Genomic DNA, 72089 nt, shown 5'->3' on the forward strand with positions numbered 1-72089 from the left:
ATTTTAATATACATAGATTTTTATAAAACTTCAGCTTTATCGTACGGAAATTATTACTTTCTAGCAGTTTCAATGAAATCATACGGAAATATTTCTCAAAAAACAGAAATTTTATTCAAAACATAAATAGGCGCATTTAGCCCGCACGGTTTGAGGTTCGGCATTTTAGACAACACTTATAATAAAATCGTTTTCTTGGAAACAGAAGAAAATTTGAACATAAAAATTACTTCATTGTATAGAAAACAGATGCCTGCACAAATGTATATAGTTTTTGTACACATATTCGTGATATTTGATTAAATCAGTGTTCTGCTTAATAGGCGCATATAGCCCGCTTCTCCCCTACATTGAAATTGGTTTTGCATTGCATTCGAAGAAAATATTCAAGAAAAACATCAAATCGAAAATCTTTATCTTATTTTTAAAATCTGCAAAAATTTACACCTTGGGTTTGATAAAAAAGAAAACTTATTAGACTACAGGCGTTTTGAAAATCGAAAATATAGTTGTAATTTCTTACATCCTATTGAAGAATCAAGTCACCCGAGGGTTCAAGTGTCCGCACTCTCCCCTACAGTTTGCCTTTACTGGTTATTTTTCTTGATTCATTTAATTCAAGAGTATTCATGCAAATCACAGTATAGCTAAACCTGCTCAAATTTTTAGGTACTATTTTCACCACCTCAATAGACTTATATTCAACTGTAGTCCTGCCATTTTTTTATATACTCCGTATTCTGATTCTTAGTCTTAGGAGACACTCTACAGTACCTTCGAAATATGATGATTTTGACAGAAAATAATAAAGAGAGAAACTTTAAACAGAGATATAAAACACAATTTTTTGGGAAATGATCGAAAAAAAAACCAACCAAAAACCCCCAGGCAGGATTCGAAACCGCAACCTACGATTGTTTACACCGAAATTTTTAACTTTGATGACAGAAAATCAAACAAATTGGATTTTTTCTTTGTTTTGTCTCAGTATTTTCTTCCGTAATAATTTTTTTCTTTCGATCAGTGTTGATGGGCTTATGACAGTCATTATTGATGAAACTGTATCTAAAATGTTGCTAGCGATTATTGGTCATTTCTTGAGTAAAACTATCGAAAGGAAAAGGTAAAAATTAAATTCAAATTTGTAGACCCAAAAGAAAGACTAAACAAGCATCATCTAATCGCGATAAATGTGCAAACGAGTCGAAAACAATCACAATTACGCTCAAGTCACACCTCGCATCAGTAGAGAAACAAAAATATCAATGCAGCTGGGCGCTTAGAAAAACGGTCATTAGCGAGTTTATAGTTAGATGCTCGAACGAAAACATTTGCTTGCAACTACTAGGTACCTAGCTAGAGCAATTTCGAGGAAAAATATTTTCTTTCGTCAGTGGCTGGATGGGAGAGACAAGGTACAGTCAGTTACACTATGACTTGGCAAATTCGTTCTGCTGCAGAAAAAAAACGACTGTGATATGTAACCACATAGGGGGGTATTTGGAAGAAGCATGTTTCAAGCTAACGATTTAACGTTGATAAACCGTTAAAAACAGGAGTAAAAAGTTGCGGGAAAAATTTTACCAAAAAATGTAGATTCTCAAAAAGGTTTAAAGAAACTCGGATGAAGATTTTTCAAATATTTATGTTGACCCTTGTTATGTTGAACAATGACCTTTTCAACTATTCGGCCAATTATAAATACGGTCGAATATTCTACTGAGTTTTTGTTGATAAAAGAAAAAACAACAGCGATTATTTAAATTTCATCCATTCAAATGTCCCTCATGGTTTGAATCGATTATTTTCAACCAGATGATGCATTAGTTGAAGATCTTTCCAAGCAATTTGGAATGCAACAAGAAAAAGAAAGAAAATTATTAATCTGAAATTTAAAATTTTTCATTGAATCACAGCAGCTTTTACAATGTCCTATCACATAACACAATAACACAATAATTTATGTTCATTTTGGAATTTCTTAAAAATCGTTTTTCAACGTAACATCTCAACATTTTCAAAGAAAAATTTGAGTTTTTTATTTGATTTAGCAAATAATCTGAATGAACCCGGGCAAAATCCGGTAAGTTTAGACAAGCCTGGATATATAAAAAAAATCTTAAATAAACGATTATCAAAGTATAAAGCAATACTCGTCAGCATTCTCCTGTACGATGTACAGTGAAAGGTACACAATTACACCTAGGATGTTTTGCTTAAACCATAAGTTTTTTTTATCAGGGCCGGTTTAAGTCATCGAGGGGCCAGGGGCAATTTTTCTGTGCAACGTGCAATCATCGCGAAACAGTTAATCTCAATCAACTAATCGAAAATTTAAACTCTAGTTAGAGCACTTAAATGCAATATTCAATTCGCAATCTATTTAATAACAATCACCAACTAAATTCTCTGTTTTGGAAAAAATCTAAGATAAACTTATAATTATTTTTTCATTTTGTTGGAATTTTGTAATTTTATCGTCGTCTTGTGTATCATTGTAAATGCTTCATCGACAGCAGAATAGTCGTCATGACAATTGAGAAGAAAAATTACTATTTCAAACTTAAAATCCAGAATTTTAAAAAATAAACCAATGAATTCAACTTATATTCCATGAAGATACAAGTATAAAAGTTCAAGGGTGAAATTCTTAACCATAAATCAGATTTCATCCAGAACCACAATTGAGTGTCTCAAATTCAAATCATAATTTCAAATAAAATCTAGTCACGAAAGTGCCAAAAAATTTAAATGTAGGGGAAAGTCAGGTAAGACGGACACTTTCACTTATCCGAAACGTAGGGGAGATAAGGGCATAATGGCCACCTTACGGAAAACGCTTATTTAACCATAGAGAACAGCTATAATATGTGAATTACATAATTGTTTCGTGTTTAGATACTCAAATAGTCTATTGCCTAATTGGATGAAACTTGAAAAAGTAGATAAAAACGTTCAAAAATGCATTTTAAATTTTTTTGCCGAAAGCTGAAAACCAGTCACTGTAGGGGTATAATGAGAACACCCCACTGGGACAGTATAAGCACCATTTTTCGGGGCAAGATGAGCGTTCTCTGCCGGCGAATCTAGCAGCGAATTCAATTCGGAGGAGTCAACTGAATAATATAGCTACAGCTTAACTTGTTTCATCTGACGATTTGGCCTATTGGTAAGGTGTCTGAGAGGTAATCAGTAGACTCGAGTTCGATTCCTGGTCAAGGTGATTTTTTTTTCATTCATCATTCATGATCAATTCATTTTGTACTAAATGGTGAGGCGTAGATTCATCAAACAAAGCATTAACAAAATAATCTAGGTCTGTTTGTAGAGTTCAAAGAATTAACCCATGCTCATACATTATGTTTCTGGTATTTTGTTTGACGGATTATGCTGATGTAACAATAAAAAAAAACAATCATAAAATGTATGTGAAAAAAATCCCCCCGAACAGGAATCGAACTCGTGTCTACTGATTACCTCTCCGACACCTTAACCAATAGGCCAAATCGTCAGATGAAACAAGTCAAGCTGTAGCTCTATTATTCAGTTGACTTCATCGAGTTTAATTCGCTGCTAGATTATACGGCAGAAATTGCTCATCTTGCCCTGATTAAAAGTGCTCTGTTCGCCCCAGGTAAACAAATTTAAGTAAAAACGCGTTTTAAAATTGATTAGAGTGAAAAATCAAACATTTTATGATGGTGAAAATTGAGAAACAATGTGTAATGTTGCAGTGCGTTCATTTCAGATCAAGATGATTTAAAGGTCATAAAAGCTTATTTGGTGGTGCTCAAAAATTATAATATTTTCGTCACTTGAGAACCTAGCTGGTTATTATTTAATATTTCTGTAAAGATACAAAGGATATTTCTTTTTTGGTGAAAAATTAATACTATAGGAAGTAAGAAATAAATCCTACTCCTACTACGTACTTTCGTAGAAAAAAGGAGTGCTTATTATGCCCTGGGTGCTCGTTATGCCCTTATCTCCCCTATCAACGCTTCCGAGACCCTTTGATTATTTATATATAGCAAGGTTTGATAAAAGTAAACAAAACAAACAAAAACTTCGAGGATTTATTATTTGATGTAATTTTCTCTCCTCAGAAAATAGTTCATTAATAGTTCATCTGGAGGAAAATCAGCGAATTTCAGTCGAAGGGCTTGAGCAACAAACGTTTTGAAAAAAAAAAAACAGTTGCTAAGCCGGGTAAGACGGACACCTAAAGGTCGGGTAAAACGGTCACATAGGTTTCTCTATGTATTTCAAATTTTTCATCGGTTTGATCCTCTATATGCCTTCAAAAGACCTTGGCAAGAGTAGTTGACGGTTGAAAAGCACTTAGCATTTTAAAACAGGCCAGAAAACTGTAAAAACTGGATCCCGGCGAGGCAGCGCCTATAAAATACGGAATTCCGAAAACCACACTGTTTTGATTCTGGACTCGGACCAGTTGGGTTCATTTTGGTTAAAAAACGTTCTCAAATATTTAATTCACAAGAATATGTACTTTTACAGCAATTTTTTGGAAAAATGTAGCTTTTCTAGGCATTGTCCGTTTTACCCGACCCTTTTTTAAAAGTGCAATTTGCAAGCATGTTTCTGATTTCTATAAAAACAATCCTGATGAAGGAAATTTACTAATTCCAATGATTAATGCGATAGGAAAAAACTTAAACTGCTCATCTGCACGAAAATTCGCAAGTTAACTACGAAAATGTTTTTTATTATGAACATAAATTGAGATTAAACAGGCAATTGGAAAATGGTATTCAGGATATCTACTTTAGCGAGGATAATTATTAAATAAAAGTACCTCAGAATCAAGAGTATAAGACTTTGGTACGATCAGTTGGAAAAGTTTGAATTCAAATTTTAAATCTTATACATGATTTGGAATAGAAATTCAATAGAGAAACTCAGTACTCGATTGCACAAATTTAAGCAACTCCTACTATAGTTTTTTTCCATTCATGTTTTTCTCAAAATTGGTTATTTATCGGAAAGAGGTGCATACATTAATTATGCATTATTTATACTTATACTTCTCGCGTGAGCTTTCATTATGTCGTATGAAACAAGATGTAAGTTTTATTTAAAAAAAAAACAAAAACTGACATAAACTAAAGCCGCAATTTTTACCAATTTAGAATATTTGTAGTCTGGACAACATATTCTATATTTAAGATACAAATTTTAAAGTTGTATCTTAAATATATAATATGTTGGCCAGACTACAATCATGTGGGGTCCTTGGAGCCAAAGGGGTATAAGTGCATAAAAGATTATTTCGAGAAAACACGCGTTTAAATTGTTGTGTTTGGCAATTTTCCATATATTTTTCGAGGAATATAAAATGAATAAAAGGTTACCAATTTTTACTTATTTTTCCATCTTACCTTTAAACCAACTGTACTTCCCTTACATCTTCGTACTTGCCTCCCAACAGTGACTTGATAATAATGAATTTTATGTACTAAAAAGTAACGGGAGGTAAATGATTTGAACATATCCCTTATATTTTCTTTTGTATACCTATAATAATTTAACAAAAGATTTGTTAAAAACAATCAACAAAAATTGCAGAAATAATATATCCATTAATATTTCTTCAATGGATCATGGAACCAAAATATTTAGAATCTAGCACAATTTTTTAGTATCGCGTTGACAAACGAAATTAATCGCAAAACAGAATTAAACTTTTTCAGTGATAAAAATTATTAATATAAAATTTATCAGATCTTTTCATATAATCCACAGTAGCTGAAATCTTCTGCCGTACGAAAAAAAAAGTCTATTCAAAATTTATTTGCATATATTCCAGAGTTTTCTGCGAAAACTCCTGAACATATACGGCTTGGAAATTAGTCTCGTGCACAAGTTTTCTTAAAATACACCGATTAAAATTTTCCCGTGAAGTATTTCACTCTGCTCCCGATAAATATTTCGAAAACTTCATTTCAATCTTGAAGTCAGTAGCAATAATAATAGTTAAAATGCGAACTGAATCAATAAAGTTAAGAAAAAATAACAAAGAAAAACACTTATAGTGTTTTCGTTTATTAGCAGTGGCAACCTAGTTGTCCACGAGTTTTGCCCTAACTGCTGTTTTTGTGTTCGTTTATTAATTCAGAAGTCCAATAGAATTGCCCGAGGTTTGAACCTCAAGCAGGCGGTTGCAACCCGTAGAAGTTGTCAGTGTTGGGGGTAAGGATAAGGTTGACTATAGCCAACCCCCTGGCAACTTGACGTTTCCCATACAAATCGCGTGTGCCAGTTTTTTTTGGTTCTCTGGTTCTGTCAAATCGAAAATCAAGCGACTAAACATGTCGGAAGGACACATATTGAAATATATTCTCTTTCAACTGATTTAACAAATGAAAAAATGATTCGAATTTAAACATTTCAGCTCAGTTTTATGTAAAAACGTACTGTTTTCAAAAGTTTAATCGATGCAAACGACTCACAGACGTAAATCTATGTGTCATTTATTAGGTCTAAAATTTCTGGACTGATCAAAATAATCCACTGATACACGGCAGTTTTTGGAACAAGTAACCGTTCCACAAAAACTATTGTAGACAATCGTACACAATAAATGTAAAACAAAACATTACTACAACAATCATCAAGTGATTTTATTAAATTGCAATACATATGAAAATTTTAGAATGGCAAAACTTTCACATCATAGCAGAACATTTCCTGTTTTATAGAAAAACTGTTTCCATACAGTAAATAAATAGGTAGATTATTGAATGTGTATAATAATTTCGGTTGAATCTTTTATTCATTCATTCGAAAGTTATGAATTTGCCTGATTCGCACCACATTTGATGATGTGCCCTTTCCATACGCATGGCTCGAAAAGTATGTAAACAAGCGGTACACATGCGACATCTGCGATTTTGAATCAGGCACACGAAACTCGCCAGAACTGTCAAGTTGCCAGGGGGTTGACTATAGCAACCATATATTTGCATCGTCCCGGGTGACGATTCTGTTTGTTTATTCAGAGAAAGATTTGCCCCGCGCCCGTGGAGAAAAACGAAAACGGCATTAAGCTTTATTTAATCCGGATCTTCCAGAAGTTACACTCTACTAGTATGACCCAAAACCAGTCCGGTGGGCCCAAGCACCAGCGCTAACTCCATCACTTGAAATACATTGCACGGTTTTTATCACTTCACTTGAGGTCAGTGCATAAAGGGCACCAAATTCCAACGTAAACTCAGAGTTTAATCACATTTTTCAAATTAATTTTTAAATATTTTCTCCGAAAGAAAATTTTCGACATTTTACTTTTCAAGGCAACGCCTACTCCCCCGAATATTCGGTACATTTCTACAAAAAATCATTCAAATGCCGAGGTTACCAACGAAAGAAATTTTCAAAAATTATTAAACGTTTCATCTCGAATAACAACAAAATTGATATATCGGTTGCTTCAAGCAAAGCATTTCCTCCATGAGTGGTTTTCAAACTTTTTTCACTTATTTTGAACATAGAAAATTTGATAGCTCTGACCCCTTCCATAGCCCCCTTTTGTGTTCTCAACGCCCCCCGAAGGGTGGTAGGGACCATTTGAAGAACCACTCGTATAGGTAACAGGTTTGATTTCCTCTTCCAATTGAGCTGGCTCAAAGCAGAAGTGATAAATTGTGTAAGATCAGTTTTGAGCCAAGCCACGTGCCGCCCGTTAAAGTTCATTCCCAATTCATTTTTTTGCGCCTACCTACCACAAATAGATGCGAAATCCATCAGCATCCGTCAAAAGAAGCACTGATCTTGCCCAATCCAATCTTTGACGGTCCTGCTTGATTCTAACCGGTGGGAGAGACAACAGGTTCAATGCGCGCGCGGTTCGGTTGGTATTTTAACCATCCAGAATTGGAACAGACGCCGCGGGTTGTGGAAAGCTGATCCAAACCAATCCAGAAACCTTGAATTTGAAGATAATGTATTCACGAGCTGTGCGCGTGTGCGCGCAACTTCATCCCGATTTTTTTTGTACTTCTTTGATCTGTTTCTAAATATAGGCCATAAAACAGGGCATTATCCAACAGCAGGATTAGATGCAACATTTGTATACCACAACACTTAAATTTTAAAAATCGTGCAATAGATGTACACATTTTTGACATTTTTCGATGCCGATAAAACTTTACCCAGTATGACGGATTGGTTTAATGATATCACCTACAAATTTAATATTTCTTTTATTAACTTATACCAACCCTGTGTGTGTAAAAATACATTTTGTACAATCATAAAAAAATTCAAATAAATATTTTTATAATTCAGTTACCAGTCTAAGCTAAAATGCATCAAAATGCAAATCAAAGATTCACCTTTCAAATCTCGTTTCCATATGCTGGAACATGATTGTTTTGCATCACGCGTTTGTTAATTTCAAAATTTCATCCATCCAAACATTAATTTTTATGATTTCAGCTAGTAGAATTTTTTGTTCCTAGTATTTTTTACCCCTGAATGTATGCAGCACCCTTATGCTTTTTTTCTTTAAAACTTTTTTGGTAGAAAAAATGTTATATTCAAAATAACTGGTGAAACCGATCATTTTTCTGACAACGTCAATTTGATGGACATTAAGTTTTTAAAAGCCATTTAAGTTGAATAGTATTGCATGATGCCCCAGTTGACGGTACTGATTGAAAGGCTATTCGATTTTCAACGGTCCAAACTCTATCCAATCATCCAATCTCAATGCTTTGCTTGGTTTTCAAACTAATGATTTTGAAAATAACCTGTAGCTGTAGATGTTTAAATTCTTTTCTAAGATCGGACATACTAAAATTTGGTCTTAGGGGCCGTCCATTAATGATGTCACGCGTTAGGGGGGGAGAGGGAGTTTCAATTTTTGTGACAATTTGTGACATGGAGGGGAGAGGGGGGTCAGCTTGAGCGTGACATCACTTATCATTACAAAAAAAAGAAAACATTAACAAATAACTTTACCCTAAATTCAACAAAATTATACTTGCACCAATCATTTAATGAATAATAATACTCTAGTGATTACGTATGTACTTTTGGTAAATTTTATGAGCATAAGAAAGTTCACAACAGCATTTCCACTGCAACACTCAAAAAAGTCCGTCCCACTAAAATTGTTGGCTAGATTTGGATGGTTTCACATCGTCGCTGATGCTGCAGCTACTGCCTCGATTTTCCCGGTCATCTGGGGGAGGAAGACGGAAATTCGCTGTATCGTTTTCTGTATCGTTTTTTTACTGTTCGGCAAAAAGCCAGCAATTGTTGAAAAGATTTGTAATCTTAAACTTTAAACTATATAACAATTTTGTTCGGGCAATGGGAACTACCCAAAATCTAAATCTGTTATTTAAGCTATTTTTAGATCAACCAATAATCAAACAATTTTCATTTATCAGCTTCACAAACTTCAACGAAATTTTAGCGACTCAATACGCCTGCTCATGCAAGAATTTGCCAGAGCAAAACAAAACCTAATTAAATCACTGTTTCATGCAAAACAAGTGCTTTTCAGCATCAAAAAAGTTTTATTGAAATTCACAAAATAAGCAAGTAAGATTTTGAACCTTCGCACTGGTCGGTAGATTGATGAGAGAAATTTGACGTTTGAAAGATTTTTTTCTTTTTTTATTCAGTCTTCCTCCCCCAGATTGATATGGAAAGTCATCAACATAATCCTTGGACTCATGATTGAAATGTGTTTTAAGCAATGATTGAAGGCTTGTTAAAAGTTGGTAACCTTTTTTCAATTCTTTGAATAAAACTGATGAATTTGGAAAAAGATACATTTTTAATCACATTTCTAAAGGGTTGAAAATTTTACTCCAAAGGGGGGGGGGGGTAGGAAAACGTGACGTAATACAAAAAGGGGGGTTACGGAAGTTGGGACAATATGTGACAGAGGGGGGAGGGGGGGTAATTTTTTCTCCAAATTTTGCGTGACATCATTTATGGACGGCCCCTTATCATTTAGAAGTTTTTTTAAGGTTCATACATTTTCGATAATATAGGACGTGAGTGTTCTCTGAACTACAAATTCGTGGGATACGGTTTACCGAGTCCTATGAAGCATTTCATTTTATTCAACCAAGTTGCTAATTTTGGCGAACTGAACGGGTGAATCACACTTGCATGAAGCCCAACAAAGTACGGCCAATTTGATGGTGGTTTTTTGCGGCTATAGATCAGGCTTTTTTTCACCAACATTTTTCACCTCAAGAAACCCATTAAAGGCCATCACAACCTCGGCCATATACATTGGGTAGGTATACTACAGTACACTGGGAGGGTACGCATCAAACTAGCCGGCTTACCTCATACGAATCGGTACGTACCTCCACACCGAAAACAAACTTTTGCAAAATCAACCTTGTACCGAGCAACAGACAGAGCGCGGCCAATCCATAACTCCAAAAGGTAAACCTTCTGGTAGCATTGAGTAGTGCTGAGGTGCTTGTTTTCTGTTACCTTTGCTAAATAGGTAAATTTCTCTCTCAGACTTCTCGTTAACAAAATAAGAAACGTTTAACAGAAAATGTAACATCGATACTAGAAGATGTCTTTGCGTATATTTTTGATAAGAAAAGCCTGGAAAAAACTTCCGAGCGACAAAGTTTATTCCGAGTTCAGGAAATTGTATAAACGCAAACGGCGCATCTTGAAACTGCACAAACCAAAATATTTTCAAACATACGTTTGCCGACTCAAATCCATTGACTATTACCGTGAGATGCTTTGGTTAGGAAATTCATCGAAGCATTTGAATGGCCTCAAACTTACTGACAGATTTTCAAAACAAGCATAAAACTCCTTTACAGAAGCTATACGCTCGTAGTGGATGCTGAACTGATTACTTGTAGTGTAAAAAGGCATTTCTGCAGGAGGCTCTGGATCGCAAATTTCAAATCAATAGTAGAACCTAAGGGACTTTACCAAAAATCGATTCTAGATAACGTATTTGAATGTTTTTTTTTATATCAATGTTCGTATTCTATTTATTACTAATTGAGTTGGTAGGAACATTACATAGGTATCTAATGAAATTTAAAAAAATACTGTGATAAACTTTATCTGTCTTAATCTTCCGGTGTTTGAAAATAATAATAGCCGTTTTTGAGGGCGTTCACTAATTACGTAAGCATATAGGGGGGAGTTTGCTTACGATCTTTAACTAAGGAGGTAGGGTGGTTTCCAAAAATCCTACGTAAGGCCGATGACATAGTGAGTGCGATGCGATGCGATGCGGCGAATGCGATTCAATGCGGTGAACCACATTTGATGAAAATGTATGTGAATCGCTTAAACCTGACATACTCAACGCGGCGAAGAAGATGTCAATTTGTACCGCCACTCGAGTTCGCATTGGCTGCGTCCGTAAATTCGCATCGCATCGCTCTCACTATGTCATCTGCCATAGTGGGAGTTTGAAAAATTTTACTTTGTCTCCCCAGGGGGGGAGGGGGGGGGGTGGGAGGGTCATTTAAAAATTTCCAAAATCGTGCTTACGTTATAAGTGAACAGCTTTTCTAACTGTTTTCAAGTGAGGCACTCAAAGCTCAAATTTTTTGCCTAAGTTTTATGTTAACCAATTTTTAATGCCAATTAGGGCGAATTTCGAATTTAATGTTATTTAATGTTAGAATTTTATTAATGTATACATTAAAACAAATATGGACAAAATTTACCGATTTTTCATGGGCTTAATTTTACACGCACTGACTAAATTTCTCATGCTTCAAATGACACGACTTTTAAAAAAGTTATATGCTGCAGGCTAAAATTTATCCTAGGCCTAATACAAGATCTCATGCTAAATTTGAGCCAGATCGGATCACGGGAAAAGGTGGCTCAACGAGCCTGAAGTTTGTATGGAATTTTGAAACATTTTGTTCGGGATGAACATGAAAACCAGCTTTTCATCAATCTTTAGTTCCCTTCGGTCGATTTCTTTTGAATACGGTATTTCTCAAAGCCTGAAGAAATTTGGGGCAGTCTAATGATTACCCGTTAGTGTTCAGAAGAAATATGACATTTCTATCAGTCAAACACTTTCTGTTACGGCGATAAATCGATTTTGGACTTTTTTCATACAAAAACTGTTGCAAATTTGTAATTTAAAACCAAGGGCTATGGAAAATCTGTAAAAAGGTAATTAATTTATAAAACAAAAAAGTAAAAGTGTTCCCTTTCTGACATTCTTCAATGTGTCCCACAGGTCAAATTAGGCATTATGAAGGTCAAATAGATAATTCGGATAAATCGCTATTCCCTCTGATAAAATACAGATAAACAATAATGTGCTATGTATGCCGCGACCAAGACTCGATCTCATGACCTCTAGCTTAGCAGACTTAAACGCTATCTTTGAATTCTGATGTTAAACAGAACTCAAAACATATAAGGATATATTGACAGTTTTACACGAACACCACCTTAGCAGGAGGCCTCAGCCCTAACCTCAAACCATGGGAGAACAGAATCAATTTTTGAGAAGGGCGCACGATAAACGCGATTTTGCGGTACTGATATCAACAAATTCGCCCTACCGAAAAGCGACACACAGTTGCTCGTGTTTTGATTTTTTTGGGTGTTCAGAGCTGCCAAGAGCATTGATATTTGGAAAATGATTATATTTTTTTGATTGCATTTTTATTGAAAAACGTTTTTATGAGTACTGAAAATTTGCTACTTTCCCGTAGATTTCTAGTAGAATATGAAATTAAACGCAACATTAATCTGACCTGAATAACAACTGTCTGTATCACACACTTAAACGATGTAGCGAATTATGAGAAAATATTATAAACAATCAGAGCATGCAGGCTGTTATTTCCATAGTCAACATAGACGTGGCTTTCATTAATTTACTTTTTTTTGTAACAGTGAATGATTTTGCATTCGTTTAGAAGTTAGAAACAACTCTTTTTAATTTACCGAGAAGTACATGAAAAAGATTTCAGGTGTTTTAAATTCACCATGAAAAATTCATTAGCGAAAGATGGCTTATCTTCATCTATTTAGAGACGCCCCGTAATAAATTCAAATGTTTAGCTGTTGATTGTTAAAAAATTTAATCAATTCAGAAATATTATAATTAGTTTAAAACAAGCAAATACTGATTTTAGTAACGCACCTAGCATCACTGGTGAGGCCGTCAGCTCATCAAAGTGTTGTGTAAAAGTTTCATGAAAAAATATCAAATGTGGCAGAAATGGCATTCTGTCAAATTAAGAAGGTTTGAACGCAACATACAGATGCAGATGTAAAGGGCGAACACGAAACTATGGCGACACATTCAACAGGGCATAACTTTTTTACCATTGGGTAAAAATCAACCAAATTTTGCACACTTTCTCATTGATGTGTAATGTTTACATGATGTCAAACTCGATGTCGTATTTTTCGATTCAACGAAAATGGAGGTGAACCAACGCAAGTCGAGAAAACAAATTCTTTCCAAATGTCTGGAATTTTCTGACCTGGGGAAGTTGGGAAAAATATTGAACTCAAGCCGTGATTTGGCTAAAAAGATCGGCATGTAAAGAGCTACGTCCAGAATACAAAGAAGAGAGCTGGACTACATACATACAAGATAGAGAACTTCCCAAATCGCATCGAGTGGCAACAATCGACGGCTAAAACTCGGGCACGGAAGCTCTACGAGAAGATGCTGACAAAATATGGCTGCTTTGTGATGGATGACGAAACGTATATAAAAGCCGATTCTAAGCAAATTCCGGGGTTGGAGTTTTTCACCGACAAGAGCAAGTTCGATGTGGACGACAAATTTAAGAAGAAGAAAATGTTGAAGTTCGCCTCCAAATATCTCGTTTGGCAGGCCATCTGCTCTTGCGGACTGAGGAGTGAGCCTTTCATGACAAAGGCACAGTAAATGGCTAGGTCTACAAATCTGAGTGCCTCGAGAAGCGCCTTTTTCCGTTCTTGCAGCAGCACGACGAAGCTCCGCTATTTTGGCCAGATTTGGCATCATGCCATTACTCTAAAATTGTCCTGGAGTAGTATGAGGCCAATTCTGTCCATTTTGTTACAAAGGACATGAACCTGTCAAACCGTCCGGAACTGTGCTAGGAGGAGCAGTACTGGGCAATAATATAGCGGAAACTTTGGAAGAGCAAGAAGACATTCAAAGACAAGAAGAACATGTTAAGAAAATGGAAAAAAAACTTCAAAACTGGTACCAGATGACACTGTAAAGACTTTGATGGAGGACATCGAGCGAAAATGCGTTCAATTTTGCACTCAAGGCTCCATCGACTAATTTTTCTTTTGATTTTTGAAGTATAATGTATGTATAAAACTACCCTGAAATTTTGGTTTGATTCTAAACATTATAAGAAAATTGGCATCACATTTTCGGTGTCGCAATGATTTCGTGTTCGCCCTTTATTTCTCGGGTGAGCTTTCATTACGTCTTATCTTAAGAATTCACAGAAAATTGCTGCAAAAGTTATCAAAACAACGTTAAAATTTGTATTTCATATATGGGATATGTTGTCCGGTCAAAAATATTCTAAATGGAAAAAATGTCGACCAATTTATTCATTATTTATTTCTTTATTATTAGATTTTGGCAGTTTTTGTATTATTTTTTTGTAATAAAACTGTATGTTTACATTTTGTTTCATACGACGTAATGAAAGCTCCCGCGAGATTTAATTTACATTGCACATTACAATGTCACTTTACGACCTGTAAGCCGTGAAACTAAGTCTGTGAAGCTCACATTATCTATCCTGTTATAGAAACTGTTAATATGAGAATAACGTTATTCAAAGAGATATAAACAGCTGAATTTTGTATTACTATTAAGTCGAGAAGAGTCGAAATTATTTAATAATACTCGAGAAAACTTTTAAAAAAACTCCAGAATTTTTTTTATAATAATATGAAAAGTTTCATAAAGGTTTGGATTTATTTAAAATTCTGTTTTGACAAACTTAAATTTCCTTCCTATTTTCATATTTTATAAATCGCTCTGGAGGGATGAATGACTTGAAGAAGTTAAAATCCAACCAAATAAAAAAAAAATAAATAAATCGCTCGTAGAAAACAGGCATTTGCAAACTTACTCTCAAGAATTTCAAATCTTCGATGGGCCATACGAAACATTTCGAATTTTTAACTTTCGGTCAATAATCATAAATTTAGGTAAACAAAGTAGTACCATCACAATTTTTTTTTTTCAAAACTGCAACTCAGAATCTTTCCTATACCAATAGTGACGATGTATTTTTTTTCTCTAATTGATTCGTGAATAACCAAATAATACTTCTATAGTCTTTGGGAGTAGGCCAAATCCTTCCTACTTGTTTGATCAGAGGTTCCCAAACTAGAACAACTTCATGCTTTCGCCACAGTAACGCATTTTTCGGTCGTCTATATCATTTTGAACAGCACGATTGATTTTTATTTTAATCTTATCAATCCAATTCTGTTTCCACTATCATTCAAGCAACTGTTAGTCAACACTTTTTGCCTTCTCAACAAACCAATATTTGAAAATCGCCGCACCACAAACATTCACTTCGATCTTTCGATGATCAGTTTCTTGGCATTGACATTGACCCGTAAGATCAACGGAAGTGTTCCTTCTGAACCAAAAATAGTCTGTCTCACCACCGACGACGACGACCCGGTTAGTTTCATTGAAGACAGGTTTTTTTTTCTCTTTCATAATATCAACCTATTTGAACCGATTCCAAACCTTTGATTGATTGCATTATGCTGGTAATCAAAACTGTTAGTGCACATTATCGAATCAGCTGATAAACTAACGTAGTTGTAGGCAGAGTCTCAATGTGTAATGCATAATGCTGCTTTCGTTCGATTTGTTGTTTTTTCCTGTCGTCTCTGCTGTAGATTCATCTCCTAAATCATGTTTCTAAGATGTTAACTGTTTTTATAACTTTTTAGTATCGCCTCGAGGTGCACCTTATTGTTTTACATAACCAATTCGAAGCCCCAAATTAGCAGGAGTTGTTTCGGTCGACTGATTACGAAATGGGTCCATATTTGTTTAGAGAAACTTGAATTTTCTATTCCCACGCTTGACTCGAAGCGATCTGTAATGGACCATTTCCTTTCTTATCGGCTTTTGTGAGACAGTGAATTTTTATGGAATCATCGCTTCAAGATAACGCATGCGTGAAATTTGTTTTTTTTTTAACGTAGCACGTATTCTTTAAAAATCATACTTAGATATACGAAAAAACATCTCACCCAAAACTAGCAACTTATAACACCGGATTTCGATTAAAATGTTCGATAAATCACACAACCGACACTTGAAAATCACCAAATCTAAACCGTTCGCAGGTGACAATCCGTTTCGTCCGCCCGTTCGCTCCGACGTACTTAGCGAAACTGAATTCGAAATGCTCATTTTCGCTGAATCGAAAGATAGGAAGGTGGGTAAGCTAAGCGCTTATACTAAACACAAGATAGGCATAGGTCCTCGCTTCGCTAGTTAGTTCAGAGTCAAATGTCTCAATTCTGCGCGATTAGTCAACGCTCGGCGCTCAGTAGAGTTCTTAAGAGACATCTTGCGCGCGCGAGAGAATTTAAGCCGTTTGAACTGAACACACGTGGTTCAAACAAAACCAACCAAAAGTTCTCTGCGCGCGCCGTGAAGTGACTTGCGCTTATGCGGTTTCCAACATTAATAACGTAAATATTACCTTATTTAATTTAACCGTTAAACCGTTCAATGTGTGATCCCAACTTGTCATATTCTGTAAAATGATATGTATCAACAGATGTACAAAACTAATAGAGAAAAGTAAGGATAAAAAGTTGAAACATCAACATACCTCAGTTGGTTCGACTTCTGGCAGAAACGACAAAAATAACGGAAACAAAATCATGAAAATAACATGAAAGACAAGAAAAACAAATATGACAAGAATGACCCAACAAAAAAATGGAAAATTTTCCAAATTACAAAAATTTTCAAAATAGCTAATATTACAAATATTGCAAAAATAGAAAAAATACCAAAATAACTAAATTACCAAGAACGCATGAACAACAAAAAATATTACAGAAATGGTTAAAAAAAAAAGTTAAAATTACAATAATTGAAAAAAGTACAAAAATTGAAAAAAATATATAAAAAATGAAGAAAACAAAAAAGACAAAGAATGACACGAAGCCGGAAGAAAATTTATATATGTTTTTAATTTTTCAAAATTACAAAACTTATAAAAACTTAACAAAAATTAAAAAAATTATTATATTTATAAAAAAAATTAAATAACAAAAATTGTGAAAAAAAACAAATATTTACATAATGACAAAGTGACAAAAAAAGAAATTACAAATAAAATTGCAAAAATAACAAAAAATGACAAAAGCGACTACATCAATACAAAAAAGGTATTTGACCTAGGAACAATGATTATAAAACTTTCGAAAAATTAAAAGAATTAAAAAAAATTGTTAAACATTACTAAAAATGTGAAAATTACACTAATTGTAAAAAGTACAAAAATAGACAAAATGAAAAAAAAAAATAAATATAAATACAAAAATGACTCCGAACTGGAAGAAAACTTTAACAACTTAACAAAAATTATAAAAATACTTAAATGATTAAAATTACAAAAATTGTTTAGAATCACATGTCGTATTGTTCATTTTGGTTAATTTTGTGATGTTTATAAATTTTATTTGTTATTATTGTTATTGTTGTCAATTTAATCATTTTTGTAATTTTTATCTTTTTGTTTTTTTGACATTTTTGTCATTTTAGACATTTTTGTCACCTTTGAACTTTTTTTTTTTTTTAATTTTTCCCATTTTTATCATTTCTGTCAGTCATTCATACATTTTTATGTTTTTTGTCATATATTTTCATTTTTGTCATTATAAACATTTTCGGCATTTCAGTCATTTTTTTTTTCGTCATTTTAGTCATTTTTATCAATGTTGGCATTTTTGCTTTTTTTCATCTTAACATTTTTGTTATTTATTAATAATTGTATGTTTTGTCATTTTTACATTTTTATATTGTTTGTTATTTTTAATTTTTTTTTTCATTTTTACTTTACTGTATTTTTTTCGGAAATTTTTGTCAACTTTCTAATTTTTTTTTAATTTTTGTAAGTTTTTTTTTTATTTTTGTGATTTTTGTCAATTTAGTGATTTTGGTTGTTTTTATCATTTGGGTAATTCTTGTCAATATTGTTATATTGTAGTTTTTTTTTTGTCAATTTTATAAATTTTGTAGTTTGTGTCATTTACTGCAATTTCGAATATTTGGTCTAAGTATTTGATTCTGATTTTTCTATGAATTTTCCATTTCGGCATTTTTTGCTGTAATATGTGTTGTGACTGTGAGGCCGATGACATAGTGAGTACGATGGGACCCGAAACGGCGAATGCGATCCAATGCGGCGAACCACATTTGATGAAAATGTATGTGAATCGCTTAAACCTGACATACTCAACGCGGCGAAGCAGATGTCAATTTGTTCCACCGCTCGAGTTCGCATTGACCGCGTTCGCTAATTCGCATCGCATTGCTCTCACTATTACCGTATTTTTTTTCACCTGGAGGCAAACTAGAGGCAACCTAGGTTCGCTCTAACTGCTGTCATCGTGCTCATTTATTGCTCGAGAGGCAACCTAGGTTCGCTCGAAAAAGGGACGGAGTCGCCCTGAGAAAAAAGTCAGTTTTGCGATAAGTTCACCAATACTCTCAACGTTGTTGTCAAAACATTAAACAGCTGTTTTTGGCTGAAAACAAAACAGTTGAAATAATGAACGGGCAAATGATTATTGCCGCGATTTTGAACCTCTCAGCCAAGCAAAATCGTACTATCTGCAGTCCAGTGCAATCCGGACACGAAAAACGGCAATCTGGATGTGAAGAACCGAATGAAGAAATCCAGAAGGGAGAACACAATGACAGCTGCATGTAAACATTGCGCTCTTTCTGACGCACACCTACGTATGGAATAACTCGAAACCCGAATTCCGTTTTTTTATTCTGACGGTTCCAGAGCCAAATCCGGAATCAAAAAAAAATACGCCATATGTCATCGGCCTGAGCCTACTTGAATGGTTGAAATCTAACTTCTTTAAAAAAGCATTGTATAGTCGTTTTTATGTTTTTTTTTTTGGTTATTTTTGTAAATTCAGGTTTAAGATGCTTTCTGATTAAATTGATAAACGTTGATAAGTTACCCAATAATTCACTTGAGTTCGAAAAATTTTAACCTTTAAATTTTAAGCCATTAGTTTACTGTTTTGTCCACTGCAGTGATTGAATTTTGCTGAGCATGAGTCGATCAACCATCTCTCGCTTACTGCTTTACTCGGAAGCAAAGGTTGCTTTGAGGCAGCGAAAACGACAAAACCGATGATGCATACACTCTCAACATGGCCCGCCTTCAAGGAGCAGTATACATTCGAGGCAGCGAATCCAAAAAACCAAACGAATGGCTCTCACTCATCTCCTGTTACATTCTTGAGGGAACCGAATTCAAAAGGCAGAGCAAACCCGAGTCTCCTCGTTTGTGCCTGGATCGAATACCCGAGGTTTTTCTGCTGTTGCTATTATTGCACAGCAACCGCACGCAGGCAGGTTTTCGTTTCTTTTTCCTCCCCTCTCCTTGCTCCATACGTTGCGGGCCTATGCAATGCAACAAGTTCGGTTGTTGTCGTTGTTGCCTCAACCTTTGCGGCGAGGTTGAAGATGTTCTCCTCAACGCAGCTATCGGCTTGAGTCCATCAAATTCAATAACGTAAATGAGTATGTGTGCCTCGCCTTCTTTATGCATCATGTAGCAACCGAAAGTTGAGAGCGTTCGTTCGGGGCAGCAAACGAATAGTGTCTCTCAGAGCAGATCCTCCTCATGGGGGGAGGTTTGAATGAATGTATATGTATCGTCTTCTGTATAGCTATGCGAGGCCTCAGAGCGTATATTTTGAATACCTCTGATGAGAAAATTGGTGAGGATTTCAATCACTGGTCCACTGTGCGCAGTCCAACATTGCCACAAATTAATGCCCCTGGCAGCGCTGCCGCTGTCAGTTTGGTGAACTCGCGCTGTCAAAAACCGCAGCACTGTGTGCGTGAAAGGAGTGATGTGGCTCTCGTAGAAAACAGCAAACAGCAGTGAAGGCTCGTTTGATAAAAAGCCATGAAAAAGTTGAATTTTACTTGTTTTGTACATAGTTTATGTTTGGTTTTAGTGCTAATTGCATCCGGGACCAGCGCGAAAGAATGTGGCGATCCGACGTGCAAAAGTAAGTACGCAATCGGAAGGTTAAAATTCGAGGGTAAAGTGGACCTCGATTTGCCAATGGAATGAACAAATCGCACAGCACAGCGCGGGTCAAAAGTTTCTCGAACAGTGCCACGAATTGTACCGATCGAAATCGAAAGTTCTGCAGTTAATTTTTTTATAACAAACAATTTTTTTGGACAATATTTTCAGCTTCATCGATATTAGTTAAAGTTATTAAATTAGATTAGTATTCTAATTGAAATTTTTGTTTCAGCCCCAATTGGTCGCGGATATGCAACAATCGGGTATATGGGTGGTGGAGGTAACAAGATCAACTTGGGCAAAGGAGAGAAAGTTGAAATCCTAGCCGCGAACGTCGGCAAAGATAAGGACTTTTGGGTTCGCAATTCGAAAGGCAAAGAAGGATTAGCTAGCATAAAGATAGTGCGTGAAATGGAAATCATTGGCCAAAGGAAGGACCGGATAATTGTACCGGATGAAGAGGTGCCAAACCAGCAGCAACAGAATGTTGTGGTCGACACTGCTAACATAGATCCTGCTAAAGCTAGTAATCAACAGGTTGTTGACGGAACCACAATCACCACTAGTCCGGAACCACTTTCTCAGTTGCCCGAAGTGACTCCTCCTAATCCGGTGGATGCTACTGTCAATACTCCGGAATTGGTGACTGATCAAGGAACTACGATTGTTTATGAACAGGTGAGAAAATAAGCTTTAACTCAGTTTTAAAATCATTCGTGAGGTTTTACACAATGCATAATTGACAAATTTAATAGTAGGTATTAACAAAAGTTTAAATAAAAGCATTTAGAAAAACGTATTTAAAAATGGAAATTTCTTTCACTTTTTATCCCCTTTTTAAACCAGAAATCAACAGAAAGTCTTCCACAACAACCGGAATTAAAAACTGACCCGGTCGAGGTTAATTCTTTAGAACCAGAAGCTCCTCAAACCGGCAGTTCTAACGCAAATGAGCAAGAAGCAGAAGATGCTAGTAAAGCGACGAGCAGTTCGCCAACGGAAGACGTGAGCTCCGAAAAATTGAATGAAAATGTAGAAGACACTGAAGACGAGAATGAAGAGGATGATTCTGAGGATGAGGAAGAAGATGACGAGAATGAGGAGGAGGAAGAAGAGGAAAATATAGAAAACAACGGGGATGATACCCTAACAGATGGAGAAAAACCTAAAAACAATTCCGTTGAGCTTCCCACTACCGAATCCGATTCGACTTTAGGGATAGGTGATCCAGTTACTGAAAAGGCAGGAACTGGTAACGTGCCTGATCAAACTGAGTCACTCACTCCAAGTGATAACTTGGAAAATAAAAAAATACCGGAGGAAAAGACGACTTCGGGGGTAGGTGATGATATTAAAACCGAAGAATCTATAACGAAGGAGGAACCATCGAAAAATTCTGATACTACAAATCCGACTATTGTTGAAGCAGAAGAAAGCTCGAACATGAAAAATGAGGAAGAACGTGAATTAAACACGATTAATATTGTAGAAAATGAAATCAACAAGGAAGCGAATATTGATCTGCGGGTGGAAATTCCTGTGACGGAGATTCCAGAACCTCTGATAGAAGCATTGCCCTCTCCAACTGATGAAGTTGTCAAACCGATTATAGCAGGAGGTTTGAGTGGATTATTATCTCATCATCATCATCATCATCACCATGGCCATGGTCATGGTCATCATCACCACGATCATGGACACCACGCTCATCATCACCACCACCATAATCATGACGCAGGACACGACCATCAGAACATACACCAGCAAATAGGGGAAGTTACAGCTCAACAATCATCAGATAATCAAATCCTACCGCCCCAAGAACCGACGGCCAATGTCGTACAGCACAGTCACGAGCCACCATTTTTGGGTAATCAAGATCAGTTTTCCAACTCTAGACCAAATCCAGAAGCTCTACAGGAACATGACCCCACAAAAAGTAAGTTTCATTTATGATTTGCGAAGCACACATGCTAGTCGTTAACATTCGAAAAAATATCATCAGGTTTTTTTTATATCTCGATCGTGTTTTTCGATTTTGTTTTCTCCTAGAGCAGAGGGCAATGAATCTGTTATGAATGGTATAAGATAGATATTTTTAGACAGTGTCACTTTTGTCTTGTTGTCGTCAGCAAAGAACTAATAGCGTCTCATTTCTATCTTCCTGAAAAACAATCAGTGGAGAACGAGTTCTGTGACCAGCAAGCCTGTCCTCCACCGAATCCTGCGCACGATTCCTCTCGACAGCAGGCATCAAATGGTGGTGGATTCCATCATCCGATGGTCAGCGGACAGCAAGCTTTTGATTTTATGGCGACTTATCAAGAACAGCAGCACCGTGAAGACTACGATCATCAATCAGCTCTACCACCTTTGGATGATGGAGAAGATCAGGATCTCGACTACACCAAACTGATCGTAACCCAGCTGATTCAGTTAAGCGACATAATTTTGCTGCTAGGAATAACCTCTTTTACGTTGATAGTGTTTTCGCTTGGTCACTATTTGATTAACAAGAATCGGAAGGAAAAGCCGCTTATATATAAGGTAAGATGATGCTCTTATAAATTAAATTAAATTGTATTATTAACCCGTTTTGCAGCTCAACATGGTGGAACGCGACCTAATGGCTTCGCACAAGGAAAACGCAATGCTAAAAGCGGACCTCGGAGAAACTAAACACAAACTCACCAGCATCGAAAATAATTCGTTCGGTTCTAATGACATGGTGATAGCGCTTCGACAGGAGCTGGAAGACGCTGAACAAACCAAGCTAGAGCTACAGGAACAGATCGGCTCTCTTGAAAAGGAACTAGAAAACGCAGCCGAGGCTGGGTTGGAACTTAACAAAATGGTAGCTGAGCTACTTAATCAAAGCGGCAGCGACTCGATAGCGTTGACCGTAGACGAACTGCAGAAACAGCTCAACGAACAGCAACAAACTATAATGTCCATGAACAACACTCTTGCCGAGAAGAGTCGAGAAAATAGCGAGCTGCAAGTGACGTTAGCTAATCAGACGGGTAAATTTAAAGAAGACCAAGATCACCTTCAGCAAGCGTTCAATGACCTGAAGCTCGAGAAGAACAATATGGAAATTGAGCTGAACAATATGAGGAGTGGCCAAAACAGTCAGTTGGAAGCAATGCAAAAGGAAAGTTCAACGGAAATAGGGAAACTAAACAAAGAAGTCAAATCTTTCCAATCCAAATGGGAAGAATCGAAAAAATCATTGCTTGCCGCGGAGGCAAAGATTGAAGCTTTGGAAGAATGTATACAGGATATCAAGAAGGGTAAAGCAAGCGGAAGTGTGGATGGTATAATCGATTCCGCCGAGATGAAGGCAAAGATTGCTGTTTTGAACAAGGAAAAGGCTAACCTGGAGGATCGTTTGAAAGGAGAAATTGTGAGCAGATTGTCTGTTGTTTGCATTTGTTCTTGTCTAACATATTTGTTCCATTTTAGGTTGCTCGACAATTGCTAGATGACCACGTAAAAATGATCAACGAGGATATTTCAACGCTTAAGAAAGAGTTCAGTCAGGCAGAAAAGGACAAGTTGGAAGCTGAAACGAGATTAGAGGTTCTCTCAACATACTTCAAAGATAAGGAAACTCAACTGCAAAAGTGGGTGCATTCGTTTATTAATTTTTTGATCATTGAATTTGATTTCCAAATATTTCGCATTTTAGAGAACTGAGTATAAAGGAAGCCATGTGGATGCAACAGCAGGGTGAAACTACAAGCACAGTTGAACGGATTCGCCAAATGCAGGACGAGATTCAACAGCTAAAGTTTGTATTTTTATTGAACAGAATTCGCTGCTTGCGGTTTCTAGTTTACTAATACAACACAAATTATTTAAATCATCAGATCGCAAAACGACAAACTGCGGGTAGAGATCGATGCGCAGACGGTCGCGCACAAGGCGCAATATACGGCCCTGGAGACGCGCTCTCACGAAGCTTGGTTGGCCGCCCGGCAGGCCGAACGCCGGTTGGAGGAATCACGAGTGGAATCCAGCAACCTTCGACGTAAGCTTACCGCCCTCGGTGATATATCCGTCAACAATACATCGACCGGTAAGTGTTGACCGTTTCTTTTCAACTCGCAGTGTTCTGTAACAAATTTTACAGAACTTTTGGAGCCCAAAACCTGAAACGACCTCACTGTTACATTTACTTTCAAAGTATTATTTAAGCTATTGGTTTTGATAGCAGACTTGCAAGTTTCGGCTTGCCATTACATCATTTTCAATCATCTTGGAACAACTTTTAACAGTTTTCCTAATATTGTAAAAATGAGCCAAGTTCAACATCTACTGGAATAATTACTGAAATGATTAAAATCTTTTTAGGCGAATTTTAAAATAAGATATAAGTAGGTAAAAGATTTTTTTCTCTAAATTTGATCACACAACAACATATTTTACCACGAAAAAATCATTTTGCAAATTTCGTTCTTCAGCTAAGACTGATCTAGCTGAACAAATATTTTGTTACAAAGATAACTGCTTTTATAGGCTTATTTTAACTATAAAAAATTTTAAATCTATTTTAAAAATTTGTAAAACTTTTTAAAGATGGCATAATGGCTAATGTGGTCCCACCTCCTGCCGATCTGGGTCTCACGGCTCCATCTCCTATTCGAGTGGAGTCCCCCAATGCACCGATGATGGCTCTACCGCCTCCGCCTTTCATGCCACCTCCGTTCGGGCCGCCATTTATGCCACCGTTTATACCTCCTCCAAATCCGGGAGAAATGCGCCCTGCTCCGTTAGGACGGCTCATGTCTCCCCCTCCGAATCGATACAGTCCCAGTATGATGGAAAATCGCGGAAATGATCGCTACAGCCCCGATCGTGGCCGGTATTCCCCGGACAGCCGATACGATTATTCCGTCATGTCGAACTACGAAACGGAAACCGATTTCAGTCCTCCGCCATCGCCCCCGCCCCACTCACGGCGTTCTAACTACGATCGAGACCCACGAGACCGGGATCATCATCATCGAGATCACGAACTACGTGATAGAGATCGGGACGTACGGGATCGAGATGGTCGAACCAGTGGCAATGGGGGAGATCGAAGTACCGGCAGCGGCGGAGGATATCCGAAAGCTTTCTCGCCGCCCAGTATGAGGACCACCTCACCACCAATCCAGGACCCTCGGAACAAAAAATATCAAGGTAGTAACAATCATTATTCTGACGATGATTTCGATGAGTGGTAGATGATGATGTTAGCAAATGTGCGCAGCGTGAATTGAACTAGCTTTGCAATTTTCCTTAGCAATGAATATCACGTTCACTCAAACACGACTAGAGATTGTTCATTTCTTTCTTATGCTTAGTTAGATAAAAAAAAACTATTAACTAGTTTTTCAATCAAAAAAGTCTTTTGTTTAAATATGTACATTTTGAATCACGTTTAAATGGGTGCTTGCACAGTTAAAAAAAATCTAAATTCCACATCAGTACGTTCTCATGGGCTTGACATTCAATTTGTGTATTGTCCCTCTCATTTGTAACTCTTTTCACCGAAGCATTAAAAAACTGCGAATCAGAAACTAGCCAATCATTACCATCTCATTATAGCTACTAACAAAAAAAAGAACAAACTTAAAAGATGTACTGTTATCGATGCCTACAGAATAAACTGCGGAAAAAAGGAACCTCACTTATAAACATCGTGGGTTGTATTCATGTATATAAAAGAAAAGTCATTGCTGGTTCTCGCTTGCCTATCCAACATTGGTATCAACATGTCTCATTGGTTTTTTTAATCCTTATTTTGCTTCATTCGTTCCAACTTAACCGAACTAACAAAGTGTTTAGCTTGATCGATAGGTTATATGCTGAAAAGCTTTTGTTCAGGATGGGATACGGTAAGAATCTTCAGTAAGATGAAATGTTCAACCATAATTCAAACACTGTTTACAGTAATCTGTAGATGACGTGACTGATGTATTTGATAGGACACTTAAAATGTCGATAGAGATCGGTAGAACCTCAAATTTTCATGTGGATAATGGTACAGGGATTTTGAAGACATTTGTAAAACAAGTACCGTGAAAGGTATAAAGTTTGGATTACGACTGATATTTGGGCATTACCAAGTATATGTTACAAAGTATCGTTCCTCATTGGTCATTCGCTTCTTCACTACCTTATATGTAGATATCATCCTTAACAAAAAAAAATGCTCTTAAAGATATAAGCTGGTCCTTACGCAGGACTTCCAAATCGTATTTATTTTAATTGGTTTCTTTCAATGAAAATTTTTTTCAATAAAAATCAATTCATTGACATTTTTTTTATCTTCAAAAAAGTCCTTTGTAAATTATGTTTAAAATTTCTCAGCTCAGCAATGGCAAACAATTTTTTACTTTGCCCTTTTTTCAAAGATTTGCTAAGGTCATTTTTACACGGGTATTTTTTGTCATTAGAACGATTCTTTTATACGGTTCTCACGAATGAACACGGTTTCTGAGAGAAAATATTTCAAGTCCCATGTTTGAACGGAACTAGACAATTAACAAAAAAAAACAGAAAACTGCTATCACGTCCTGAGAGCCAAATTTGCTCTCATTTTGTTTGAAATAAGGTGATACACAGCGCAAATGTTCATACATGGTTAGCAAAGTGATGCCAAATTATTTTTTTTAGACTCAAACGACACCTCGGTAGCCGAACGTTTTGAGAGCAGAATAAGGCCAATATAAGCCATCAATATGTGCAGTCTGATAGCAAATCAAGGCGCTGTTTGGGGCAAGCTAAATTTGGTATAACTTTGCTAATCATGTATGCACACTTTTGATTCCATTTTCAAAAGAAACTGTTGAAGCCTTAATCATGTCAAGTTTTGCTATCGTGGAAAAATCAACATCGAATGATGCTAACAATTCACTATTTATACCTTATTTCAGTTTCAGTTTGCTGTCTAATGGAAACAATTATTATTGATACCTCGTTTTGCTGTCATGAAAAAATTAGCACCAAAATCAAAATGCTTTCGATTCGGGCATCTAAGTCTGCTCGGGGCTTCATTTTGCTCTCGCCATACTAGATAGTATTTGAAACTCGAAAGAAATAACCGACACAATCTGGACGAGCATTCCAGATTACCTGGATTTTTAATGCAAGTAAATTTTGGACAAGTCCGATCCAGCCCGGTTGGCTAGATATCGTTGAAACATGTTTGGATTATGTCTGGACTTATTCACATGGTTCGTAAAATTTGACCAGAAATAAAAAACAAATTGAATTATTGATTTTTTTATATTTAATAAGCAGGTGCCTACTTAACAAGTACGAACATTATAAGATAAAATGGGTTATTTTTATTGCATTTTAAGTGACTTTTGAATGTAATTCCTTAGAAATTCCAAGAAATCTTATTCAATATTTTATGCTCTTGGAAAAATTACAATACCCTTTCAAGCGGCCTATCGGTGTTTTATCGGAAACGACGGTCAAAAACTTTCCTGTGGACATGTTTTTGAGTTCTTTCTTTGTTTTCTGTATCAATTCATCGTCAATTTTCGTAACAAAATGTTCAGTTAACCGGAATTGTTGCTATGGAGGACAAAAATATGTGTAAAGGTCTCTTTTGGAGTTTTTTTTTCTCTATTTTATTTTTAAATTTCTCGTCAGTTTTCACTACTTTTCACAATAAAATTGACCATTTCATTCTGCCGCTGCGACTTAACTTTCAACCCATTGGAGGGGAATGTCGCTTTTTGCAAGTGACCTGAGACCTGTATTCTAATACAGACCCCGTTCGTTTTTGGCAACATGCCCGAATATTTTGTGTTGCCAAAATCGAATGTTGCCAAAATCGAATGTTGCCAAAATCGAATGTTGCTAAAATCGAACGGTTTTTATTCTGATTTTTTTTTCTCCAATTTTAACAAAATAACTCTTTTTATTATCATTAACGTTATTTTCCGTCCATTTTTGAAATTTTTAAATTTTTTTTCTTATATTTTTGATGCATTTTTCACTATTTTTATTTTGTTTATAATCTTTGTTTTTTTTTTTGTCATTTTTGCTGTTTTTGTCATTCTTCATCATTTTTAAGTTGATTTTGTCATTTTTAGTCTTTTGTTTGCATTTGTTTTTGATTTTTTAATTTTTCATATTTTTGTAATTTTTGAGTACTTGATAATTTTTTTAAAAACTTTTGTTTTTGTTATTGTATTCTATCACCATTTCTGAACGTAAAAACGTTTTTTTGGTATTTTTTGCCAAATTATGTTGGTCCTGTTATAGAGGAAACTAAAAGGTAATATCGCTTCTAAAAACCGTTCGATTTTGGCACATGTGCCAAAATCGGATGTTGCCAAAACCGAATGTTGCCAAAATCGAATGTTGCCAAAAACGAACGGGGTCTGTATTTGAGAAACCTCAGACCTGTGCTAGACCTGAGACATGAGGCATGGTACTCACGACGTGATACATGAGACGCAAGAGTTGTGATATGATACGTGAGAAGTAAGAAGGGGTGCATGAGACTTTTAGAATGAGACGTGAAACGTGAAGAATGCGACATACAAAATGAAAATTAAGACGAAAGACGTTAGAAGTGAGAATTAGGAACGTGAGAGAAGAGAAGTCAACCTGGAAGAGTGAGACGTGAGAAGTGAAGAGTGGGACTTGAAACGTGTGAAAAGAGACGTAAGAAGTCAGAAGTTAGACGTGAGAAGTAAAACATAAGGAGTGAGACTTGAATCGTGAAAAGTTAGATAAAAGACATAAGAGGTGGTACGTGCGAGGTTAGAAGTTAGTCATGAGAAGTAGTGAGAAGAAGTGAGCTTCCGCTTAAAGCGTAGTCATAGACGATTGAGTCTCTAAACCTGAAGAAGCTTATGCACTTTCCGCCATTGACTCCATGTATTTCGCACCATGCCAGTCTATCATTCGGTAAATTTTTAAATCATTAGCAAACATTAATTTTGGTGATTAAAGTCATGTTGCTAAATCGTTTGTAAACAGCACGAAGATAAGCGGTCCTAAGTGAGACCAGTCTTATGCTTTACTTTTCATGTCTTATGTCGGATTTCTTACGTCTAATATCTCACGCTGTACGCCTCACTTCTTACTTCCCACTTCTTGTGTTAAACCCCTCATGTCTCAGGTCTCAAGAAGTCTTACTGCCGAATTTTTAGTAGCGTGTACAGCTCACTCTCTCCAGACTGCACTAACGGTTACTTTGGAACACTGCCAAGTCGTGATATTAGACTCCCACAGCTCGTGTTTTCAGACCAGGAGGATCCCAACGTCGTTGCTCTCGAGAATAGCTTTTCCTGCTCTTTGGAAAATTGTATCTATTTCTCCGATTCATAGGTCTGGAAACGTTTATCGTGTTGAAAATTACCTGCCGATATCCATTCCTTGCTGCCTTTCAAAAGTATTACAAGCCCTGATGGTGCACGAAAGATTGTATACTGCTGCAGCTGTCCCGATACTCACGGAGGTCCAACACGGCTTTGTCAAGAAAAGTCAACGTTGACAAACTTAATGTGCTATGCCTGCGAATTGCACACGGCAACATTTAAGAAACTGCAAGTGGACTCAATATTCATCGACTTCGCCAAGGCCTTCGATAAAGTTCCACACAGAATCGTCATAGAAAAAATTACTGGCTACTAGCTCCTGTATGGATCACCAAATGGTTGTCTTTGAATCTGCTCAATCGTCATGGTTTTATCAACATTCGTGTAACTCACTCTTCTGAGTTCAACATGCCGTCTAGTGTAGCACAGGGCACCCACTTAGGACCGCTTATCTTCGTGCTGTTTACAAACGATTTAGCAACATGACTTTAATCACCAAAATTACTGTTTGCTAATGATTTAAAAATTTACCGAATGATAGACTGGCATGGTGCGAAATACATGGAGTCAATGGCGGAAAGTACATAAGCTTCTTCAGGTTTAGAGACTCAATCGTCTATGACTACGCTTTAAGCGGAAGCTCACTCGGAAGAGTATGCTCCATAAAAGATCTTGGCTTACTTTTGACCAAAAGCTCACTTTTGCCCAGCAAGTCGCGAAGACTACAGCTAAAGTCTTTGCTTTGCTCAGTTTTTTCGTCGGAATACGTCAAGTTTTAAAGCATTGAAAACTTCATTCTGCTCGCGTCTTAGAATATGCAGCTCCAGTTTGGGAACCCTACCACTCCATCCACATGCCGTTTACCCTGGCAAGATCCCGTACGGTTACCTCCTAACTCTGAGAGGTGTGGCCTACTATCAATCACGTCTTTGAGTCAAAGAATCTACGATATCTTGACAAACGCTGTTGACTGTCCGCAACTACTCCAGAGTTTGAACCTCCAGCTCCAGCTCGACAACTACGCAATCACCTGATTTTTTGGTTGCCAAGAAGCAGAAGAGTATTTTGACAAAATCATCCCTTCCACCGATGTTATAAAGCTTTCAATGTCGTCTCGCACTTATTTGACTTTCGTGTATCTAAATCAATGTTTAAAAGTGCAATACGTGATAAAAACTAAATAGTATTGCAATCTTATTCTAAGTTAATTTTAATAATCTAGTCGTATGCCAGCATTCAAAGACCCCAAGCTAAAAAAAACTATCTCAAGTTTTAGGTTTCATGTCTTATGTGTCCTGTCTCATGTAACAGAACTCAGGACTCATGTCTCAAATCCCAGTTCTCATGTCTCAGTCCTATTTTTCTTGTCTCAGATATCAGTTCTAATGTCTCAGGTTTCAAGTCTTATGTCTCTCTTCTCATGTCTCATACCTTAAGTCTTATGTCTCAGAATCTACGTACCAAGTCTCAGGTCTCAAGGTATCAAGTATAAAGGGTAAGGTCTCTTGTCTCAGGTCTCATGTCGCGCCTTTCAAGCCTCAGAGCTAAGCTTCTCCAAATTTCTGCAAAATAAATCCGTGTAAAAATGAGCTTTTTATACCGAAAACGTAGGCTTAAGCCTAGTCATAAACGAACATGAAATACTGTATGGATACAATACAACAAGTAATACTGAAATGTTCACAATGTCCTCAATAGGTACTCCAATGCCCATTTGGTTTGGTGTCTTTTCGGCCTATTCGCCTAAAGTTCATTCAACCTAAGATCTATTCGATCTAAATCCCCAACGTACATTATAATTATCGTCCATTCGGCGACATATCTATTCGGCTTTATTACCTTCGTCCGAATAACGTCCGAATAATTCGGACTATTCGACTTAGTGTTCCCTATACGACGTATTCGACCGACTGAACCAGCCTTATAAAAAAGGTTTATTTGTGTTGACGGTTGAATATGTGTTTAGGGTAAGGTAACTACAGCCAAGCTTTCTGAAAGCTTGGGCTTATAATAAAAATAAATCAAAAATGTCAACTTTCTGTTAGTATTTCTCATATGCATGCTTCATTCACTAACAATCACATATGAGCCCAATGCCAGTAACAAAAACCTATTGGATCAGATAAATTGGATCATTTCATAAGTTTTAGTAAGTCGTACCAAAAAAATAAAATAGTTATATGAGACCAGGATCATAAAATATTTCCGACTATTAGGTAGCTTTTAAAAAAGACAGGCGCGTTTTGAATAATTATGGTAATAGAGAAATTAGAACCAAAAAAGGCTGAGTTCAAAGTTTTCTGGTATATAGACTTATAGGTAGTTCGCTTTTTTAAAGATCCTGATTTCGTTTGGTTTATTAATTGCATTTTTAATTTGAGCAAAGAAAGGCTTCGCTTAAGGCTTTTTGTTTTCTTAAATAAATTAATTTCGATGATCTTTGTTTATTTATTTTTTTCCAACCCAAACAAACCGTTCCATGTATCCCCAAACAACAAATTACGAAACAGGTGGTTTCAGTTCCGGTTCCCAGGACTCTGTTTCAACCCGGAAGAGTGGTAAGCAGCAACAACAGTTCCGGAACAGTAAACCGCCGGTGTGAACATGTTTTCCCGAAATAGTGTTGTTGACACGGAGACTAAACGAATGGTTTAGTAGCCTTTTTACCATAACGGTTATAGTTTGATTTTTTTTTCTTGGATTGTGTGAATGAGAATCGTGTAACATATTTTATGTGCAATTTAAACATTGTATGTGCCAGTGGAATCATAGAAGAATTTTTGTTTGCATTTTATATGATGTTAATACGTCGTACATTGAATTACTTTCTTTTCTTTGTGGAAATAGTCACTCCAGTGAAACGAGAACTTTCACTTAAAACAGTGTTTATCTTTGAATAATCTTTTGAGAAATGGTAAAAAATACACTTCAGTATCCAATCGAAGGTGTAGATAATTTGATGACATCCTAGTAGTCTTATGGCTTGTTTTGGTACCTTTGACGGTTGTCCGAAATCTAGCAACAAGAAAACCATTACGTGATTTTTTCCGACATGACCTCTACCAAAACAAGCCTCCACCCATTATTGTCCAGTGAATTTCCCGTTTCGACAATTGTGCCTGGCAAATTATCGCCCCTCAGGAAAGCGTCTTCGCCATATAGCGGGGGCGGCTCAAACTCTGCGGTGCCGTCTTCGGCAGTCAGGATTCGTTACGCCAAATCTCCAATATCCAAAGTTTCTAGGAATAATACCTTCATAGCGCCTTCGAGACGTTCCGAGCAACGGGAACCGGATGGGCAGGACTTGCTCGTGCATTTGCTACCGGACGATGACGATGCCAAGACACGCCTGGGCAAAACGAAATGTTCCAGTGCCGGTGCCGTCGAGGGAAAGCGGGAACCGCAGCAGCTAGTCGATGATCACGTGGTAGTCGACATTTTCAAGGGAGCCACGTTGAAGTTTTCGGGTGAGTTCATTTATTTTCGTTTTAAAATGTGTAGAAATTGGTCATTTTTCTAACATTTCTTGATTGTTACCCGTAATTTTTCAAGATTCGTAATCGAGCATGACTACTTTCCAAGCAATAATACGTTTGGCAAGGGTAGTGATGTGGCTTTTACTGTTTTTTTAATGCCAAAAAACATACCCCTATTCGCCAGCTTTTTACTTTTATGCCTTAAAGATACAAATTTACGGTCTTCTACAAAATTGTTCAAAAGAAATTTTCGGAAAAGTTAGATGTCTCTGTTCCGAAATAGAAACAAAAATCATGTTGATTTTTCAGAACAAAATTTTAAAAATTCCCGTACAAACCTGATAGTGAAGATTTACTTATGTATACGTAACTTTAAGATTCTGCAACAAAAAAAGATGAATGAGTTTTGAATCAAAACGAAGGTTTTTAAACACCATGCCTTGAGAAATTGAAAGATGACCCCAAATGGGCTCAGTCCAATGTCACACGCATGTCCTATGACTTGAATGGTCACGAAATGGACTATCTTCTTGACGTACAAATGGCATGTTATGAGTTACTTCGCCTTTTCGAACTCGAATGCTTTCCTACGTTGCTTCGGTCGATAAACGGAACTGCACACATAGCAAGTTGTTTCTCTTAGCGCTTGTCACAGAAAACATGGTATTCACGACCATTTAGATCTCCGCTGGATTTAATTTTTCTAGGTTTCTTTTGTTGATTTTTTTCGGTGATGTTTTAAAAAAAAACTAGCTTGTTTTACGTTTTAGTCTACTTGTATTCGACCATCCCCAGTTTTTCCGCCTGCTAGGACTGTTAGAGCAGAGAGACGGCCCTAATAGGTCGAAAAATTGCTTCTTTTTTCTGAGGATGGTCGAATAAAAGTAGACTGAAACGTAAAACTAGCGATTTTAAAAAAAAAACCGAACAAAATTAACGAAAGAAACCCCGAAAAAAAACATGGTATGCAATTAATCCCGGTACTTATGATTCACCCGCAATTCCATTGTCACTTAATCTTTTCTCCTGTGGACAGAACGATTTCCTCCTGTATTTTCAACAGCTAAAGTTACAGGATGATCTCGGGACGGTAAAACAGCTCAGGAAAATAGCTGTCAAATTAACCTGTAGGTTAACCCAGGTTTCTCCTGTGAGTTACAGGGTCCTGTATAGGCACGGAAGAGCTTCCGCTCAAAATTTACATGAAATTCAGACATTTATAAATCTCGTTTTTACATGGTGCGGCAATTAAATCTCTACATTGAAATATACATATCCTACACACTTAATATTTTCTCCTGTGGTCGGAACGAATTCGATCTGTATTTTCAACAGCTGAAATTACAGGACGATCTCGGGACAGAAAAACAGTACAGGAAAACCATCTGTCAAATTATCCTGTAATTTCGAAACGGTTTCCTCGCGAGATTTGCAGGGAGCTAAGATTTTATTTCTGTAGCTACGGAACGCTTTATTTTTGTTTTTTTTTTTATTTGTTTTTGCTCCCTATTGAAATGTTTGAATAGATTGAATAAAATAAAATGCGAGACGCAGAGATATAATCAAATAATTTTATTTTTTCCAAAGATCATAAATATATTTACAAAGAAACACAAACTCACCTCACTATCACAACCGAATAAGTGTGCAATTTAAAAATTCTGCACACGTCTTTACCATAAGCCGCAGAGGCATTTTCCCCGAGGCGTCAATATGTACGACCGCCTCGACGCATTAACAATAATGAATACCATCCTTAAAATAGTTAGCCCATTTTTGAAGCCTAATAACTTTCTTATCTTAACTCTAATTGAAATGCAGTCTTCCGATGAAATGTTTTTCATAGTTTAGGCTTTAAGAAAACCCGTTTTTGAAAGAAATCGGCCGACGGGAACCAAAGTTATTGATGAAAAACTGATTTTTCATGTTCCTCCCGAACAAAATGTATCAAAATCCCATACAAACTTCAGGCTCGTTGAGCGACCCCTTCCTGTGATCCGATCTGGTCCAAATTTGGCATGAGATCTTGTACTAGGACTAGGATGAATTTCAGCCTGCAGCGCATAACATTTCACAGGTTTTGAATTTCCCATACAAATTTGGGGCAGTCTAATACACACTTAATCTTTTCTCCTGTGGTCGGGACGATTTCTTCCTGTATTTTCAACAGCTGAAATTACAGGACAAATCTCGGGACAGAAAAAGTGCTCAGGAAAACAACTGTCAAATTGACCTGTAGTTTCGAATTCGTGATTTCCTGTAATTTCCAGGACTTTTGAAGTTTTCCTGTGCGTTCGAAATGGCTTTCCCCTGGATTTTTCTGTGAATTTAGGCACCCTTTCCCCTGCTTCAAAATTCTTTTTATAATTAAAATGAATCCCTATGCACTGTTTGTACAACAAACACAAATTCAACCAAAACTCTAATTTATTTTTCAATATTTTAATCGCGTTTTAGGAGGTTCTGATTTTTTTAACAATGCGGTACATATTTACCGCAACACAACACACAGGCAGGACACTGTCTCTGTAAATAAAAAATGTATTTTGGTAATATTCACTAAAACGCCGGGTGCACCTGAAACCTACCGATGGCCGTGTGAACCTGGCATTCCATATCTTGCGTTCCGGGGCCATTGTGAGCAAGCTGATCAACCAAATTTCCAAACCGGAGGAAGGAATCTTGCGCCCGAGACAAGTCAGCTTACCGTTCGAATAGCGCTCCTGTTTAAAATTATCCATAGCTTCACCATGGTACCTAGTTCCGGTTGCTCATAAGCTTCAAATTCGTAACTAGGATTTCACATTCTTCCAAATTATTAAAACTATACGCGAGTACCGGCCACCAAATTGAAATAGAAACGGTACATCCAATAAAAAACGTTTCGCGGTTTTCACTTGTGAGAAAGAGAAGAAAAAAAACCCTGCCGTCAAAAAGCGCGACAGAAAATTTTTAAAAGCTGATGTTCCCCCGTGATACAGGACGGTTGTTCGAGTACCTGTGAATTCGTGGAAATTTCGTCCCAGATTTCAGAAGAAGTGAAGCGTCTCGAGATTCGGGAGGGTTCCCATTCGAACCTCGTCTAAATTCAAAAATTTTCCGGTGGTTCGGAGAGTCAATCTCCCGAGGAGAATAATTGCATTTTTAGTGGGTAGGGTTCAGGTCTGGCGAACTTGCCGGTCACTCGGAGCTGGAAAATGTTGCGCAATCCAAAGTTGGGTTTTCTTCGCTTTGTGAGCCGGCGCCGAGTCCTGTTGGAAAACTCAATCTCTGGAACCAAAATGACGACGTGCCCACGGTTGATGGATGACATTCTGTAGAACTAGTTTCCGATATGTATTTTGGTTGATCTTCACTCCATCAGGGACACAAACCAGCGGAGGCACAAACCATCACCGATGCTGGTTTCTGTTGCCGGGTGGCCGTCAGCAAGTCGGTATGGCTTCGTGATCTGTCTGGCAATTAAACTATGTCGTTCTGCTTATTCACGAACTGCTAAGGTGAAGAGTTTCTCGTCGGTAAACACGATATTTTTCAACCTTCCTTCCGCGGCCCTCTTCAGCAGCGCCTTCGCTCTTTTCACCCGTTTTTGTTTCTGCTTCACCGTAAGGTCTTCAACCTTTTTGGATCTTGTAGGGCTTGGTCTGAAGTTTATCTTTTAGGATCCGACGGAGACTTCGATCCGGTATGTTGAGATCCTCTGCCAATTTAGTGGCACTACGACGAGGATTTCTCTTAAGGCGCTTCTTGACAATCTTCGCCATGGCAGGTGTCACCACAGTAGGTCGGCGTCTCCCACCATACCGTTTTTTGGCACTTTCGGTTTCCACACTGAACCTTGAAAATACCCAAACTTGAGAACTTTCCCCGCCAACCCGAATGAAACTCCCTCCCTACAGGTTTGGCTATTGGTGGCATAACCCAAAGTTAAGCTCTTAAAGGAGAACTCATCCCCCAAAATCTGATACCGCAATAAAATGGAAATCAAAATATAAAAAAATTACTGCAGGTACGGGAATCACACCCATACCTGCCAATGGCTCTGCGATTACCATCTCAGGATGCTAACCGCTCGACCACCGAAGAGTTGTTGAGAGAGGCAGCTACATCATCGTATATGAGAGACTTTCTGCGAATGAAGCGGGAATAAAAGTTATCCCCCAAAAAAACAGTTCTTCGCTTTGAACTTACCCCCCAAACCTAAATTGGCGTATTGGCAAGCTGTGATTTTTTCACAAACTTAAGTTGTCAATCTTGAACTTAGGTTTGGCGGGTGGCAGTTCTCAAGTTTGGGTATTTTCGATTTTCAGTGCAGGTATCCGTTAACTGTACGGTATACAAAACTTCTGCACACACTTGGTATTGGACAGCTCACGAACTATGTCCTTCTGCCGTTTGCCAGCTAGGAACAAGGCAACCACAGCGCTACGTTTCTGTCCGAGATCCATTTTTCCGGATAACACCAGATTACAAAAGTAACACTTAGGGGGAAGTGTTCCTAAATGCGCATGTTGGGTAATATGCGCATACAGCCGATTGACGATATGGCTAGAGATTCATCATATCTAATCAGTGCAGTTTGAGGGTAACACGCTTTTAACATATGGCATGAAAAAATTTAATTGTTATATAAAGCCAAAAAAAATTAAAAATTCAAACAAAATTTTTGTCAGTTTTGTTCTAATATATTGAACTTTAATTATTGTGCGTACAGATTCTGTGAACAACAATTTAAGTGGTTTTTCTTTCTTATTCATCTGGAAATAGGAAATTCAACAAATTGAAGCTTTTGGCAAAGTTGTAAATGAAAAGATAATGGAATAAGAGACAGGTTCTGAATGCCCATATCAAGGCAGGTTAAATGCCTATATCATGAAAAATAGATTAGTCTTATAAATTTTTTACTTTTTGTCATTTAAACATTAAATCTACGCTCAAATCACGATCTTACGGCGAAAAAAGAAGAACTTCCTACTGATCCGATAGAAATACAATATGAACAAAATATTACCCTGAAATATGGCCATATGGCATACTTAACTATGTTTCATGCAAAAGAACTAGTGATGTAAAAAATTTCACCAAAATTTCAGTCTTGACGTATGCTTAACATCCGTTTCTACCATTTTCAATTAAATAGTATCAAAATATTGCAATTGCAAATGAAATATAGCTTAAAACATAATTGTGCGCATTTGGCCCGCCGGTTTCGGAAATCGGCTATTTTGACTTCTTTTATTATAAAATTATTTTCACAAAAACTGTAAGAGATTTTAACAGAAAAATTGCTCTTACGTATAGAAAACAGATGTCCGCTCATGTGCATATAGTTTTCAGACTCCTATCTATTGGAATATGTGAGAAAATGAGGGCTTTCCTTAATATGCGCATATAGCCCGCCTCTCCCCTACATCCAATAGTCCTATTTACCGCTGGTAGTGTTTGTGATATTATGCTGGTTGTTTCACCAACACTTTTCAGTTTTGGGACAATCAACCTCAAAAACGACCATGTGTGTCGACCGGCTGTTCGTTTTTTTTGTACCGAGAGTTTTTAAGGTTAACTGTCCCGTCTCATCTGTACACGCTCAGCTAGTGTGCGTACTAAATGTCAAAACCAACTCTATGATAGCTAAGACTTAATGTAAACAAAGCGACGAGGGGTCGTTCAATACTGTTTCGTGAGCAACGAAATAATTACTGTTGCAGTTATGTAGCAGTTCAATTGCCGGACCCTGCATAATAAAAGGAATGCAAATCTTTATTTTCTTTGTTGTTTCATATGTTTATTTTCAAGACACGATCACTGGTTTTCGCCTAGAAAAAAAGCAATGGAATGTTAATTATTTATTTAATTTAATAAATTTAAAAATCAAACCTGTTCTAGTACCACATTTTGCTGGATGATTCCCGCAGTATTTTAAATATTTCGCTTTTTCATCAGGTCTTTGGGCGGTTTTGCTCTAAAATGAAAAAACGTGGTGTTCAGGTTTGAGAACATCATGCGCTGCTGCCGGTTCATCAGCATCACAATGATGACCAAAACCTGAAACCAAGTGTTAACCAAGCGCTGAAATTGACGCCGGATCCAGATTTACTCTAAAGTCCCCGGGAAGCTACTTCGAAACAAACTGCTGCGCGACTTTTAACAACTCCTGCTGTTTCTGGTGACCGACTACAAATACCGAGAGAAACCGATAGTGCCAGTTTTTTTTTGCCAAACCTAACACTTGACAGTTTTCCCAAGTAACGTCTTACAGGAGATTATTCTCCTGAATTAGATCGAGTTCCTGAGCATTCGATAAAGAGTTACTTTGGCTTTCAGGAGTCATGAAGTGCTACGAGATTTGGTTAGCTATCTCCCTGTTACCCAGTTACATCTCGTTTTTGACAGTTCAAGTATAATTTTTGCCGTTTTCCCGTAATTCAATGAATCATTGTCTTAGGCGAAGTTTTGAAATCTTAATGTGTTGTGTTAATTTAACACCAACTTTATAGATACGTGCTTGCTTAGGCTGATTCATAATCCTTCGGGGACACTCAATGAATTCTGAAATTTTTAATTTTTCCGTCTTTACTTTTTTTAATGACACACCCAAAAGCCTAAAAAAAAACTCCCTAATCAGACCTTGAGTGTAAAACTGACACTCCTCGCTTAAAACTGCTTTATCGCTCTTATTTCTCAACCGATTTTTAAATTCATTCATTCATTTAAAGACATCCCGCATACCAAAAAACTATATCTTAAATAATCAATACGATTCATCTACGGCTCTAGATATCGTGATTGTTTTGGTGAACGTAGCTATTATTTTAAACTCTACTTCGACAACGATAACAACGAAACATGAACGTTCATGTGAATAAGTGATGGTATCTGAAAAGGTAAATGAAGGTTTAAACGATTTACTTCAATTTAATAAATAATCGTAAAACTGTTCTCGAACCTTAACGCATAACGTTCATGTCATCTGTCAAAATCACGTCAAAATTGATCGAAACGTGGGCCAGAGATGCCAAATGGTTTGGAAAAAAAACTTAGCACTTAGCATTTGTGGAAATGTATTTATTTATTGATTTATGTATTTTATTCATTTTATTTATACAAAAAAAAAAACATAAAATCAATACATTTTTAATATTATTACAAAGGTTCCAAGGGCTTGTGATATAGCTGGCAAGTCTGTTGTCTGCTGAGCCGATGTCCGCGAGTTCGAGCCCAAGAGTAAACATCGAACTAAGTTGTACCGAATAAGTTTTTCAATAACGATCCGCCAACTGCAACTTTGATAAAGTCGCGAATGCCATAAAGATGGTAAAACGACTATAATCGAAACAAAAAAAAACAATGGTTCCATCGTTCAAGTAGTTGTTATTTAATCTGTTGTTATTTAAAAATCTAGATTTTTGATAAATCATCATTTTTAGGGACAAAAAATGCTACAATCTATTATCTAATGATGTTTCAAAAAGTTATAATTATTATAAAAAGCTCATCATAGGAAAAATCTAGATTTTTAATATATCATTAATTTTTATGGACGAAAAATTATAGTTGATGATGGTGAAATGTTAGATTGAAAATCTAGTTTTAAGTTTATGAAATACCAACAAAATATTTTGAAATTCTTTTCTAAATTTTACTCATGCTGTTGAACCTTGAGTTGAGTTTAACGTCGCATCCAATAATAATTTCCAATCCAATTTTTTTTAATTCATTTATTATGCTACATTCACTAATATTGTACATATTATAACCCTTTTACCGAACAAATACATATCAGTTTTAATCTATTTGTGCATTTTAATTAATCTCCAAAAACGCTTTTTTATTTTCACATTTTTATTCTATATTGGAACAATTTTGAAAAACAGTCTAGTTGACATCACTGCCTACAACACAAAAAAAACGAAAAAAACAAGTCTTCGTTTTTCGCGTTCCAAAGTCAAGCCCCCGTACTGGTACCAGCACCAATAAGTTTCCTCCGATTGTGGATTTTCGGACGGAAATCAGCAGCCACAAACCGGATTTCGAGGACAAAAAGGAACTTTTTCCAGCGATGTTCGCAACAGGTAAATTGATTTATAAACATTAACAATAACAAACATTTAAAAAGTAGTATTTTTTTCAGAAAAATTTTCGCTGGAAGAGCAATGCGTCACGCCGAAAAAGGTCAAGATTCTGGACCCAGCAGCTGCGTCAACGTTCCGCCCGTATGTCGGAAATCAGACCTGGTGGAGGAGCTGATAAAAATAAATTTAATCCTCCAGTCGGAAGGATATGGAGTGGTCCTAAATTAGCACTCGCCGTTCCAGGAGGATCCCTTTTCCGTTGGATCACAGATCCGGTGTTGGTTGCAAGGTAAAGTTGTGGAAATCATGATTATTGTAAGTGCGTTATTCTATCATAAATGTGAATCAAATGTTTAATAAATACCTATAAATTTTACAAAATCTGAAATTTCTTTATAATTTTTCATGAATAAGAAAACTTTCTTTTGTGTGTGTGCGTGTTCCATTCCCCTACGATTCAGTATACGATACGTAAAACGTTGGAAGAACGTCATATTGGATCGTAATACAACTTATACTGTAAATGTTCAGTTACAAGGGAACTTTAAGAATAACTGTTACTTAAACAGTTTGATGACCGAAATACGCTTTCTATGAGCGGTTTTCGTAAGTTATCTCAACTGTTTGCAGAACAGTTCTTCCATATAAGAGTTTTAACAGTTTTAAACAGTAACATAACTTAACGCCATATTCAACAGACCGTCGTTTTGGAATTCAAGATAAGTGCAATGTTTTTTATGGTTCCAGATATCATCTTCTAAACGTTTTTTTACACTATTTCGAATCGTTTTATAACTATTACTGGAATTGTTCTGTTACAATATTTTCGTATTCGGGATTCCGTAGCTGATCTACAGGCTTTTTTGTTTTTCCGAAGATGATTTTTCGGATTTTTTTTCTTAGACTTTGAATAACGGAAAACTGAAGTGTTGTAGTTGAATATTGTCCGAAACACATATTTGAGTTACATTACAAGGTTTCCAAAACTATAATTTTTGTAAAAATCGATTGAGAAACAAGAGAGATATATTGGTTTTAGTCAGGAGTGTCAAATTGACTTTCCATTTCCAGGGACTGTAACGGGTAAAAATTTCAGGGTTAAGAAACAATCTCTCCATGTGTTCGTTCTCAAATACTCTCTCCAGGCGAGATCTAAATCGAGAGAAATCCTTCTGAAAATAAATCTCTGACATTGAAACTCACGCCTAAGAAATGGAAGCTTTCACAGAATCGACATTTGGGTGAAAGGATCCACAAGCCTTCGCTTGAACATACGCCCATATTAAATAGTCGAGGGGGTTCAAATCTGGACTTCTCGGAGGTCAAAGGTCTTCGGAAAAAATGTCATATTTTCTCAACCAGGTTTGGGTCCGTTTCGAGGTATGGCATGGGCTTCATCTTGTTTGAAAACAACATTCTCGAGTTCATTGAAGTTTTCCCGAATCCTCGGAAGCACCTGAGTCTTCAAAATGTCCATGCAGATTTCAGTATTAACTTTTACTCTCTCTTTATGAAAACAGGAGGCATCTTCAATCTATTCGAAGCAACTGCTCTAAATACTACAACGCCGGTGCTTGATACCTAGTATACTTGAATTTCACATTCTCTTGAACATCCTTAGCCTTTATGGGTTAAATCTACCGATCCCTACGTGAATTGGATCAATCGAAAAAAGTTTCTCGATTGAGAACATGACGATCAGCTGCTTCTTCTTCAAATTAGACAGCAAATATTTCGAGCGCTCAATTCGAAGTGCTTATTCTGTTATCTAATGGCACTTCGCTCTTGACGATAAATTCAAGTCATCTTTGTCCAATCGTTGCATGGAAGAATTAGAGATATTCGCTTATTTTTCGCTTTTTTTATAGGCCATAATGTAGATTATGTGTACAGAGTTCCGTTAGAAACCAACAAGAGAACATTGGTCTTCCACGAGCAAAGTCCATGTCACGTGATCGACGACTGATCTTTAGTTTTTTTATTGGTTGGTTATATTCTGTAAGGAGGACAAATTACTTTCAAGTGAAATAGTACTCAAAACATAATTTCTTCATTTTCTTTAACTTTTTGTTTTTTAAATTGATTTCTCAACAACCCGAACCGTTTTTCACAGAAGGCTCGGAAGAAGATCAACTAAAACCTTCGGATACGGCCACGTCCTCAGTTATTGAAAAATCTTCTCCTCCGGTCAACAAAAAAGTCCCCAGGCGATTACCAGTGCAGAGCAAATCTAACATGAGTCGGTCCATAAAGGCCCAGCGTTGTCTCATTGGAACGTCGGATGCCAAAACGATCAAATTCCTTCTGAAACTAACCACCAAAAGTTACTTTGAGGCACTTAAATTTGAAATCGATCGGCTGAAGGAAAACGATCGCAAAATGCAAGAACAAACCAGCTCGCATGCACGGTCAATCATCGCTCTGATAAGCAGGGGCATCGAGTTGGATCGCAAGATGGAACAATTACAAAATCAAAGCACCAGTGCCATGCAAGATGCGCAGGAGAAAGATAACAAACGGCAGGAGGCAATTAAAACTATGAGCGCAGAACTCAACGAAATGAAGTGAGTTTTGTTCAATTCTGTTTCTATCTTAAAATTAATTTTATTACTAAAATTGCACAGATCGGTTTGCAACTTACTGTTGACAAGCATAGAGAAAGATCACCAGCTGAAGGAGTTGGCGCAAAAACTACAGATTTCGGAACAGTTTGAACAGAAAAAAGAAAGCAGAAAAGCGGCTGAAACTAAAATAGAGCGCAAAAAGAGTATGTCGCGCAATTTGTCAAGAAAGTCTTTATCAAAGAAAAATCCCAAAAAACAAAACACAACACGAGCCAAAAGTGAATCTCTCATCAACCAATACAAATCGATCAAGCATCTTCACCCGATAGGGACACAAAAGCAGAAGGACAGCAAGGTTGCTTCGGTGAAATCCAAAAGCGACTGGTCTTCGGTATCTCGAATGTCAACCATCACCACGGGCTCCGATATGCTAACCGACCTTGAATTCTCCAGTAGCGAAGGTTCGCGAAAATTAAAACCAAACCCACCGCAGTCGAGTGAAGTAGCAGTACGAGGTGAGTAACTTAGGACTGTCTTCTACTATTGCCTTCCAATAGTTTTGTAAGAATCCTGTAGAGCCAATCTTTTTCAGCGCCAAATTTAGCAGAAAGCAAGAACGAAGAAAAACGAAAAACTAGTATATTCAGAATTTTTTGTTGTGGAAAACGGTCCAAAAAAATGAAGAGCAAATTTAATAAAAAAGCTTAAGTGTAGAAACAGTTGTAGTTCGGCCAAAAAGTCTTTCAGGCTTTCCATTTAAATTAGAGTACACCAAAACTTAAAGAATTTGAAACATACATTACCATTTTTATGATAATTTTAATGAAATCTCAAATCAAGTCTTTTTGAAATCGTATAAAGTAACTTCACTCTGTTATCTTGTTGTCTAAGGCATCACGTTCCAGGGTGTAAAAGTTGCTGGATCTGGTTCCGTAAACTACAAAAAAAAATTTTTGATTAGCATGTTTGTGAAAGTTTTTCTGTCCCGAACAAGCTTACCTTAAGGGTTATTCTATCCTGACAAGCTAAACGAATCCGGGCGGATGTCGCTGGTGAAACCAGATTGAAGTCGTCCGAAGCGTTCTCTTCTTTCCTAGCTGCCGATATAGCTTCGCGAATGGCGAAGAACACTGAAGATGCCAGAAATAGAGGTGGCTCACCAACAGCCTTCGAAGAGTAAACCGCTCGAGGATTAGGGGCTCCCGTCAGAAGCGAAACGTTAAACACTCCAGGAATGTCTGCGAATCCAGGTATCTTGTAGACACCAGGGCCCCGGGAGTACACCGTACCCGTTGGGGAATAAACCATTTCTTCTAAGGTAAATAGTCCATAACCTTGCATGAATCCTCCTTCTATTTGCCCGATATCGATTGCCGGGTTGATACTAGATCCCAAATCCATCACAATATCCGTTCGAATAACCTGATGATCGCCAGTTAAGCAATCAATTTCTATTTCTGAACAAGCTGCTCCAAATGTGAAATAGTTGAACGGATTTCCAGAGTTTGTACCGAAATCATATCCGATACCAGGCGTAGCGTAGAAACCAGTTGTTGATAAGGAAACGCGATCAAAATATGCTTTGGTAACCCAAAACTTCCAGTCCTTATCAGGGTATTGCTTTTTGTACGGTTCCAGCCGTTCGTTGATGATTTTACACGCATTGAGTACAGCCATTCCGTTCAGATCCGAACCGGCACTGGCAGCGGTCGGTGGAGTATTGGGAACCTTATCCGTTGAGGTTTCTGAAATGTGTATCATTTCGAAGGGTATATTGAGCGTCGTGGCCGCTACCTGTATCATTTTGGTATGCAGGCCTTGGCCCATTTCGGTTCCCCCATGCGACAACAGTACCGCACCATCCTGGTAAACATGAATGAGCGCACCGGACTGGTTCAGATGTACCGCAGTAAAGGCAATACCGAACATGGTCGGCACCACGCTGATGCCGCGTTTTCTCCAACGGTGCTCAGCATTGAACTGCTCCACTTCGACTCGACGGTTCTCAAAGTCCGACGATTTGATCACCTCCGTCCAGCATCTAGAATCGAAATGGATACCATTATAAAAGCGAACCTTTTTTTATAAGATACTCTAAACAAACTAGAAAAAAATTATGAAAATGTTTTACTTCTTGACGTTTTGATGTTTCTTGACATACTTAAAGTCGTTCTTCTAATGACTCTTGTAAAATGTGCTTAAAAGAGCGTTTAAAATTTGAGATACCTCCCAAAGGCTCCGACTCGACAATCTTTCATGAGATTTGATCTCCCAATGTCTACGGCCCTCAAACATTCCAGTGGCTCGGTGACCTTTTGGAAGGTCGTCGAGTCGTAGCCATGGATGGTCGTCGAACTGGAGCCACTGGAGGTCTCAGGGTCGGGGCCACCGGAAGATCTTCTTGCCAAATACCATGAAAAGTTGTCGAGTCGAAGCCATTTAGAGGTTGTCGAGCTGTAGGTCTTTGGACCCGAGCCTGCGGTTAAGATCGTTGAACCGAATACAGGTTGAGGTCATCGAGCCAGGAACCAGTTTGTATAGTACTCGCACCCAAGCGAATCCGTCAAGCCCAGAAAAGGTTGTCGTTCGACGGGCCAGAAGATCGAACGAAAACTGAAGAAGGTTGGTTTGTTGAAATAAAAGCGATGGATGTCGAATCGTGTACGTTGTTGTGGGAATGCCCTTACATGAAGATTCTGATTTTTAAACCCCCGAGGTCGAATTCTCAAATTAAATTCACGAACTTGAAGTTTTGGGCCGTGTGGAATTTAAACCCCAAGCATTTAGAAGCCTAATCGATGAAGTAATTTATATGAATCTCAAACTTCGCCCGTTCATCGCCACAATTAAATCTTTGATGCGTTGATGCACAGAAACAAGATAATAATTTGATAATAACGGATGTAACTTCTGTCAAGAAATATTGGTATGTGAAGAATCAAAAATACGTCGTGAAATAAATTAAGAACATCATTGGTCCTAGGTGGCTCCCTTAAGGCTCGCCACATTAGGAAAGATTTAAAATTAGATTGAAGCTTTCAACGATTACGAAGTCATATAGGAGATAAGTGAGAGTGCACGTTTTACCTTCCTCATAAAAAAATAATTTGCACAAAGGTTTGATCGATACAATTCGTAATTATTGTTGTTTGTTTAGAAAGAATTTCATTGGGACAACCACAAAGATCTGACGCAAGTTAAGTCGCGAGTGACATAAAGATGTTAAAACGACTAAAATCGAAACAAAAAAAATCTGATGCGAATATGGAAACTGTACAGTTATTCTAAATTGATTAAAAATATTTATTCAGAGCTGCAGAATTTATTCGAAAAGAAAGGTGTGCCTGGAGTGCATTTTTTTAACTTTAATTGGTTCACAGAACCAGTGATTGTATTTTCCACTACAATCAATGTTGAAGAACTCCGATACGAGAGAAACGAACTGACGGAAAATTTGTCAGCGGACATATGAAGAAAAAAAGAAGTGACGGAAATTTTCATTTAAAGCAATTGAGAGGCTAAATAAGAGTGGACTTTACAGACAATTGGAAAGCGAGGAAAAGCTGTGGAAGGTCGAAGGCTGATGTTCATGAAGAAGATACAAATCTTGTACAGTAGCGCCTCCCAGAGTATAGTTTGTGTAAACCCTTAAGTTAACCTCTGGAAACACCAATCGAACGTGCAGGGGCTTGAATAACAAACTCGAGTAGGTATGTTTTTGAGACGAAAAACGACTTAAGCTGGATAAATTTCAAGGGAATACTGCGATTGAAATTACGCTTAAGATATCAAAGATCACACAGCCACAACAACGGTGAGTACCTGAGCAATGCCTTTACTGAGTAACAATGTTAGTTCTATAAGAAATTTCGAGGCACCTTAAAAATCTCATCAAAAATTATTGTAATTATTTTATGAAAATTTATGAAACACTTTGAAGCGTTATAAGCCACAACAGTGTAGGAAGAGCAAAAACGAACTAAGTAAGGCGTCAATAGATTTGATTTTGAACCCCCCCATCGTCTACTTACTTGCGAACATTGCAATTCTCAATGACCTCGTTGTAGTGCGTTTTGTCGCCTTCGTTGTACATATTCAGCTCGGCGAGCTTCACGTAATCTCGACCCAGCGCACGGGCCACGTGATGCATCATTGTTTCGGCCGCCAGCATCCCCTGGGGACCACCGAATCCTCGGAATGCCGTATTCGATGGAAGATTGGTCTTGCAAACCCATCCTCGAACGCGCAGATTCGGTATCTTGTAAGCGTTCTGAATGTGGAACATAGAACGCTCCAACACCTGGAATACCATTGAAAAGATATAAGTTTGATCTAGGAAGTTGCCAGCATCGAGTCTTACCGAAAAAGACAAATCCATCGAATATCCCGCATTGTTGTAAGCTTTGAAATCGGCGGCCAACAGTTGACCTTCCTTGCTGACACCAACCTTGTAGGTAAAATAAAACGGATGGCGTGTTCCGCTGATGGCCATATCTTCATCCCGATCCAACATGCAGCGCACCGGACGGTGGAGTTTGTAAGCCGCCAAAGCAACCGGAACTGCTAGCATAGCTGCGCGTGATTCTTTGCCACCGAATCCACCTCCCAATCGCTTGACCCTCGAAACAACCTTGCAGGAAGCGATACCTAAGGCATGTGCCACGTGCTGCTGAATTTCCGTCGGATGTTGTGACGAACTGAAAACCTCAATCTCATCCGAATCCTTTGGAACGGCAACGCAGGCCTGAGTTTCCAGATAGAAGTGCTCTTGTCCACCCAAGCGGCAGTCACCTTCGATGATCCGATGAGCCTGTTTGAAACCCTTTTCAATGTCCCCTTGTTCAATCGTTTTGGGATAACCCGGATAGAACGATTCCTTACTGATGGCATCTTCGATCGTTATAACAATAGGTGATAAATCTTCGTATGTAACTTTAACTTTTCTTGCTGCTTTCTGAGCTGTCATTTGATTATCGGCAACGATTGCCCCGATAATCTGTCCCTGACTGGTAACGATGTCTTTGTAGAAAACGTATTCATCGTGAAATACGGGACCACATTGATTCTGTTCCTCAGTAAGATCAGCTGCGGTGAAAAATCTATGAACTCCGTCCATAGCGAGTGCTTCCGTTGTATCCATCTCTAAAATTTTTGCATGAGCCCTGCTACTGGTAACAACTGCTAGGTACAGCTCGTTTTTATACTTTGGAATATCATCGCAATACACAGCTTCTCCGGTAACTTGCTTGAATGCCGATGCGTGAACTTTCGGTCGACGAATCGGATCCGTGATCGGCTGCGCTGAAGAAACCTTCTCGAACAGTTGAGCGCTTTTGGGAGGCAATGTGTGGAAAGTATCAGCGCCACTTCTTTGACGTTCGTCTATCGGTTTATGAGAAGATATAGTCGAAGCGAGCGCATTACTCACGCTGATGAATGTTTTGAAGAACAAACTTAAGCTCAGCGATCGGCGATACAAAATCATTCCTCCCGGTGCACTTGGGTCCAAGGGAATCTCAGCGACCAACAGATCGTTTACTGATTCAATAAGGTTCTTATCCCATTTTTGGCCAACCATAGCCAAGGCTGTTTTCTTAGCTAAAATAGTTGTGGGAGCCAAACCACCATAGGCAAGATGAATTTCTTTCACGATGTCCATGTTAGGTTCGAAAACTATTTTAAATGCCCCATTCACAATTGCTATGTCATCGTCGCGTCTCTTCGCTTGCTTGTAGGCCACGAAGTGGTAGTCCTTGTTGGTTTTTGGAATGACCAACGAAACGAGAACCTCTTCCGGTAGAATCACGTTTCGACGATACCCGGTGAAGAATCCATCACCCATGCGTACTTTACGTGTTCCTTTGTCCAAACTAGCTACCTCTAACCTGAAATAGATTCAATAAAGTTAGGGTTCAAGAATTTTCAACCTACTCAACACCCGACGTACTCGATTCCAGCTGCCATAAAAATTGGATTCAAATCCGAAATTGGGCTTCCCGTCATTATGTTACCACCCACAGCTGCCACGTTCCTAATCTGTTTGCCAGCGAACCAGTGCAGCATATTGACGATTGCCCGATACAATCGTGTCTCATGCTCAGGTCGTACTTGGATTTCGTCCTTCAAAACTTTTTCCATTTCTACCAGAGTTACGGAAGCCCCAAAGCGAATACCATCGTCCAACTTGTCTATGCGATTCATTTCCGAAATCTGGATTGGTGTGGCGAGCACAGGGTACTCGAAATGTTTGAATTTCACCTCAACCCCAACTTCCGTATTGCCGACAATAATTTTCATCGTAGGATATCGCTTCTTCAACGCCAACAGGTGTTTCAGTTCCGTCGGTCTATACCAGCTGGTCGTCCCAGATCGAAAAACCAATGCCCCCGTATCTAATGCGTTCGATAGTTTCAGTTCTGGTGGGAAAATTGGCTCCTGCGTAGGATCGTACGGCGTGAACTCGCTTACTTCAAACAGTTTATCATCGACTTCTACACCGCACCCATTGGAAGCTCCGTTTTGATTTTTGCAACATTTATCACCCATTGCACAGGTACCGTACTCTTTAGTAAACGTTTTGTAGCCTTCGATGATCGGTCTGTACCCCGTGCACCGGCACAGATTCCCCTGAAACGCTATTTCCAGTTCCTTCATCGAGGGCGACGGAGATTCACGCAACAGGGCGTACATTGACATCACAATTCCCGGGGTACAGAAACCACACTGGGAACCATGTGCCTTGGCAATCCGTTCCTGTACCGGATGCAGCCGAGTTCTGGTACTTCCGATACCTTCAACTGTGGTAACGGCCATGCCATGAACCGCACAAACCGGCGTAAGGCAGGCATTAACTGCCACATTCGACACTCGCTTGGTCGTTCGATCGATTTTGGAAACCATGACCGTACACGCTCCGCAACCTCCCTCAGCACAGCCCAGTTTGGTTCCCACTAGGCCCAGCTTATCTCGCAGGTACACCAACAGGGTACAGTCGGGATCTGGGCTGCTTTCGGTGACCTGGAAGCAAGAAAATTTATAATATATGTAACAAAATTTGAACATAACAGCTGAAACATTACAAATATTACATTTTCAAAGATGATGGGAAGTATTGGAGAAACATGAGATATCAAAGAAAGAAACAACATAAGCCGTAAATATCATAAATTTCTCGAAATAGATACAACGGCTCACCGGCAGGGACTTGAATCCGCAATTGTCGCTTCAGTACAGTGGCGCAAGTCCCTGCCGGTGAGCCGTTGTACCTTTCTCGAGAAATTTATGATATTTCTCTAATCATCTTTGAAAATGTGTTCATTTTCAGGTTCGAAGATGATGTACCAAGACGAATTTAAAACATTAGACTATGATTTCAACAGAGCAACACCTTCCTGTGTAACTGGTCTGCTCGGAACCTTGAGCAGAGCAGCACTGATTGCTTCTTCATATGAAATATGACCATAAGTAGCGACAAACCCGAAACAATCGACCATGTGCTCGCTCGGCTAAAATCCCGAGTCGATGGGTGGTGACTGGTGGCCGTGGTGGTGATAGAGAAACAACAGAGAGATCGATAGTGAGCAATTACCAAGGGATTGAAATCAAGAGAGAATTTTTTGCATTTGGAATGGTAATGATCAAAATTCAACAACTGCTTAACAAATTGCAACAATTAGCACATTTTCACTCTCTCTGAGTACCGATTTCTCTCATTTTAACTTAAACCTTCCAATTCTCTCTAACAAATTTCCACAAATTATAACAAATTCAATCATTGGCTGCCAAATTTGTTTGATCATTGACGATGATTCTCCGTTTATCTCAGTCCCCTGTAGTCAGCAATCACCAAGGGATTGAAATCAAGAGAGAATTCTTTGCATTTGTAGTGGTTCCACAACTGCTTCACAAATTGCAACAATTTGCAACAATTAGCACCTTCTCACTCTCTCTAAGCAGTGATTTCTCTCGTTTGAACTCAAACCTTCTAATTTTCTCTAACAAATTGCCACAAATTCGATCATTGGCTGCACAATTTGTGTGATCATTGACGAATTTTCTCCCTTCATTTCAGTTCCCCGGCAATTACACACATGCGAGATATACATGGATTATCGATAGAAGGTTCAGGGGTCGATCGACGGAACTCGGCATGTACGCAAACTGGAGCCTGGTTTGCGCACATGCCGCTTGGCCAAATGGGTTATTCGGCCGACGGTTATCCAGCCGAAGGCTGTTAGGCCGAAAGGACGCAAGGCCGAAAGGATGTTCGACCGAATGGTTATAAGGCCGAATCGTCGTAAAGTCGTATGGTCATTTGGCTGAATGGTCGTTTGGCCGAATGTATACCAGACTGATGAGACATATAAACGCTTGTTTGCATGTTTCGGGGACGAGTGGCAGTTAGGCCGAATGGTTATAAGACTGAATGATCGTAATGACCGGTTGCTAGGTCAATAAGAAATCTTTTACACTTGCCTGCATGTTAGTTCGAATGGTCATTAGGCCGAATGGCGAATAGGCCGAATGGTTGCAAAGTCGAATGGTCGAATCCGGCCTTGCATCCATTCGGCCTGATGACCATTCGGCCTGATGACTATTCGGCCTAACGACCATTCGGCCTAATGACTATTCGGCCTAACGACCATTCGGCCTAGCTACCGATTAACATGCAAAAAAGCAATAAAGTCTTATAGGCCCAGCATAAATTCGGCCCAAGGACCATTCAGCCTAGCAACCATTTGGCCTAACGACCTTCTAGCAGGCTTGAAAATTTTCAGTCATTCATAAGGACAGTGAAATTTATTTTGGATCACTATACCCAAGAAAATAAGATCAGTCATGGATCATGTCATGACAGAAATATTCCGATAATGTGAATGTAAAAACCATTCACATTCACGTGATGTAAGAAAATTTCAGGCATGAGAAGAGTGGGCAATGATTGAAATTCGGATCAAAATGGAATATTCAAAAAAAAAGGCTTCTAAAAACGCTTATCTCTATTTTTATTTTTTATACTATTGTTAGTTAGCGTTTGTCATTGGGATTGGGCCTGCTAAAAAGAATAAAGCTTGCTCTTTACTCTTACACAGATTTCCATAAGAATGACAGCTAATCGGAGTAAAGGCTATTGCTTTCTCTGTTTAACACACGAGAAATCGTATACCGGGTTTGTGAGCGCGCCCATCGCCCAGAGTACAGCATATTGGAAATTAGCTTGGCAAATAAAGTTGCCAAAAATTACACTGGTGATATTTCTCATGACCCATTTTAACCATCATGTCATGGCCGAAATATTTAAGATTTCAATGATCAATGACACAATGGAAAAATCTTTCTTTACCAAAATAATCATTCATAGCATGCTTTCATTTCGAAAAAATCTCAACCTAACGACATGTGAGGAAAAAAATGGGTCTCTAGTCGCAATTTTTGGCTCGTGACTATGACATAATCCCATCCCTGCCTTCTAGCATCCGTTCGGCCTTACGACCATCCGGCCTAATGACCTTCGGCCTAATGTCCCATTCCGTCGAACATCCGTCGGCCTTTAAACCCATTCAGCCTAGTGGCCTTTCGGCCAAATGTTCGAGCCCCCGTATTTCGTCACCTTCACTGTGGTGTAATTGGCTAACGCACCATTGTACTGAAGCGGAAATTGTGGGTTCAAGTCCCTGCCGGTGAGCCGTTGTATCTATTTCGAGAAATTTATGATATTTACGGCTTATGCTCTTTCTTTCCTTGATATCTGATGTTTCTCTAATACTTCCCATCATCTTTGAAAATGTGTCCTTTTTCAGGTACGAAGATGTACCAAGACGAATTCAAAACATTACATTTGATTACGAATATTAAAACAATAAAGGGTGATACGGTCAAAATTTGGTCAATATCAACTTGACGTATTTCTTTCAATTTTGCATTTTAAAAAATCCTGAACACCCCTCATTTTAAAGGTGTGTGTGTGTGTAGAATGTTGATCCTATTTTTATTTTGGAATTCACTCTTCAGTTGTCAAAATGCCGTCCAAGGAAGAAGAGTAGCGTATCAAAATTTTGCTCGCGCATCGCGAAAATCCGAGCTACTCGCACGAAAAGCTTGCAAAATCGCTAAAAGTTACCAAACCAACCGTTACAAATGTCATTAAAGTGTTTGGGGAACGTTTGTCGACAGCCAGGAAGTCTGGATCGGGGGATAATCGAAAAGCGGAAGCCGCTGAGACGACAAAGAGAGTTGCCGGTAATTTCAAGCGAAATCCTAACCTCTCTCTCCGAGATGCCGCGAATAAGCTGAAGGTATCGTCTACATCAGTGCATCGAGCCAAAAAACGAGCCGGACTATCGAATTGCAAGAAGGTAGTGACTCCAAATCGCGATAATAAACAAAATACGACGGTCAAAGCGCGATCCCGGAGGCTTTACACGACGATGCTGACGAAGTTTGACTGCGTGGTAATGGACGACGAAACCTACGTCAAAGCTGACTACAAGCAGCTTCCGGGACAGGAGTTTTATACGGCAAAAGGAAGGGGAAAGGTAGCAGATATTTTCAAGCACATGAAACTGTCAAAGTTCGCGAAGAAATATCTAGTTTGGCAAGCCATGTGTGGCCACTACACTGGCCCATGACGAAAAAAATCCTTATATTCCACGCGGCACCCCCAAGGTTGGTGCCTTTAGGTGAAAAAATGACTTTCTGAAGATTTCAGGTCATTTGGCAGAAGCACGAGCTGGCGCAAAAGACTTAAAATTTGTATGGAGATTTTCGGCAAAATGTATGAAAAAAGACATTTTTTCACTCTTGGTGTTCTAAAATATGTTATCAGTATGCTAGAAAGCTCAGAATTTCAGGAATTGTAGTTTAAGCAATGACAAATAAGTTTGTAGAAGATTGTGATGCAATACGAGTCGACTGTGATAAGTTATCCGCAATTTAGTGTGTGATTTTTTTTCGCATTTCTTTGATATATTGTGAACGGAATATGGGCTAATAATCGCACTAACTTGGTCGCATCGTCACACAATGAGAATAACAAATAGAAAGTTAGTGACCTTTCTTTTAACTTTTGCAGATATTTGTTATAAAATAAGCTACAACTTTGCCTAGGACACAAACTTTCTATCTGTTATTCTCATTGTTTGACAATGCAATCAAGTTAGTACTAATAATCCACCTATACACCGTTCACGATATATCGATGAAACGCGAAAAAAATCACACACTCAATTGCAAATAACTCATCACAGTCAACTCGTATCGCGTCATAATCTTCTACAAACTTGTTTGTTATTGTTTGAACTACAATTCCTGAAATTCTGAGCTTTCTAACATACTGGTAAAATATTTTAGAAGTGTGCCGCGTTGAAAAAAAATGTTGTAAAAATCATCCCATACAAATTTGGGCCAGTCTAGTGGCCACCCGTGGCTTGAAAAGCAGCATTTGAAAATGATTCCGGGACTGTCAACCAAGAAATTTACGTGAATGAATGTTTGAATAAAAGTCTGCTACCTTTCCTGAAGAAACACGGTTGTTCCTTACTGTTTTGGCCGGATTTGGCATCTTGCCATTACGGTAAAAAGGCCATGAAGTGGTGCGCCGCCAACAACGTGCAGGTGGTTCTCTAGGACAAGAACCCTCCCAACACGCCAAAGCTCCGCCCAATGAGAAATACTGGGCTATTGTCAAGCGGAACCTTAAGAAGACCAAAAAAACTGCTAAGGAAGAGCAGCAGTTCAAGGCAAACTGGTTTTCTGCGGCGAAGAAGGTGGACAAGGTGGCTGTACAAAATCTGATGGCAGGGATTAAACGTAAGGCCCTGCAATTTGGATTTGGGAAAGCGGAAGCCTAACTGAATATTTTTCCTGAATTTTATACTAATTAAACTTGAAAATGAAATTTAATTTGATTTTTAAATAAACGATTTCACCGATTTACTCGCGTTTTCCCTTTATGCATATGCGAATTTCAAGTCAGGGGTCAGACTTAGGGGTGCCTCGAAGCACTGAAAGTTTCGGTTTTTTACCCTTAAACCCACCCAAGAGAGGACCAAAGGAAATCGGAATTTTAATTTTTTAGCCAAATGCTTTAAAAATGCTTAATAAATCGACTTCAAAATGCATTAAACGTCGAGATGTTAAAAGTGATGGAACTGCAAGGTAAAAAACGCACGAATACAGCACCTGGGTAATACGATCGATCAGACCTCGATCCATTATTAAGATTGATCATTCCATGCAACTTCCGGTTTATCGATGAATAAGGTCCCATCCCATTACCCAATAACTCATTGAAAGAAAGAGTGACCAATCGATATGCAAATGCATGCCTAACTTCATTACTGAGAAACTGAAATAGAAAAAGTTGCACTATTCTCAGAAATCTTTCAACGGTCATAACCGTATTTGTGTCCTAAATCTTGGTCCAGTGATTGCCCGTTTTTATGTAAATCAATAAATAATTATTTTCAAAAATGAAGAGTGGTTTACAATGTAATTTTAGAATTACACCGATTTTTTCCCTTTTCACTATAACAACCGCACATGGGTTGATTATGTGAATACATTTATATAGATGACACATCCGCGATGATCGTTGCAATGAAAGTAATTTCTCCATATTTGTTTTTGCCACAATCAGCAACTAGTGATTGGGGTTTAAGCACTACATCGTTAAGGTGCAAGCCACTCCATCGAGATAGGAAGAAGTGGGAGCACCGTTCATTTAAATCACGACTGTTGCGAAATGATTCAATGCTAATATGTAGACCGCGTGTGTGTTTTAACTGCGCTGATAATAATAAACACAAAATAATATTCAAATCTTATCTGTGAATAACTGAAAAAAAAATATAACTAGGTAATGTAATACTTAGTATGTCGGCAGCAGCAAGGCTGAACTGTTCACACACAATCTTCGTTACTTTGCAGGCATTGAACATTTAATAGGTTTGAGAGCAACCAAAGTTTTAATTATAAATCGCCTTGAAAATATAAGGCTAACAGGTGCTTCAGTTCTCAAGGAATTGTTTATACAAAATTTGGCTTGAATGTCTCAACATTTTATCACAATCTTAACTGAAGTGTTGGATGATTTTTTTTCAAAAAAAGCAAAACTGAACAAGAAAAGTAACAATAAAATAATAATTGCGACTTCATCCGAATTTGTAACTGTTCGAGTCTATTCAACTTCAAGGTTCGCGAAACGAATGCCTTGATAATACACTATTATGTATTTTTAATGATCCAATACTCTTACTTTTTTGCCATTGACGAAAAACACCAAAGGTTGACTATCGTTGAAGTGATTTAAAATATCATCCATGATCGTTGTTTTTGATTTGGGAAATCACCGAATTACGATTCTTTAAACGGCACAGCTACGTCTTCTGGAACTGATACAGGAGCATACACTCGTTGGAAACTTGTCGGCTATTTTGAATAGATTGGTAGTTATCAATAAAAACAAGCCCGTGGGGTACTCCACGGGAAGGACAAACAAGTTTGACCGCACTGATCGAGCGTTTCGGAGAGACTGTTCGACGGTTGTTGTTTTGTGCTGTGCTGTATACCCATGATGACATGACATGGCAAGGCAATGGACCTGTTTCGAAGAAATTTGTTTTTCTTTGGATGATTAAATTATCTCAGCTCTGCTCTGCCTCAAAATCAGACACATCAAACTATCTCCAACAGAGCGATTGCGACGTCATAGTTGTTCTCTCACGTTTCTGCCAAGATAGATCCTATCTATGTGGTGTTCAATTTTGGTTACGGATTTCGTTCTTTGTTTTCTAATTTGCATTTCAGTCTTTGGGAAAGCAAATTACAGAGTTTTACAATTTGCCCGACGTTCCGGCCTTTGATCTTGGCCTTCTTCAAGGGATAACTAAAATATTTTATTTTTGATAATTTCTGTTTTATAAACTTTACAAATATTTTTCTTGTGTTGTACTTACTTTGCATTATACTGTATATGTTCCTGAGTGCATAGGGGCCGTTCACTAATTACGTAAGCACATAGGGGGGGTGAGGGGGTTTCACATTTGCTTACGATCTCTTACTAGGGGGGTAGGGGGGGTTTCCAAAAATCTTACGTAAGAAATGTTACATTGTTAATTCGTCTCAGCCATATGAAACCATATTACTCAGGTTTTATTTTTATTTCTCACTACCTATTTGTTGGTTATTTTTGATGTTATGTTATTAATCTTTTAATCTGTTTTAATTTATAAAAAAAAAGTTGCTGGTTCTATAAAATTAAAAGAGAAGCAATTCAAACCAACATGTCACCAGAAACACTGAATCACATTATTTAAAAAGATCGTCGCTATTCGCTTTTCATCATAACAATCTTTTTAATTGAGAAATTTATATAGTGGGTATAGTGCGTAAATTTCACAGTATAAAACAAAAATAAGAAAAATTTATAGAAACAAAAAGGGAAATGGTGCGTTCTGACACCACGATTTGAAAACATTTTATTTCGAAAATGACTTCATCAAGAAGAATCTTTAAAAATTGATATGGGGGCTTTAAGATAATAAATTTCTAGACAGTTTTTTCAGTGATACTAACCACGCCACTACCAACTATAAATTTTACAAACTATTTACCAAAAAAAATCGTAAAACTTTATCGCTTATCGCTGAAGTGAATCTCAGCTTTTAGGTTAATTAATAACGTAATTGTCGTTAAACATTTTCGCACCAATTCTAGTAGCATAGAATAATTTTTTTTAGATTTTTATGATTTTTAGTTAAAAAACAAAACATTTTTTATGGTACCTTGTGCTAACCTGATCTCTCACTTGTTTTTAAATCGGAATTTAGATTTTATATTGTTTATTCGATTGTGTAAATTTATTGAAGATTATTGTAACCCCGAACATGCTATGTTATCTTTTCTATAATCGTTTAAGACATTAAATTATGCTTTTCAAATGCAGTTATTAAGTTTTACTCAAAAAGTGCTCTGCTTTGAAGCATGGTTGACACATTTTTAATATTTTCAAGCTGAGTTTTTGAAAAGAACGTGTCAATTTCTTATAGAATTAAAAACGTAAGATCTTACTAGGGGGGGAGGGGGGTTTTCGAAAAATCTTACTTTTTCTTACCAGGGGGGGAGGGAGGGTTGAAAATTTCGAAAATCATGCTTACGTAATTAGTGAACGGCCCCATACTGTGTGAAGAGAATTTCTGTCAGATTTTAACCTGTTTTGATGATAGTTCCATGTTGTATTGCTCCTACAGAGAAAAGTTGGATTTTTGCAACTCTTCCAAAAGAAGAAGAAAAACTACCGCAAGACGTCAAAACTGTTGCACTGAAACAAACAATTCAGATTATATTTATGAGTTTTTGCGGGCAAAAAAAACCTTTGTTTAAAAGTCAATTATGAATGATGCAGTGACATTTAAATTCGTTTTCAATGCATTTTACCATTTCTTAAATGATTTATCACATTTATTCAGAAAAGAAATGTATCGAATCGTTGATTTGAAAAACAAAACGGGAACCAATCTATTTCTTTATTTATAAAAATTTATAGTATTAAGGGATTTCTTTTCTAACTTTAAAGCGGATGGTATAATAAGAGCGACGCGTCAAGAAACGCGACGGAACAAGCATCACTTTGTTCAGAATCATTTATAGTCCATGTAATAATTACAAAAATATATAGTGAAGGGATTGTTTTCGACGTCTCATGAAAAAATCAAATTCCATTAATTTGCAGTAGAAAAGTTGACTTCAGCCTTACATATTTACCATTCCGTAGCACATTTAGTTATAAAAATATTAACTCTTATAGTCGTTGTAGAACAAAATATATTTCAAAAACTACTCTTTAATAATTAACATGAAATGTTTTTTTTATTACCTATTTTCGTGATAAAACAACTGAAACAACCACTGATTTAAAAAAATGGATGCCTAAACCAACCCACAACATTTTTCAGATTTTTTTTCAATATCTTTTATTTAAAGAAAACCATTGATATTTTAGAAACATTTATTTAATTGAACAAACAATTTAAAAACATTTGGCTACTTAATTTCTACCGCACAACGCATACAACGGAAGTTAAAAATATAAAAATAATAAAATGGAATCAAATGTGATCGACATCTGTGCAATCGGGAATTTCATTGACTACTTCTAATGAAAATGAATTTTCCAGTGGAACAATCGTTGTTGTTGGAATTGTTGAACGATCCACTTCCGCTCTGTTTCGGAAAATTTTAAAAAGATTTTTTCCCTGTTGCATCTGTTAACCGTTCCGTTGAGTTCAAACTTGCTAACCCAATTTCCGATTGTTGTTGTTGTAAATTTTGGCAAGCTCTACTTTTTCCATTCCCAAAAAATAGTACCCAAACAAACAATGGGAAATTGTATTAGGAGACGCATGCTTATCTCCATTTCTGCTCTCAAAAGCGCCATACATGAAAGCGATTTTGATTTTGAATTTGCAAAATCATATTTCTCTTCTACCTACCTTTTTATTCGCATATGCTACTCTTTATCAAAGGACAACAAAAAACCCCACCATAAAAAATGCCTCAGATATAAGATGATTATTTTCTTCAGTGTTACTCGGTTACACTGACAAAAATGCAGCCCATCAATCGAGCTGTCAAATTACGGTTGTCAAATTTCGGGTCTAACTACCGTTGCGTGAATCCAATTTTTCTCTGAATACGCAATATTTTTATGTTGGATGATTAATTTTTGTACTCTGATCTCTCTTTCCAATTGTCTTTGATTAATTTTTGTGTACTTTACCTATTTCAATAAATTTTTACAATCGAAGGTTACGGATTTCAGATTTGAGATTCTCAGATTTAAGATTGAAATTGATTCAAATTTTAGATTTCAGATTCAGATTTCAGATTAAGATTCAGATAAGGTTATCAGATTCAGATTTGAGCTTCAGGCTACAGATTCGAATTTGGATTTCAGATTCAGATTTAGATTCCAGATTTTATATTCAGATTCAGATTTGATTCAGATTTCGGATTCAGATTTTAGATACAGATTTCAAATTCAGATTTTAGATTCAGATTTCAGATTCAGATTGATATAATTTATCAGATTCAGATTTGAGTTCCAGATTACAGATTTCAGATTCAAATTAAGATTTCAGATTCAGATTTAGATTTCCGACTTCATATCAAGATTTCTGAGTGCATAGAATGCTACATGAAACTATACTTGTCATCGACTACCGTCAATACTAAATGTGGCATCAGAAACAACGAGGAATTGGTACAAGAAGCCACCAAATATCTACTGGACTATAAAACATCAATTTAAATTTGAAGAAATAGTAGACAAGCAGTTGCCTTGTTCACCTCACTGAAAAACAACAAGCCGAACTTTTCACCGATGCTTCCCCAAGCAACAAAAATTCATATATTTACTTGAATGAAGGCTTTGAAAGTTACATATTGACTGACAAAGAGAATCAACTGCCCAATTCCCTTGAGTGAAATTTATGTACTCATTAATGAATTTGAAAGTTGCAAAAGTGATTAATAAATATGTACGTTGTATGTGACTTATTTTGCCCAATTCCCATGAGTGAACTATATGTACTCATTAATGAACTTGAAAGCGGCAAAAGTGATTTATATGTACGTTGTGAGGGACTTAAGCCCCATAAAGGGCTCAAAAGTGCTCCATTTTGATGCGATATATGTAGGAAAGAAGCAATTGAGCCGCAGCCTGTGGCCTAGACGATAGCCTTAAAGTCTTCTAAGCCAACGGGCGTGAGATCGAATCCCGGTCACGGCATACATAGTACACTTTCTGTGGATTGGTGGTTTTAGCATCTGTAAGATGCTAGCTATCATAGGGTTACCATATCCTGCAACGCCAAAAAGAGTACATTGAGAAAAAAATAAAAATTTTAAAGACAAACGCCATTTATTCGAAAACCATGATGTTTCAGGTTATTCAAAACCGCCAATTTGTTGCAAGATATATGACGTACATGACAAATACTCAGAATAGAGGCGTATTTTTTTATTCTTTAAAAACAATATTGCTGATTCGTGCGCGTTTTTTTTTGTGCACTATGCTTTTATTTAAGCAATTTATGTTATGCATATTGTCTACTGTCCAGTAGTCCATTGCATACTCAAAGGCGCTCATTTTGAATGGAAAATCCCGATTGAAATCGTTAATGTACTCGTGATTCCTTTCAATGATATCCATCTTTTGAAACATTCAACAAAAAAAAGCAAAACTGAAGCGTTGTGCAACGAATGCATAAAAAGTTAGATCCGTGACCGGCCCTAATTCTGCGCAGTCCCAAACTCTGCGCATTTTCATATTTAAACAGAAATATTTCAAGATATGATGAACAAAATATCCATGAAACAAGCTGAATATCTTCAGTTACTGTTTATCTTCAAAATGCGTCCAATTATTTTGAAATCTGATAAATTGTTTGCGAGAAATGGAACAAATCAAAATAAATGTAGGAAGCAAACGTTGAAAAATGGCCGCCGTTAGCAGTACAGCTTAAGTGTTAGGAAAACAAAAAGATCAAATCACCGGGCCGCACTTAAAATATTTTTTTTGTATGAAAATTATCAGAGCTTCACATCATTTTTCATAATTACGAAATTTGGCAAAAACAAAACTGAAAAAGGAAACATAAAACGAATTCACGTGTTCAAAAACAGTAATTCCACAAGGCTTTATAAATAGGTACCCGATATCGAAAAAGTACCCTGCTAAATCTTAATCATTTTTAAATTCTCTCAATTTTTCAATAGTACCAAATGGCGAACATTCGTTCTTACAACATTCTTGTTTAAACCGAAGATACTATTCATCATCACTTCCACACACCAAAAATTTTCTAAAATTAAACGAGACAGAAACGCTTCAACACCTAATAGTTTTTTTATCTAATCTAGATCAGATCTAATTTTACGTCATTTTGTATCTAAACGACGCACACTACAAAAATTTGCACATTGGAACAAATGTTAAGCTCGAAAAGATCTAAATTTATTGCATAAGGGATGTGTTTTTATGTCATGTAAATATAAAAACGATAGCGAAAATGTTAAATCATGAGTTGAAATCAATCAGTCGTTGACTTCCACTGAGCCATTGAAGTTGCTTACATTTTGTGTTGTTTTTGTTGCGTCTTTGTTTTACATGCGTACAAAAGTATTATTGCATTTGATCATAAGGGACTTTACGTGTCTTAAATTGGCATGGGTACACAGGTTTCCTTTGCAAGTTAAACCGTCTTCCGAAAAAGTTTTTCCGTTTGGTATTGATTAACGTCGCGAAAGTTTTGTCTCTGTGAATTTGGAATGAAAACGGTGCAATCAGTTTTAATTTCCATTTCGAAGAAAAAAACTATGTTCAAACATCTGGTAAGTATAAGCGTACAGTGGAATTTCCATGTCAAAGTGATTATTGATGGTTTTGTGAAATGTTTCCTACAGGTTATTATGAATGAACAAAGTATCAAAACACCGCACAAATTGTAATTGTTGGTGCTATAGGTTTTTTATTGGTTAAATAACTCAACTTGTTTATTTTCAATCATTTAGTTAAAACAGGTTCTCATATTTGAAATATTTGATTGTAATGAGGTGCAAGATTCAGTATTGAAACCGACTTTGCACTTGAAGCTCGTGAACTCAATTCTCTAATGCTCCTAAAAGTCAGGGCATTTCGTGCACTGGAACATCCAGTACATATTATGATATATTTAATATCTTTGCATTCAGTTGCACAAGTAAATGTTTGAATAACTATTCTCAGAAACTAACTATTGTTTTTTTTTTGCGCATTAATCAGATGAGAACAGCTTTACTATTTTTAGTTATAATTAATTTTAATCGTAATTTAGAAGGAAAAGTATATAAATGTAGTGAAGCAATGGTGAATGAGTGCTTCACTCTTTGGAGATTTTTCTAGCAATAACAGTCCCTTCAATTTTAACCGAATCTTTTAACGTCTACTGCTCGTAATAGTTTTTAAAATTAATTCAACGAAACAGTGGCCTTTATAAAATTAAATTATGGACGATCAACTCACTTGTCGTCACTCAGCTTTGATAAAGCTGTATAAATTAAAAACCTACCTGTACACCATGACCATCGAATACCGAATAGAACTGAAAAATATCTTAGTTCTCAGAACTTTAGATCACCGATTTATAAGATTTATTAAATCATTTTCAGATGATGTTGCGGTATTCGGAAAGAACCAGTTTTCTTCAGTGAGCCGTTTCCATCAGCAAAATTGAAGAAGGGAATTGTCGCCATTCTTAGGTCACCACTCGCAGCCTTTTTCATCTGCGACAACGAACGTGTAACCGTTAGGGTATTTTGCCCCATTGGACCCATAGGGAGCGAGCCACTTGAAGCATTCCTTCTGAGTGCTCAAGAAGTTCGTCGATTAAATATCGACGATTTTCCTGCCTTATTTTGTATAAAAAGAACACAAAATTGTTAAACAGGAAAGATTAGGAGATAGGTTCAATAAAATAAAAACGAATAATTTAAGCACTCCAAATTAAAAAGTAACGGACAACATTCAGCAGTTTAAAAATTCAAATACAGAACACAAACAAAAACACATAACACCAACTGAACGGCGACGGACATACTAATGTCAACGGAAAATGGAACGGAAACTGGCAAGGGTGGGAAAATCAGCTCCTTGGCTAAGTTAAGTCTTTCCGCTTGCAATCACGATAGCGACTAGATCGTAGTGCAAAAAGTTTTACTTAAATAACTAAAAGTAAAGCCAATTTTAAAGTGGAAAGTGCCTGTTTTTCCAGAGAAGAGCCTTAGTCAAGTGAGTTTCCCACAGCTGTTTCTAAAAACCCATCCTAATGCCTGTTCCGATTTAGGACCCCAAAGTTTCTGACCAAAAAGTTTCTGGTCTCGAGGATTCTGGTCACAGCAAATCTGACCGGATCGACTCGACCTAGTTTGGGTTCACACAAGGCGAACGAACCAGTGAGCCAGATTCCGTTTCTATCCGAAGTTTGCCGGATTCTGCAAATTAGCGTCGACGAAGCATCAATTTGCACGAGGCAAACGAGCTAGTGAGCCTAATTCCCAGGTCCACAAGCGACAGTGCAGACATTGGTTAGCGGAATCCGCTAGTTGGATCCAAACAAGTTGCCGTGTGCCCGAGGCAAAGGATCCAACGAACCAGTAAGCTAATCAGAACCGCCAATGTTCTGAGAGACGTCCTGAAGCCAAGATTCCGAGCAAAAGAAGTTCCGCAGAAGGTCCCGGTATCTACCACGACAACCATAACCGCCAAACTGACTCATCTCGATCTGGTTCCAGAGGGTGTTGTTTGATCCCTTCAAACGGGTTCGTAAGAATTCAATCAACTACCCTCCGGTTCCATTGCATCGAATGGTCAATAGTTGATGACTACGTTTTGAAACAGCATCGAAGCAGTCCCGAGCGCATGGTGAGTGCGCCCCGCACCCGTTACGGCCGGCCGGTTCCAGCAGCAGCAGATTACACACCACACACCCACACTACACGAACGTAAGTTTTTATAATACACAACATTTTGACCAGAGTCCGTAGTGTTTTATTGAATATCCGACCAGTCTCATAAAGCGAGAGCCGACCTTGAGCCTTAGTGGTTCTCAAGCTCTAGCTGGCCCATCAAAAGAGGCGTATGTAGCCCACCCCAGACGGTTGCCGTGGCTTGACCAGCAACTAGGGGCTATTGGTGACCTCCTTCAGAGTGAGCAAATTATAAACGTCAGACAGGCAGCAATGATGGGTAAAGTTGTACAACTATTTTTTGTTTCAAATGTTTTTTAATTTGAGTTTTCTTCCTCTAGTTCTTTCGAATGGATCATCTGGCTACCTTTGTCACCGGAACCAGTAAACGTTTCCGCTAAACCAAACAGACTTGTACGGATCCTGCATGGGACGAAATCCAAGATCAGCAGAAACAATGCGCACACAGAGACGACAGAGAAGGATAAAACGAAAACTTTCGGAAAGGGATCATTGATGGAAAACGCTTAGTGATAAAGAACTTGCGGAAGCTCGGGAGATAGTTTCGGAAAAGGGCAGTGTTAAAAGTGATGAAGATTGGAAACATTATCATCCGTTTGATAGTACCGCGGAAGCTGATCTATCTTGAAGAAGAACCGGCCATAAACAACACAGCAGAACAGCAAGTGTCAATAAATCAAAAAGTTATTACTAGTATTTGATTACGAGCCATCGTTCAATAAATTTGATTAGAATCACTTCTAGGTTGTTTTTTCTTTACTAGAAAATCACTCCTTTTTCAGCATATCCCATCTCACAGGTGTAAACTAACTGATACTATCCCTCTTTCATTTACATTACTATTTAAAGCTTTCGGAATCACAAAATTTTAGTGAAATAAAGTTTTATTAACATAAATTCAAGTGAAATTTCACTGTTTGAAAAAAAATAGTCATTCATCCTTATTTTTATTTCAAATTATGAGAATCGTAATTTCATTGAATTGGAACAAAAATAACGATGAATACTTTTTTTGCAAACTGTGAAAATTAACTAAAATTTATGTTAATGAAAATTTATTTTCCTAATAATTAATATCTCTGAAAGCTAACGTCACTGAAATTTAACACAAAGCAATGTTATTTCAGAGACGATCCAAATTTATGTCAAATAAGATGCTTTACTTTTGTGCATCCAATTTGACATAAATTTACATCATCTATGATATAACATTATGTCTTCAATTTAAGTCTGAGAATTTATGTCTCCAAGCGTTTCTGTTATCTATGCTTTAATGAGGAGAGCTGGCACCCCTGGCTCAAGCTGAAAGTGTTTTTTTGGTATCAGATTTTATTAAGCCGATTTTCAGGTGTTAAATATGTGCTTTTGATAAATAATTTCATTTGGAGCGTGGCTGAAGTGTTTGTGCTACTGACGGTTATGGAGGTATAGGTAAAATTGTCGCAGATAACAGGTAATTTAAGAATTTCTATTTTTCGATTTTGCAATGGTTGTGTGATGACGCGTCAGTGCATGATGGTTCTAAAAAATTCCGCTAGTGACATACAGATGTCACTAGTAGAGTTTAGAAAAGGTTCGCGTACCTTGTGCTACCGACATCTGGTGAGTAATTTTGTTTTTAAGCTAGCGCTATCTAGGGAATAATTTTTTAAAATGTCTGTAAGATATGTGATAAAAATGATAAAACTTTTTGTTTTTCAAGGTAAAGAGATTGAAACATATTTGTCCTAAAACGCAAACAAAATTCAAAAATCCTCAATCATCATGTGTGTGTGTGTGTGTGTGTGTGTGTGTGTGTGTGTGTGTGTGTGTGTGTGTGTGTGTGTGTGTGTGTGTGTGTGCGTGTGCGTGTGTGTGTGTGTGTGTGTGTGTGTGTGTGTGTGTGTGTGTGTGTGTGTGTGTGTGTGTGTGTGTGTGTGTGTGTGTGTGTGTGTGTGTGTGTGTGTGTGTGTGTGTGTGTGTGCGTCTGTGTGTGTGTGTGGTGAAAATAGACGTGATTAGGTTCAGTTGGTCGTCGGTGTTAATAAATAAAGTGTATTAATGCTGCTGGAGCAAGAGGGCGGCAATGGTGATTTCCTCCTCCGTTCAGTTGCTTGGGAAAAGTGTACATCAGGCAAGCGAGGCGCGATCGGATGTGTATTATCTTTCCTTTCTTTTCCTCTTTCTCTCCCCGTTTGCATAATGCGTTAGGTCGTTCTTGCTCTTCTCGGTTCAAACGCGTGAAAAACTTCGGTGAGTTTCATCGGCGCCAAGTGCGTTATACGTGTATGACAATGCCACGTTAGGACGTTTTTGCTCTCCTAGTTTTGAGCGCGCGATAATCTTCGGTGAGTTGCTCCGGTGCCATACGTGTATGACAATGCCACGTTAGGACGTTTTGCTCTTCTCATTTTAAGTGCGCGATAAAATTGTGCATTGTACGTGTATGACAATGCCACATTAGGGCCATTTGCTCTTCTCATTTTAAGCGCGCGATTTAATTGTGCATTGTACGTGTATGACAATGTCACGTTAGGACGTTTTGCTCTCCTCGTCATAAACGCGCGGTAAAATTCGATGGGTTGCACCGGTGCTAAGTACATTGTATGTGTATGACAATGCCACGTTAGGATGTATTTGCTCTAAATCAAAACGCGGTGAACTCGATAGTGTGCGACGCGACGAACATTAAATATTTAACTTTGCTTTGATCACATCCCTTCCCAAAGGGAATCCAGATCTAATTTACCTTCCCCACTAACAAACCACCCTTCCTGTGACGACCGTGGAGATTTAGAGGTGTATTCGGTCTCTAGTAGCAACGGAAGTCGAACTAACAATCCTTTCCTTTCCCCGATGAACCGTAAGGACGTGGCCGGCGCCGTTATTGACCATATAAGATAAGGAACCTTCGAAACGTGTACACCGAAAATGGTAAGCTAATCCCAAGCCCCATTTATTTGGATCTATGTACAATTTAGATGGTTCTTGTCAATCACGGAGAAGCAACTACTGAAATGTACGGTTTATCTAAGCTCAAGCTCAAGCTCAAGCTCAAGCGTTTCTGTTATCTATGCTTTAATTTTATGTCAAAAGTGATGCTTCAATTTTGTGCATCCAATTTGACATAAATTTACACCAAAAAATTAATAGTGTGCATTTAAAAATTTTCTGGAGATTATCACAGTAATAACTAAGAGTGTGAAAAATATATTTTTAAATAAATCACAGTCTTCTTATCGCTGGACGTTGAATCGCTATTTGACTTTCTATTTTTTTTCCACAATTAAAACTTGTCCTCAAAGCCTAGATTTTTTTCCTACACACGTGAAAAACCCCATTTTTTTAATTGAAGTCCTGTATTGCATCTTTGCATTCATATGTTGAGCAAGGTTGTCGAAATCACAGAAAAATGTTCAACTTCACATATTTTTAAGCAACGCAACTATCTTCAAAAGTACATTGTTGATTTTAGAACTTTTATTCCCAATCTTATTTAGATATCATTGCGAAAGGATTTCTTAAGTTATATTTTGACTCTGGTAATGTGGATAGCGAATTATAAGTGAAATAACTCAATGTATCGATGTTTGTGATAAATTTTCTATCAAATTTATGAAAAAAGCATCACAGATAATCGTTATTTTTGTGGGTGATGCCGGGTGATTCATGTTGATAAACTATCTAAAAATCGTTCACCCAGGCTTTATTATTCAATTTACGTATTTTTCGTCAATATTCAGAAATCGAAATTATATCACAAGTTTTTGGTTTTATTTTTTTAGCCAGTATTTAAGTGCTAACAGAACAAGCTTTTTCCGAATTAGATGGCATAATTTAAAAAAAAATATCTGCTGAGCATATTTTTTATCATTTAACTTTATTTTTTGTAATGACTTCACCAAACCGGCTTCGAAATTCCTTTGATCATGTGTGGGTTCCCATTTTTGGCTGTCCTTCCGACTCACTTTAATGGATTTTGGTCTCAAAGTGGTAGGAGTTAGATAATATGGAAAAAAGGATACTGAATAAAAAAACACTACAATATAACGTTATGCCAATAAACAATATTGCATTTAAGCCTTGTATAGAACACAAAGAACGCTTAAAATGCCAGTATAAGGTAAACAATCTGAAAATTTTCTAACTATCCATTGTAGAAAAGACTTAAGGCATAAACATTTGAAAAAAGCTTCGCGGGCCGCACAAAAGGGTCTCGCGGGCCGCGGGTTGCTCACCCCTGATTTAAGCAATGCGCAGAATTTGACACCATTTGTTTACTTATGATCCTAATGCGCAGAATGAAAAGCACCGGAGAGAACTGATGTTAAGCTGCAAGGAATTAAATTCAGGGAGTCAGGAGACTATTAATTACAGTTTTCTAATAAGTTTTATGAAGATAGGGTATCCGTGCGGTTGTTGGGAGTTTCTTAGGAATCCCTTCGAATCTACAACAAAAATGAAAAAATGAAAAAAAAATGAAAAAACAAAAAAATGAAAATCTTGATTTGCGTTCTCTATCGTGTTTGCGTGTTATTCGTTCAGATCCAACTGTACAGACTTTTCCGACATAGAGAAGCATTTCCGGTGGGCCACAAAATCGCCCCAGCTGGGGGAACTACGCGAAGCTTCTCTCGGTTCACCCGCTCACTCGCGCTCGTTGACTAACTGATAGTAAAGCAAATGAAGCAGCGCGTAATTCCCCCAGCTGGGACGATTTTTTGGCCCGCCGGAACCGCTTCTGTATGTCGGAATAGTCTGCACTGCACAGCAAAAAACAAGTTAATTTGACCAGATCCGGCGAAAAACATGATCGGTCAACAAATATTTGGTAAGCGAGCTGCTGGAAAAAAGCATTTGCTAGTAACATATAGCAAGTGTTAGAAACAGTGAAAGAAAGTATCACATAAGCTTCAAAGATCCAAGGCTTGAATTGGCCCTTTTTCATAATTTTCAGTACTTTACTAAGCGTTAAATTAGCTAATTAAATTAAATGTTGATCTTACCAGTACGGGATTGTATTTTGGTTTTATTTGGGTGCGCAGAATATGGGACATATGCGCAGAATAAGGAACAAATAGAAAATAGTGCGCAGAATAAGGGCCACTTGCATTTTTTTTCCGAATATTGTGAATAATCAACATTTTTGCTCCAAAATCAAGCTCTCATTATTTTTGCCGTTAAGTTTGTTAGTTAGCCCAACTGTATACGAAATTTTGAGTAAATTCATTGAAACGTAAATTTTTTATAACTTAAAACATTTGAAAAATCCTTAACTGCGCAGAATTAGGGCTGTTCACGGTATTTATAACGATACCATATTTACGTATCGGAAGAAAGAAGTTTATTTTTATGAGAAAGTGTTATTTAATTCTTTCCACAAAAAAAGAGTACATTTCGTGAAATTTCACAAAAAGAAGAGTACGCTCATTTCTCGGTCGAAAAACAGTACATGTACTCTTAAAAGAGTACGTATGGTAACCCTAAGCTATCATATCTTCGAAAGATGTACGCTTAGAATTAGAAAAAAGAAATCTCTTCGAGGAAACATCAAGTTTCATTGAGATCCTGTATGTGTTTACGTTCGTTTTTTAACTGAGCAGCAAATTGAACAAATCTCGACAAACCGAAATTTGTCCAGTGTGTGGCATCGTGGCGGCACGATGTACTGAGCATAGTAGATTATCAAGAGAAGGTGATATGAACCGATGCCAAAGGTGCGATTGAGATCGAGAGAGAATTTTTTGCTCATTTTAATTTTTTTTGGAAGCTGAATTAAAAGGCCGTTGGAAGCTGAATAGAAGGTCATGAGGACAGTGTTCCGAAAATCGCTCATTTTCAATGATACATAGCTGAAAAATAGAACTGGATGATTAAAGCAAAGCAGTCATGTTGTTTCGTTCGTTGCTAGTGCGATTGAAACGTTCATCACTAAGTTAGCATCGTGTTGATATCCAATAGACAGCGCCGTTCTTTCGGGGTGAAAACAAATTTATACCAGTAGCTTTCGAGTATCTCAGCTATGAGAGGCGCCTCCGACGTCCATAGCCTTCCACACTCACCATTGATAGGTATATGATTACAGATCGGCTCTTGAAAGCTATCATCACAAGGACTATAAAAATCGCTCACTCCTCGAAACGCACACGAAAATGCTTCGCCGCTGGCTCGCTATTCGTTTGTGTTCAATACAATCACGAACAGCAACAAAACAATTCTTCTACGGCGGTTTCTATGCTGCTCGTATTAAAAAACATTCATGAGCGAGTCTGAGAAACGGGATCACGAGAGACTCGAATTTGCTTCATGAGAATTTTGATACCGAGCTTACTGTCTGTTTAGGGAAAGAAGTACGCCAGTTCAGAAGAAAAAAGTAGGAAGAAAAGAAAAAGGAATCTTTCGGCTCGTCCTTCTCAGAGACAAACCGTCCGTACCGTCCGGGCACCGATCGTTTAAAGATTGGCTTGGCCTACACAAGTACACACTGTTGCTGTTGATGTTATTGATGTTCCTTCAAGCTCGTAGCTTCAAAAAGTGAGCACATTCTTTCGTAGGAAGCAATAATAACAGCACTAGAAAGAAGCAAAACAATTCTTTTGGCTCGGCATATTTGCCTGGAAAGAATAATAACATCACTAAATTTCCATTCCTTTTGGCCAACGCGTGTATACAGCCAACACGGCTTGGCGTCATCTTTGTTGCTGTTCTGTTAGTGTTTGTTTAAGCTCAAGCTTTGCAAAGGGACGAACATTTTTCCACGGGAAAGAATAATACCATTACTAACACGGCTCATGAGCGGGTTGGTAATAAGTTTCATGAATCGGCT

General features: G+C 37.5%; 3 protein-coding genes and 1 long non-coding RNA gene across 6 annotated transcripts; 3 read left to right on the forward strand and 1 right to left on the reverse strand.

The window, feature by feature from the left end:
* The first annotated feature begins 20105 nt into the window (after positions 1-20105).
* On the forward strand, positions 20106-32586 carry LOC129760298 (transport and Golgi organization protein 1). The gene is made up of 10 exons (XM_055757937.1): positions 20106-20289; positions 20545-20990; positions 21159-22251; positions 22492-22859; positions 22915-23718; positions 23778-23938; positions 24004-24105; positions 24185-24393; positions 24894-25499; positions 32158-32586. Exons 1-10 carry the CDS (start codon positions 20184-20186, stop codon positions 32247-32249), a joined length of 3987 nt encoding a protein of 1328 aa, XP_055613912.1. The 5' UTR covers positions 20106-20183; the 3' UTR covers positions 32250-32586.
* A 44-nt stretch (positions 32587-32630) lies between these two features.
* Positions 32631-44510, forward strand: LOC129760299 (uncharacterized). 3 transcript variants are annotated; one of them, XM_055757938.1, is made up of 4 exons: positions 32631-33114; positions 43309-43759; positions 43820-44274; positions 44352-44510. In XM_055757938.1, exons 1-4 carry the CDS (start codon positions 32700-32702, stop codon positions 44465-44467), a joined length of 1437 nt encoding a protein of 478 aa, XP_055613913.1. In that variant the 5' UTR covers positions 32631-32699; the 3' UTR covers positions 44468-44510. The 3 variants fall into 3 exon arrangements, with proteins under 3 accessions (XP_055613913.1, XP_055613914.1, XP_055613915.1); XM_055757939.1 differs by having other exon boundaries at positions 43312-43759; XM_055757940.1 differs by having other exon boundaries at positions 44336-44502.
* LOC129760300 (uncharacterized) lies at positions 39850-41583 on the forward strand. The gene is made up of 2 exons (XR_008740316.1): positions 39850-41195; positions 41255-41583. It is a non-coding gene; the product is annotated as an uncharacterized LOC129760300 (long non-coding RNA).
* Positions 44511-44537: 27 nt separating the features above from the next.
* Positions 44538-57288, reverse strand: LOC129760297 (xanthine dehydrogenase). Its single transcript, XM_055757936.1, has 6 exons — positions 57015-57288; positions 49707-50776; positions 48120-49644; positions 47791-48059; positions 44759-45800; positions 44538-44696 (listed from the first exon to the last, which is right to left on the reverse strand). Exons 1-6 carry the CDS (start codon positions 57078-57080, stop codon positions 44646-44648), a joined length of 4023 nt encoding a protein of 1340 aa, XP_055613911.1. The 5' UTR covers positions 57081-57288; the 3' UTR covers positions 44538-44645.
* Positions 57289-72089: the final 14801 nt, after the last annotated feature.

This window comes from Uranotaenia lowii, unplaced genomic scaffold (assembly GCF_029784155.1).
Source record: "Uranotaenia lowii strain MFRU-FL unplaced genomic scaffold, ASM2978415v1 HiC_scaffold_56, whole genome shotgun sequence".
Lineage (NCBI taxonomy): Eukaryota > Metazoa > Arthropoda > Insecta > Diptera > Culicidae > Uranotaenia > Uranotaenia lowii.

Excerpts from the sequence above, each read along its gene's own strand:
- LOC129760298 (XM_055757937.1), top strand. The coding sequence starts at position 20,184 with ATGAAAAAGTTGAATTTTACTTGTTTTGTACATAGTTTATGTTTGGTT. Across the intron at positions 22,860-22,914 it reads AAAAGCCGCTTATATATAAG|CTCAACATGGTGGAACGCGA; the intron begins GTAAGATGATGC and ends CCCGTTTTGCAG. Across the intron at positions 24,394-24,893 it reads CGTCAACAATACATCGACCG|ATGGCATAATGGCTAATGTG; the intron begins GTAAGTGTTGAC and ends AACTTTTTAAAG.
- LOC129760299 (XM_055757938.1), top strand. The coding sequence starts at position 32,700 with ATGACCTCTACCAAAACAAGCCTCCACCCATTATTGTCCAGTGAATTT. Across the intron at positions 43,760-43,819 it reads GCAGAACTCAACGAAATGAA|ATCGGTTTGCAACTTACTGT; the intron begins GTGAGTTTTGTT and ends AAAATTGCACAG. Across the intron at positions 44,275-44,351 it reads GAGTGAAGTAGCAGTACGAG|CGCCAAATTTAGCAGAAAGC; the intron begins GTGAGTAACTTA and ends AATCTTTTTCAG.
- LOC129760297 (XM_055757936.1), bottom strand. The coding sequence starts at position 57,080 with ATGGATGATATTTTAAATCACTTCAACGATAGTCAACCTTTGGTGTTT. Across the intron at positions 45,801-47,790 it reads GAGAATTGCAATGTTCGCAA|ATGCTGGACGGAGGTGATCA; the intron begins GTAAGTAGACGA and ends TTTCGATTCTAG. Across the intron at positions 44,697-44,758 it reads AGGATAGAATAACCCTTAAG|TTTACGGAACCAGATCCAGC; the intron begins GTAAGCTTGTTC and ends TTTTTTTTGTAG.